A 64,830-nucleotide genomic window follows, 5' to 3' on the forward strand; every position below is an offset into this window, starting at 1 on the left:
CAACCCAATTTGGTATCTCCTCTTGGGTAGGCCATATTTCATCCTGATTCCTCCTAAATCCTTTAGAAATGGCTTCTCCTATCCAAGTTCCTGCCTCTGGATTGTCATACTCAACATTAGTTGTATATAAGACCCATTCCTCCAATGGTGCTGATCTTACCTTTAATGGCCACAGTATCTGTTTGTAATGTGGGTTTGCATTCTCATAAGCCAACGATTCTGTAAGAAGTCGCCTAATATTAGGATCAGTTATTTGTAAATCTACTGCTCTGGATAATCTTTGTAAGAATTCAGAGAATCTTTCTCTCGGACCCTGTATCACTTTCGAGTATGCTTCAACTCTTTCCCCTGGTTCACGAACCTTATCCAAAGCATTTAGTGCTGCTGTTTTGCATAAATCAAATGTACGCTCATCATAACCAGCTTGGACCTGCGGGTCAGAAAATTGCTTCTCTCCCATAATCTTACTTTCAGAAGCATCAAAGCCATCCTTCAAACCTTGAAGTTCAAGGGCCTTGGCTTCCTGTCTCCACAAAGCTTTCCACTGTATTTGTGTAGACTGGTCCAACACTGCAGATATTAAATCATTCCAATCTGAGGGAGTTATCTTATTAGTAGTTGCCCATGTGTTTAGTAACTGTTTTACATAAGTACTGTGGACCCCAAAAGTCATGATCACATTTTTAATTGTTTTCATATCTTTTATGGGAATAGGTTCCCATTTCTGTGTAGTGGAACCAGATTGGTGCCTCCGTGATGATGACCTTTCTACTACAGTTACTGGAAAGGCCACCTTAGGATGTCTAGTAGCCGTATTTCGTTTATTTCCTAGTGGCCTAGCATCCATTGACTCCACTTCTGATATTTCAGAGGATGTATCTTCTAAAGATTGAAATTTTGCAACCATGTCATCCTTTAAGTCTCGTATTTCCTGCATTAAAAATTGTTCCAATTCCTTGGACTGTTCATTGAGGTCTTCTATTTCCTCCATTAAAAATTGTCCCAAGTCCTCAGATTGTTCATTAAGGTCTTGGATTTTCTGCATTAAAGATTGTTTTAACTCTTTGGATTGTTCAGTTAAACGAAATTCCAAGCTTTTCATACCATCCTCCCTAAAAACTCCAAAGGCATCTATTTTTCCTTCCAGAAAACACATTCGATCTGCTAGATTGCCATTATTATCAGACATAGATTGAATCGACCCTGCTAATTTTGAAAATTCCTCCTGGTTATATTCCATTTTAGCCATAAATGTAGTGGACATCAAATTGAATGTGTCTCGAAGGTTGTCCTGGTCAAATTTAACCAAGTCCCCTTGTTCCTGAATTTTTAACTCTAATTTTTTAATTGACTCTGCTAAATTGGAAAGTTCCACCTGGTTAGAGTCAGTCTTAGCGGACATTGAATTAAATGTAGCCAAATCCACTTGTTCCTGAATTTTTGACTCTAATTTTTGAAACATAAGCTCATGTTTCTTCCAAGTGATTATATGTATTAATACACTAATCACAAGCATGGCACACATATACGTAAGAAAAATATCATAATTGTCTTTTACCACATAATCCATCACATTGGTAATGAAATCTCCAAAATCCTGCAGTGTTAAATTACCTGCCGTTATAATTAGATGTTCTTACCATCAATCGGTGATTCCTAAATTGGAAAAATTCACCTCCTTTATTATCTCAAATTAAAATACCTGTAGTTACTGTGCTTGGCCAGCAGATGGCGGAGGTGTACTGCTAAACGCTACCTCTCCGCGGAAAATCGGATGCTCCCAAGGAACCTGTGAAAGCTTAATGGGCAGATTTGGGAAGGCAGATTCACCGCACAGCAGTGGAGCTTGCAAAGGCTCTGGTAGCTGCTGAGGCAGTGTAATGTAGAATTAATCAGGCACGAAAGTCCCCGGTTCTGCTTGGCGGGCGGCAGCGGGGGGAGGGAGCGGGCAACCGATGGCCGGGATGCTGGCGGCTGGAACGCGCGGGCGGTCAGCAACTGGGAGTTGCAGCAGTGGGCTGTGAGCAGCACGTGTGGCGTTGCCAGGTGGGCGGCAAAGGGGTCTGAGTCCCCGGTTCTGCGTGCTTGGCGGGCGGCAGGAGCGCAGAACGATCACGGGGGGGGAGACAGCTCCGGGCCCAGAGCAGTGGCCGGGGGCGCTCAGGGGCCCCAAGGAACAATGGCGCTGAGCCCGCAGGGTACTCTGCTGCTGCCCGTGGCTGGGGACACCCAATGGTCACGCGCAGCGGCTGACTGTCTCCGCGCAGGGTACACGCAGTGGTAGACTGCTGCGGTGTCCGCGAACGGGCGAACAGCACGCGGCAGCTGTGGACAGCAAGCGTGGGGGCGCTGGGCAGCGGCCAGCGGGGCAGCAGGGCTTGTGGGGAAGGGAAAACAGCTCCGTGTGGAGAGGCCAATTGCTCTATTCGCGGTCCAGCTGCAGGTACGCGCAGCGGCCGACTGCGGCGGGCGGCGGGGCGAGGGCGATGTAACCACCGCGGCTGGAGCGAATTATCACTCACCTCGGGATGCCGAATTCAGGCGGTTTCCCAGGCGTGGGCTGTAATTCCAAACCACTTCTGCCACCAGGTATAACGATAATCGAGGCTATATAGGGAAAAACAATATATTTATTTATCAGGGAGAGAGAGAGTCGCACATACCAGGAGTTAGAAGCGTGGCTGGCTTCCAGGAGAAAAAGAGGGAGGCCCCTTTTTCTTTCACTACCTTTTATCTCTACCTTGACCCCACCCTGTTGGGCAGGTAGCTTTGTGGGGTTCACTCCTACATCTTTTGATTGATTTTATTTTAAAGTCTAATTTGTTAGATATTAGGATTGCTACCCCTGCTTGTTTTTTGGGTCAATTTGATTGGAAAATCTTTTCCCCAACCTTTAACTCTGAGGTAATGTCTGTCTTTGAGAATGAGGTGTGTTTCTTGTATGCAGCAGAAGGATGGGTTCTGTCTTCGAATCCATTCTGCTAGCTTGTGTTGTTTTGTGAGTGAATTAAGACCATTAATGTTGAGGGATATTAATGACCACTGATTGCTCATTCTTCTTTGATTTGGAATGGTTGTTGGTGGTGGAATTATGTGCGGAATTTCACCCCTTTGTTCTTTTGGCTGTTGGTAGAGAGTGATTCTCTAATGCCTATGTTTTTCTGGTTGTAGTTAACTTCCTTGGGTTGGAGTTTTCCTTCCAAAACTTTCTGTAGGGCTGGGTTAGTGGATACGTATTGCTTGAATCTAGTTTTGTCATGGAATATCTTGTTTTCTCCATCTATAGTGATTGTGAGCTTTGCTGGGTATAGTAGTCTGGGCTGGCATCCATGGTCTCTTAGTGTTGGTAGAATATCTATCCAGGACCTTCTGGCTTTCAGAGTTTCCATAGAGAAGTCAGGTGTAATTCTGATAGGTTTGCCTTTATATGTTACTTGGCATTTTTCCTTAGCTGCTCTTAATATTCTTTCTTTATTCTGTATATTTAGGGTCTTCATTATTATGTGGCAAGGGGACTTTTTTGTGATCCACTCTATCTGGTGTTTTTTAAGCTTCTTGTACCTTCATTGGCATGTCTTTCTTAAGGTTAGGAAAGTTTCCTTCTATGATTTTGTTGAATATGTTTTCTTCCCCCTTGAGATGATTTTCTTCTCCTTCTTCTATACCTATTATTCTTAGGTTTGGTCTTTTCATGGTGTCCCATATTTCCTGGATGTTTTGTGTTAAGGATCTGTTGGACTTAAGATTTTCTTTGGTTGATGAATCCATTTCTCCTAGTGTATCTTCAACACCTGAGATTCTCTCTTCCATCACTTGTATTCTGTGGGTAATGCTTGTATCGGTAGTACCTGACCATTTGCCCAGCTTTTCTTTTTCTAGCCTTTCTTCAGATTGTGGTTTTTTTTTATTGTCTCTATTTCAGTTTTTAACCCTTGCATTGTTTGCATTGCTTCTTGCAATTTTCGGTTTATCTTTTCGTCCATTTGTTGCATTTTATGAATTTTTTGGTTTGTTCTTTCTTCCATTTCTTGCATTTTAATTTTGCTTTTTCTTCCATTTCTTGCATTTTTTGGTTTGCTTTTTCTTCCAGTTCTTGTATTTTTTTGGTTTGTTTTCTCTTCCATTTACTGCCTTTTTTGCTTTGTTTTTTCTTCCATTTCTTGCATTTTTTGCTTTCTTCCTCCATTTCTTGCATTTTTTGCTTTGTTTTTTCTTCCATTTCTTGCATTTTTTGCTTTGTTTCTTCTTCCATTTCCTGCCTTTTTTGGTTTGTTTTTTCTTCCATGTCTTGCATGTTTTGGTTTGTTTTCTCTTTGAGGGATTTTCCTATATCCTCTTTTAGGGCCTCTATCAGTTTCATGAAGGTGGTTTTAAGGTCATTCTCTTCTGCTTCATTTGCATTGGAATGTTGGAGCCTTGCTGGTGTGGAGTCTCTAGAATCTGGCAGTGTCATATTTGTTTTTCTGTTGCTGAGTGTGTTTTTGTATTGTCTCTTTCCCATCTCTTCTTCTGGTAGGTGCAGAAAGATCCCCTTACCGGTCTGGTGGTTAGGGGACCAGAGTTCCCTTCTGGTGGGTGCTAGCAAGTCCAATAATCTGGTAGTTCTTCTATTCCTCGTCCTTGTTCTGGTCCCATGAGTGGAGAAGAAGACCAGGAATCTGGGGTGCTTAGCCTGCCACCTGGTCCCCTTGTCCCTTTGCTGTATCTGCTGGTTTCCTGGTCTCGTTAGTGGGAGAGAAGACCTGGTATCTGGGGTGCTTGGCTCCCCGCCGGGATTGGAAGCTCTGTGCAGTTCCCAGGCAATCCCCAGCCACTTGAACACAGGCCTGGATTCAGGGCTTGTTGTACCTGGTCCCACTGGAATAACTGGTCCCCTGGTCTCCCTGTGTCGGCTGGTTTCCTGGTCTCATTGGTGGGAGAGAAGACCTGGAGTCTGGGGTGTTTGGTTCCTGCTGGATTGGAAGCTCTGTGCAGTTCCTAGGCAATCTCCAGGCACTGGAACACAGGCCCAGATGCAGGGCCTGTTGTACCTGGTCCCACCAGAACAGCTGGTACTATTTTCCCTTCTATACACTATTCATTAGGAAAGTAATACTGTCCAGATAAAATTTGATGGTATAGGACTTATTCTCTATGTCATAAAAGCAGAAGTCTGAAAGAATTTATGGAAATATTTTAATGTCACACCAGTAATTAAGAAAAAGACTTGAAAGAATGAAGATGCCACAATGTTTACTCAAACAAGGCTACATTCCCCAATGGTGCCAGTTGCTATGAACCCATTGGGGGCATTGTCACCCAAAGCACTACATGGGTTGTTAGATGGTGACTCACTTTTATTTCTCATGATATTTGGCCCATAGGGCAGTGGAGATAACTGGTAGAAGTATTTCATAACAGTGGTCATTGCCTTGGGTTAAGTGTCAACAAGCAATACAGGACAGGCTCAATTCATGTGCAGCCTTATCTGTTCTATGGTGTCTAATTGTTTTAAGAAGTTAAATTAACATTGATACATGCTGTTAACTATAAACTTTATTTTGGAATTCAGCACCTTTTTGTATATTGCATTTTTTCTATTTTATTCTTTTATTTAAATTAGAAACAAGCTTGTTTTACATGTCAATCCAAGTTTCCTCTGCCTTGCCTCCTCTCTTGTCCCCCACTAACCCTATCCCATTCCCTTTCTGCTACCCAGGGAGGGTGAGACCTTCCATGGAGCAATCTTCAAAGTCTGTCATATCATTAGGAGCAGGGCCTATGCCCTGCCCTGTGTGCAAAGAGCCCACAAGGAACTAATGACTCACCCCTAAGTTACAGCTATTTAATACAGAATTGCACTACTGAGAAAAATAAAAGTCATACATTAATAAGTAGAAATTTTTTTAGAAACAATAAAATACCACACAAGAAAGTAGTGAAAAAACAGTTCAAATAATCAGCTCCCTCTATATACTATAAAGTATTCTTGAAGAAAGTGAATTTCTATTGCCTCATTTTTAAGATTTAAAAACCTAAGCAGTGAATCCATTTTCATGAGGCTCTAATGTGTGGAGGCACACTTATAGAGCAAAATTTTCTAAGAAAACAGAAAATCAGAACTGTCAAGTTAAATTGTTTTAAGATAATTTCTTATAAGATTTACTTTTTATGCAGTGCCACAAACAACATAAAATACCTTGGGGTAAAGCTAACCAAACAAATGAAAGACCTGTATCACAAGAACATTGACTCTTTAAAGAAAGAATGTAAAGAAGGCCTCAGAAAATGGAAAGATCTCCCATGCTGTTTGATAGATAGGATCAATATAGTAAAAATGGCAACCCTGCCAAAAGCAATCTACAGATTCAATGCAATCCTGATTAAAATACCAGCACAATTCTTCACAGACCTTGGAAGAACAATAATTAGTTTTATATGGAAACACAAAAGACCCAGGATAGGCTACACAACCTCACTCAACAAAGCAACATATAGAGGGATCACCATCCCCAACCTCAAGCTCTATTATAGAGCTGTAGTCCTGAAAACAGTTTGATATTGGCACAAAAATAGAAAGGTAGACCAATGGAATAGAATTGAAAACCCTGATATTAACCCATACATGTAAGAACATCTGATCTTGGACAAAGAAACTAAAAATATACAATGGAAAAAAGAAAGCATTTTCAACAAAAGGTGCTGGCATAACTGGATGCTGGCATGTAGAAAAATGTGGATCGATCCACGTATATCATCATGCACAAAACTTAAGTCCAGATGGATCAAAGACCTCAACATAAATCCAGCCACACTGAAACTCTTAGAAGAGAAAGTAGGTGGTACCCTTGAATGAATTGGTACAGGAGACAGCTTCCTGAACATAACTCCAGTAGCACAGACAGTGAGATCCAAAATTAATAGATGGGACATCCTGAAACTGAGAAGCTTCTTTAAGGCAAAGGACACAGTCAGCAAGACAAAAAGGCAGCCCACAGAATGAGAAAAGATATTCACTAACACCATATCTGACAGAGGGCTGATCTCCAGAATTTACAAAGAACTCAAGAAGCAAGTCTCCAAAACACCAATGGATCCACTTAAAAAGTGGGCTACAGAACTAAATAGAGAATTCTCAGTAGAGGGGTCTAAAATGGCTGAGAGGCACTTGACAAAGTGCTCAACATCCCTAGCCATCCAGGAAATTTAAATCAAAACAACTCTGAGATACCATCTCACTTCTGTCAGAATGACTAAAATCAAAAACACCAATGACAATTTATGCTGCAGAGGATGTGATGAAAGGGGAACACTCCTCCACTGCTGGTGGGAGTGCCAACTTGTTCAGCCACTTTGTCAATCAGTATGGAGATTCCTCAGAAAAATGGGAATAAACCTACCACGAGACCCAGCAACCCCACTCTTAGGCATATGTCCAAAAGATGCCCATTCATACAACAAGGATGTCTGTTCCACTATGTTCATAGCAGCATTATTTGTAATAGCCAGAACCTGGAAGCAACCTAGATGCCCCTCAACTGAAGAGTGGATAGAGAAAATGTGGTACATTTACACAATGGAGTACTATTCAGCAGAAAAAAACTATGGAATCCTGAGATTTGCAGGCAAATGGATGGCACTAGAAGAAACCATCCTGAGTGAGGTAACCCAGTCACAAAAAGAGAAACATGGCATGTACTCTCTCATATATGGATTTTAGACATAGATCTCGGGAGGGTCAGCCTACAATCCCATGGCCAGAGAGTCTGGGAAACAGAACCTTCATTCAGTGGCTGATGGAAGAAGAGGCAGACTCCCACGGCTAAGCACTGAGCTGAACTCAAGAAAGCCAGTAACAGAGATGGAGGACTCATGACCATAGGAGCTAAGACTGGGATGGTTTAACCCTCAGAAACAGCTGACCTGACAAGGGTGAGCTCTTGAATCCCAGGCTGATGCCTGGGAATCCAGCATGGGAGTGATCAAGACCCCCTGAATGTGGGTGAGAGTGAGGAGGCATAGGTAATCTATTGAGCCTTAGGTAGTAGATCAGTATTTATCCGGGATATACAAATGTACTTTGGACTCCCATCCAACAATGAGAGATCCGCCCTCACCCTGAACTCTTGGGGGAGGGTCTAGGCCTTGCCCTGGATGAAATGACAGACTATGGACACACCTTGGTGGGCCTTACCCTCCCTGGCGAAATGAGGGGATATTGGGGGGGCTGGCGGGATGGCACAGGAGGAGGGGGGGAAATGGACAGGGACCTGAAACTGACTTGTGAAACAACCTTGTTTCTAATTTAAATTTAAATTTAAAAATTAATAATAAAAATAAAAAATAAAAGAGGATTTTATATAAAATTATATTTTATAAAAAAATTCAACACCCCTCATGATAAAGGTCTTAGAGAGATCTGGGATAACAGGGACATTTCTAAACATCATAAAAGCTGTATACAGCAAACCAACAGCCAACATCAAACTAAATGGACAGACACTCAACTCTAAAATCAGGAACAAGACAATTGTGTCCACTCTCTCCATACCTCTTCAATATTGTACTTGAAGTTCTAGCTAGAGCAATACAACAACAAAAACAGATCAAGGGGATTCAAATTGGAAAGGAAGAGTTCACATTGTCAAACTTTCACTATTTGAGGATGATATGATAGTTTAGACGAGTGACCCAAAAAACTCTACCAGAGAACTCCTACAGCTGATAAATACTTTCAGCAAAATGGCAGTATACAAGATCAACTCAAGAAAATCAGTAGTCCTACTATATACTGACGATAAAATGGCTGAGAAAGAAATCAGAGAAACATCACCCTTTACTATTGCCACAAACAACATAAAATACCTTGGGGTAATGCTAGCCAAACAAGTGAAAGACCTGTATAACAAGAACTTTGAGTCTTTAAAGAAAAATTAAAGTAGACACCAGAAAATGGAAAGATTTCACATGCTTTTGGATAGGTAGGATCAATGAAGTAAAAATGGCAATCCTGTTAAAAGCAATCTACAGATTCAATGCAATCCCCATTAAAATCCCAGCACAATTCTTCACAGGCCTTGGAAAAACAATAATTAGTTTTGTATAGAAAAACAAAAGACCCAGGATAGGCTAAACAACCTTAGTCAACAAAGCAACATCTGGAGGGATCACCATCCCAGACCTCAAGCTCTATTATAGAGCTGCAGTCCTGAAAAAAAGCTTGGAATTGGCACAAAAATAGGTAGAACAATGGAATCAAATTGAACACCCCAATATTAACCCATGTACATATGAACATCTGATCTTTGACAAAGAAGCTATAAATATAAAATGGAAAAAAGAAAACATCTTCAACAAATGGCACTGGCATAACTGGATGCTGGCATGTAGAAGAATGTGATAGATCCATGTCTATCACCATGCACAAAACTTAAGTCCAAGTGGATCAAAGACCTCAACATAAATCCAGCCACACTGAACTGCTTAGAAGAGAAAGTGGGATGTACCTGTGAATGAATTGGTACAGAAGACTACTTCCTGAACATAACACCAGTAGCACAGACACTGAGGTCAACAATTAATAAATGGGACATCTTTAAACTTAGAAGCTTCTGTAAGGACGAGCCCAGCTTCAGGTGAGATTGGGTCTCCGGTGGGGACACCCCCGATCCTTTGCCCAACACCCATCCCTTCGATCTTCCAGGGCCACTCCTGGCATCCAGAAGACCCGCCCACACAGGAAAAACATAAGCCTTTCCAGGCCCCAAACCCCGGCGAGCCCAGCTTCAGCCCTTCTAGGCCAACAAACTCCAGCGAGCCCAGCTTCAGGAAAGACATCAGCCTTTCCAAGTCCCAAACTCTGGCAACCCCAGCTTCAGCTTAAGCTTCAGTGTCAGCATCCCCAGCTTCAGCTTCAGGAAGGAAGGAGACCAGTGGAGACAGAAAGACCCCACCGGCACCCACTGCAAGAAGAGATGGGAAGAAGACAGAATAAGAGCTCACTCAGCAATAGAAAGACCAATATGACTCCACCAGAATCTAGAGAACCAACACCAGCAAGACCCGAAAAGCACTACATAGACGAAGAAGAGGAGACAGACCTTAAAAATTATTTCATGAAGATGATAGAGACCCTCAAAGAAGAAACGAGGAAATCCCTTAAAGAAATAGAAGACAAAACAAACAAAAAGTCCATGAAATGAGGGGGAAAATTCAAGAAATAAACAAATCTCTCAAAGAGCCTAAAGAGCACCAAGAAAACAACCCAAAAAAATGAAGGAAACAACTCAAACAGTTGAAGGATTGAAAGCTGAAATAGAAACGATAAAGAAAACACAGAATAAGGGGATTCTGGAAAAAGAAAAGCTGGGTAAACGATCAGGAACTACAGATGCAAGTATCACCAATAGAATACAAGAGATAGAAGAGAGAAACTCAGGTGTTGAAGACTCATTAGAGGATATAGAGTTGTCAACCAAAGAAAATCTCAAAACCAACAAATCCTTAACACAAAATATCCAAGAAACATGGGACACCGTGAAGAAGCCAAACCTGAGAATAACAGGTATAGAAGAAGGTGATGAAATACAACTCAAAGGTACAGAAAACATATTCAACAACATATTCTTCTTATAGAAGAAAATTTCCCTAACCTAAAGAGAGATATGCCTATGAAAATACAAGAATCTTACAGAACACCAAATAGGCTGGACCAGAAAAAGAAGTCACCTTGCCATATAATAATCAAAACATCAAACTTCAGAGTAAAGAGAAAATATTAACAGCAGCTTAAAAAAAAAGCCAAGTAACACACAAAGGCAGACCTATCCGAACGACACCTGACTTCTCAATGGAAACGATGAAAGCCAGAAGATCCTGGATAGATGTCCGACAAACGCTAAGGGAACAAGGATGCCGGCCCAGACTACTATATCCAGCAAAGCTTTCAATTACCATAGATGGAGAAAACAAAATATTCCATGACAAAGCCAGATTTAAACAATACATATCCATGAATCCAGCTCTACAGAAAGTGCTAGAAGGAAAACCTAGATCCAAGGAAGATAACTACACTCACAAAGACACAGGCAATATATAATCTCACTTTACAAAACATCAAATGAAAAAGGGAGGAGGTACTACACAAAATAACTTCACTAACAATAAATCAAGCACAAACAAGGATCACCAATCAATGGTCATTAATATCCCTCAATATCAATGGCCTCAACTTGCCTATAAAAAGACACAGACTAGCAGAATGGATACGAAGACAGAACCATTCCTTCTGCTGCATACAAGAAACACATCTCAAAATCAAAGACAGACGTTATCTCAGAGTAAAGGGTTGGGAAAAGATCTTCCAATCAAACGGTCCCAGGAAACAAGCAGGTATAGCAATCCTAATATCTAACAAACTAGACTTCAAATTAAACTCAATCAAAAGAGATGAAGGATACTTCATATTCATGAAAGGAAAAGTACATCAAGATGAAGTCTCAATTTTAAACATCTTAATCCCAGCACTTGGGAGGCAGAGGCAGGCGGATCTCTGTGAGTTCGAGGCCAGCCTGGTCTACAAAGTGAGTTCCAGGACAGCGTCCAAAGCCACAGAGAAACCCTGTCTCGAAAAACCGAAAAAAATTTTTTTAAACATCTATGCCCCAAATACAAAGGCACCTACATTCGTGAAAGAAACATTACTAAAGCTCAAAATGCACATAAAATCGCACACACTAATAGTACGAGACTTCTACACTCCACTCTCACCGCTAGACAGGACATCCAGACAGAAACTTAACAAAGAAACAAAAGAACTAATAGAAGTTATGACCCAACTAGGTTTAACAGACATCTATAGAACATTCCACCCAAACACAAAGGGATATACCTTCTTCTCGGCGTCACATGGAACCTTCTCTAAAATTGACCACATAATAGGAAACATAGCAAATCTCCACAGAGACAAAAAAATTGGAATAACCTCCTGTATCTTCTCAGACCACCATGCACTAAAATTAGAATTCAACAATAACACAAATCGCAGAAACCCTACAAACTCATGGAAATTGAACAATGCACAATTGCACCATCCCTGGGTAAAGGAAGAAATAAAAAAGAAATTAAAGACTTCCTGGAATTCAATGACAATGAAGACACAACATACACAAACTTATGGGATACTTTGAAATCAGTGCTGAGAGGAAAGTTTATAGCGCTAAGTTCCCACATGAAGAAACTGGAGAACAGTCATACTAGAGAATTAATAGCACAGCTGAATGTTCTAGAACAAAAAGAAGCAAACTCACCCAGGAGAAGCAGACACCAGGAAATAATCAAATTGAGGGCTGAAATCAATCAAGTAGAAACCAGGAAAACACTGAGAAGAATCAAGAAAACAAAGAGTTGGTTCCTTGAGAAAATCAACAAAATAGACAAACCTCTGTCCAAACTAACCAAAAGACAGAGAGAGAGCATGCTAATTAACAAAATCAGAAATGAAAAAGGGGACATAACAACGAACTCTGAGGAAATCCAGAGAATCATCAGAGCATACTTTGAAAATCTGCACTCCACAAAATTCGAAAATTTAACGGAAATGGACAATTTCCTGGATAGATATCACTTGCCAAAAGTAAGTCAAGAGCAGATAAACAATCTAAACAGACCTATAACCCTTAATGAAATAGAAGCAGTCATCAAAAGTCTCCCAAACAAAAAAAGCCCAGGCCCAGATGTCTTCAGTGCAGAATTCTACCAGAAATTCAAAGAAAAGCTACTTCCAATACTCCTCAAATGATTCCACACAATAGAAGCAAGAGGGTCACTGCCAAACTCTTTTTATGAGGCTAAAATTACCTTGATCCCCAAGCCACACAAAGACACAACTAAGAAAGAGAACTATAGACCAATTTCCCTCATGAACATCGATGCAAAAATACTCAATAAAATACTCGCAAAACGGATTCAAGAACACATCAGAAAAATCATCCACCATGATCAAGTAGGCTTCATTCCAGGAATGCAGGGATGGTTCAACATTAGAAAATCTATCAATGTAATCCACCATATAAACAAACTGCGAAAGAAAAACCACATGATCATCTCACTAGATGCTGAAAAAGCCTTTGACAAAATCCAGCACCCCTTCATGATAAAGGTCCTAGAGAGATCAGGGATAATAGGAACATACCTGAATATAATAAAAGCAATATACAGTAAACCAACAGCTAACATCAAACTAAATGGAGAAAAACTCAACGCAATTCCTCTAAAATCAGGAACAAGACAAGGCTGTCCATTCTCTCCATATCTCTTCAATATTGTACTTGAAGTTCTAGCTACAGCAATAAGACAACAAAAGGAGATCAAGGGGATACAAATAAGAAAAGAAGAAGTCAAACTTTCACTATTTGCAGATGATATGATGGTTTACATAAGTGACCCGAAAAACTCCGCAAGGGAATTACTAGAGCTGATAAACACCTTCAGCAATGTGGCAGGATACAAGGTAAACTAAAAAAAAATCAGTGGCCCTATTATATATAGATGATGAAGTGACTGAGAAAGAAATCAGAGAAACATCACCCTTTACAATAACCATAAACAGCATCAAATATCTGGGGTAATGTTAACCAAGGAAGTGAAAGACTTGTATATCAAGAACTTTGAGTCTTTAAAGAAAGAAATCAAAGAGGATAGGATACCAGAAAATGGAAAGATCTCCCATGCTCTTGGATTAGTAGGATCAACATAATAAAAATGGCAATCTTGCCAAAAGCAGTCTCAGATTCAATGCAATCCCTATCAAAATTCCATCACAATTTTTCAAGGACCTGGAAAGAACATTAATCAACTTTATATAGAAAAACAAAAGGCCCGGGATAGCCAAAACAACCCTATACAATAAATGAACTTCAGGAGGCATCACCATACCTGATTTCAAGCTCTATTATAGAGCCATAGTCCTGAAAACAGCTTGGTATTGGCACAAAAATAGGCAGGTAGACCAATGGAACCGAATCGAAAGCCCTAATTTTAACCCTCACACCTATGAACACCTGATTTTTGACAAAGAAGCTAAAACTGTACAGTGGAAAAAAGAAATCATCTTCAACAAATGGTGCTGGCATAACTGGGTACTGGTATGCAGAAGACTGCAGATAGATCCATGTTTATCGCCTTGTACAAAACTTAAGTCCAAATGGATCAAAGATCTCAACATACATCCAGCCACACTGAAACTTTTAGAAGAGAAAGTGGGAGATACTCTTCAACGAGTTGGTGCAGGAGACCACTTCCTAAACATAACACCAGTGGCACAAACCCTGAGATTGACAATTAACAAATGGGACCTCCTGCAACTAAAAAGCTTCTGTAAGGCAAAGGACACAGTCAACAAGACAAAAAGGCAACCCACAGAATGGGAAAATATATTCACTAACTCCACAATTGACAGAGGGCTAATCTCCAAAATTTACAAAGAACTCAAGAAGCAAGTCTCCAAACACCAAAGGATCCAATTAAAAGGTGGGGTACAGAACTAAATAGAGAATTTTCAATAAAGCAGGCTAAATTGGCCAAGAGACACTTAAGAAAGTGCTCAACATCCTTAGCCATCAGGGAAATGAAAATCAAAACAACTCTGAGATACCATCTTACTCCTGTCAGAATGGCTAAAATCAAAAACACCGAAGATAATTTATGCTGGAGAGGATGTGGAGAGAGGGGAACACTAATCCACTGCTGGTGGGAGTGCCGACTCATACAGCCTCTTTGGAAATCCGTATGGAGATTCCTCAGGAAAATAGGAATTAATCTACCACAAGACCCAGCAATTCCACCCTTAGGCATATATCCAAATGAGGCAGGTTCATACAACAAGGGCATCTGCTCCACTATGTTCATAGCAGCATTATTTGTAATAGCCAGAACCTGGAAGCAACCTAGATGCCCCTCAACTGAAGAGTGGATAGAGAAAATGCGGTACATTTACACAATGGAGTATTACTCAGCAGAAAAAAACAATGGAATCTTGAAATTCGCAGGTAAATGGATAGCACTGGAAGAAACCATCCTGAGTGAGGTAACCCAGTCACAAAAAGACAAACATGGTATGTACTCACTCATATATGGATTTTAGACATGGATCAGGATAGTGCCAGTCTGCACTTCCACTGATAGAGAGTCTGGGAAACAGGAAAGAAACTAAAACATATGCATAGTACCCAAGAGGATTGAGACAAGATCCTCTGAATAGATGGGGTACATGGAGAGGGGGGAGGGGAGTGGGAGCTTGGAAGAAGAGAGGGGGAGAAGAGGAAGAGAGAGTAGGTCATGGGGGAACAGGTATCTGGTCCTAGAGTAGCCATGGTCTGTGTTAATATATGTGCCTCCTGGGCCAAGATCTGGCTGGCTTTTGTTGTCATCTGGTTCCATGGTAACATCCAGGCTTACACTGCTGCCAAGGACCCTGTCTGTGGTTGTACTACAACTGAGATCTATATTGATGCCCATGTATGTATGGTGCCTCCAAAGGTCACATGAATCCTGAGGTCTGGGATGCATCCTGTGGCCTTGTTGGTGTTGAGGGACGATGCTGCCATCAGAGCCATCCTGATCTGAGTCCCTGGAGCTACCATTTGGAACAAGGATGTCGACTAAGCCCAAGCTGCTGTCTGACTCAATGGCCCAGCCAGATGCAACTGGGTTCTGCATTGAACTTTGTGGCACAGATTACCAGTAGGGTACATGCAGAGGCCCAGGATCTGGGTGGTAGCCCACAGCTTGGGTGGAGTCAAGGGGTCTGTGCCACAGCAGAGTCCATACAGATATGGGTGGGTGGCTTCAGCCCCAACATCCACACTGGGAATCTCCCAACTGCCTGTGACTCAAGCCCCAGGAAAGCTAACACCCCTGGCCTTTGAAGGCATTGGCACTCACTTACACATACCCACACACAGAAATGTAATTAAAATAATTAATTAAAATAAAATAATTATTAATTAAAATAAAAATATTTTTAAACACTCTATTATAACATCAAATCAAGAAGATACAATCAAGTCATAGTAAAATTAAAAAACACTTCTACATTCACATGGTGCATATACATACATACAGGCAAATGTAACACAAATAATATAAACCCAGAGACAGATATTGGGGTTCAAGCTGAAGATCAGAATAACAAAGTAGCCAATCCACCAGAGAACTCTTGCCTCTACCAAGACTGGGGCAATCTTAGCCTAAATGTGGCTGGAGACTGAATGCTCAGTCTGAGCCCCTGCTTCTGTCTCCTAAGTCACGAGATTAAAAGTATGTGTCACCACTGCCTGGTTTCTATAGCTAACTAGTATGGCTGCTGGGATTAAAGGTATGTACCACCACTGCCTGCCCTCTATAGTTGTGGCTAGCTTTGCATTCTGATCTCCAGGCAAGCTTGTTAGATCATAAACAATATATCACCACAGGCAAAATACCCATCCACATAAAATAATAAATTTTGTTTTAAAAAATTTAGGGAATTAATTTAACATTCTTTACTATGCTTTTTTAATAAAACCCCATATAGTTAAAATGGGCACAGAAACCTCTAGAAACTCATACATGAGTTGAAGTAAAACTCATTGGGAGAACAAAGCAGGAAAAAATGTTCTAAGTAGAAGATGAAGAGAATACATATAAGTGCACAGATCCAGGAACACATTTTGGCATTATGCACATCACTTTAATATAAACATAGTGGTGAAGAGACCTATAAAAATGGATAAGAACAAATCAGTAAAATGATTTCTGAGCAGACTTTCTGAAAGCCATGTTTCATAGGGCATCGGTAGACATGTTTGAGTGGTTTATACATTTTAAGGGTTAATCTCTCAAGACACTCTGGTGTCAGTGCTTGGAAATCCCTTTGGAATTTTATGGAAGACTTTTTAACTTTGCAGTATAATGGGCATTATTATTAACACTGACTTGTAGGTCATCTCTGGGTTATTTATTCTCTTCAAGGCAACTTTAGAGCATGATATACATACATATATATATACATATATATATTCATAAGTTCTGACAATTATACCATGGAGCAAAGATTGTACTGATGAAAAAAATCTCTTGGTAACACGAGGTAAGAGAGGTATTCTAACTAATTTTTACTTTTGCTATGAAATACTTTACTTACTATTTCTATTCTTCCTAAATTTTAACTCCTTCCTGATCTTTTGATTTATTGAATGCTATGTGAAAATAGACTGACGTGTAATGCAATAACTAATATGAAGTTCTGAAAGGATGGGATTTCAGAATACACACTTAAGATCACAAAATATTCTGTTAAGTAATGCAAATGTCTAAATTGAAAGTTATTTATATTTTACCTAACATTATTTGTTGAACTTAGGTACTAGAACAGAAAAATTCCCACCATCTTCTTTAGATTTTCTGGTTATAGAAATGCAAATATGTTAAGGCCATTGAATTGGGATGATTAGATTTGGTGGTATATCGTACTGTACCACTGATTATGGGAAATAGACTAGAATTCCAAATCTTGTTTAAAGTTTAAAAGGTTTTCTATCTAAGCATCAAAAACAAGTTTAAGAGCCAAACTTCTTTTTGGAGGTTTTTTTTCTGAAACATGATTTCTCTGTGTAGCATTGGAGCCTATCCTGGCACTCACTCTGTAGACTAGGCTGGACTTGAACTCACAGAGATCTGCCTGCCTCTGTCTCTTGAGTGTTGGAATTAAAGGCATGCGCCACCACCACCCAGCTCAAGATTCTTCTTGAAGGTAATGATTCTATGAGCAAAGAAAAGAATTAACTGGATTCATTACTAGGATGAAGATTAGATCACCTGGTCAAGATCATTGAATAATGCACGGGTTAGAATTAAATCCTTCACTTCATCACAAATTTTTATCATCTTTCACAGAAGTCTGTAACAATAAGTCCCTAAATGCTTATAGTATAATTTTAAAAAAATCATTGAAGCACATGTGAGAGACACAAAACAACATGGATTGGGCAATTATGCAGAAGAAATTGTGTATTTTATTGTTGAAAAATGATATATCCCACTATTTAGAATATGACACTGGTGTGGTCTAGGATTGAGTTAAATTTTGTTAGACAGTTTTACATGTAAAATGACTCATTCAAAATAGAGGGATGATTTAACTATTTGGAAAAATAGATATGAATAATACCAGGAAGAAAATGGATGTTTACAAAAGTCTTTGTGACACAGGGAAAAGAAAAGTGAGAGATAATAATATATGAAAACGTACTACTTCAGCATCCCAAGTGATTTCATTAAAGATGATTTACTTCCCATAAATGTAACATTTCTCTAGAACATTTTTTCTAAATATTCTTCCTCTGGGAGAGATATTAAAACAATTTTATCATATTTGCAAGACAACTGATTTTAAAAATTGGAGAGAAAGGTAAAGGAACATCAAAAAATAAAGCAAATTACTTGAGGATACTGAGCAAATCTAAGAAACCTAAATTTTCTTTATGTCCATACATTTTGCAGAAACATAAAACTTTTTCAATTTAGGTTTTCACCCTAGAAATACCAAAAACTCCTATGAACTACAGGAGTTCAAACTTCGAATAAAACATTGCAGTCTTTAAGAGAAAAAATAACCCTGAAAAATACAAGAACTTCATTCCAAATACAGTGGGTGATGCTTAAAGAAGAAATCCCCCTATCTCATATACAAAGCAAAGTGAGAAACAATCGCTTCACAGTTGCACTCTTCCATCTTTCTCGCTTTTAAATAGAGGAGCAGAAGATGACTGAGGACAACTATTCCTTGACAACAGAGTTCATGCTGGTGGGATTCTCAGATCACCCAGACCTGAAGACCCGTCTATTCCTGGTGTTCCTTGCAACCTATCTGGTCACCATGGTAGGCAACCTTGGGCTGGTGACCTTGATCTGCTTGGAGCACTGTCTTCATACACCCATGTACATCTTTCTGGGCAACCTGGCTCTCATGGATTCCTGCTGCTCCTGCGCCATCACTCCCAAGATGCTGCAGAACTTCTTTTCTGTGGACAGAAGGATTTCTCTCTATGAATGCATGGTACAGTTCTATTTTCTCTGTCTTGCTGAAACTGCAGACTGCTTCCTTCTGGCAGCAATGGCCTATGACCGCTATGTGGCCATATGCAGCCCACTGCAGTACCACACCATGATTTCCAAGAAACTCTGCCTTCAGATGACCACAGGAGCCTACATAGGAGGAAACCTGCATTCCATGATTCACATAGTGTTCTTATTCAGGTTAACTTTCTGTAGGTCTCACACAATCAAGCACTTTTTTTGTGATGTCCTTCCATTGTATAGACTCTCCTGTGTTGACCCTTATCTCAATGAATTGATGATACTCATCTTTTCTGGTTCAATTCAAACATTTACCATTACTACAGTCCTGATATCATATTCCTATATCCTTTTCACTATATTCACAATGAACTCTAAAGAGGGAAGAAGCAAAGCCTTATCAACTTGTGCTTCCCACTTTCTGTCTGTGTCAATATTCTATGGGTCTCTTCTCTATATGTATATTCGACCAAGCTCAGTTAATGAAGAGTATAAAGACATACCTGTTGCTATTTTTTATACTCTAGTAATTCCTTTATTAAACCCTTTTATTTATAGTCTGAGAAATAAGGAAGTAATTAATGCGATGAAAAGAACAATAAAGAGACAATTGTAATGTTCTGAACCTTTGAAAATTAATTCAAACTTTACATAAGTCTGTGGATACTTAAAAAATGGGAAGGTAGAACTTTGTAACTAAACCATTAAATGATGGAATGATGGTATAATTTATTCAAATTAGTTCAGATGGAATGAGTTTACTAAAATTTACTTCAAAATCTTAGAGACTAGATGCATTAAAAGTCTCAAGACTACTCAGTTCTTGACAGTTCCTATAAATGCTAGCAATACATGTAAACATATGTAAAGCTAGCTTTCATTAAGCTTCAGTAAAGTTTTTGAACCAAAAATCATAAAGTAAAATCTCAAAGACACTGCAAGCATTGCATTTGTCTTTTCTAATCTTCTCATTAAAATTCCATTATTTACAAGCAAGCTGAATGCTTATATATTGTTTTAACTTGACCTTATTTTTGCATCTATACACATGCAGATTTCATTTTAGTGAACAAAATTTTAATATTTGGCTTTAATCACTTAGTCATAGGTTATATGGATAAAGGTAGACTTTAATGACTTGTTCAGCAGACTGAACTTGTAATGATGTTCTTCACACAGCACTTTCTGAGGCTTTGAACTTTTTTCTGGATGTTACTAATTTTTGATAGTTATGAAAAAGGCCTATCAAATTAAAATTTCCTCCCTAATATCATTTCTTGTTTTGTTGGTTATTGAATTATTACTATTTCATATTATTAAAAGATGGGTCATATTTACATATAAATGAGATCAAAATTGCTAAATATCATAAACATCTAAACAAAATATTTACTTATATATAAATTCTTCAATTTATTAATACATTGTCATTTTAGAATCAAATTCTCTTCATTAAAGAATATATTTTGATGGTTTGTCAATTTATGGTTATAAATCATGTTCTTCTTGATGAAATCCTTAAGGATTTTAACCTATTCATTTGTTAATGTGTCCATCACATGTAATATTGTAGTTACTAAATCTACTCATTTCATATAGCTATTTTTTTCAGTGTATTGGTCATTAGGAGTACTAAAATCCTTCATTGACTCCAGTGAAAACTACTAACATGCCCAAAAAGTTATAAAAATCGATATTTCATACAAGTATAAATGAGGCAGAAATTTTTTAAAAATCCTAAACATCTAAACTAAAATATGTTCTCATAAAATAAATTTACAAATACAAAATAAAAATATCTTCCCAGAAATGTATGTTCTGCTAAACTTACTAAGGAAGATGTTAAAATTGTTTTAAATTTATTTTAGTAGTCTTTTATTTATTCTCTGAGAAATTCATATACTATAGTTTAATCATACTCCTCCCCCTCCCACACATACCTAAACTACCCACCCAACTTCCTGTTCTCACCCTCTAGAAAGAAAGAATGGAAGGAAGGAAGGAAGGAAGGAAGGAAGGAAGGAAGGAAGGAAGGAAGATAGGTAGATAGATAAATGATGGAGTATAGTTTTTGTTGACTGTGAACATGGAACCTGCCCTGGAATATAAAATTAATATATCCAAAATCACCCCAGTGAAAGAAACTGATTTTGCCTCTCCCAATATCTATCGATTAAACAGCTTCCTTTAATACTCAAGGATCTATGTAAAAGAGACCTTTCATGTATATCACATACAAAATACCTAGGTTTAATCTATTTACTAAAATAAAGACCTCATATCCTGAAATATTGAGTAACTTGCCAAAGAACACAACGAAGAGTCTGCATCAACATTGTCTTTACTCCCACTTACTTCTGTTTCTGAAAATATAGCTTTTATTGCTTATTAAGCAGTATCTTAAAAACAAAAGGCTATGAAATAAAAAAGCAATGAAGAGAAAGATGACTTTCTGAGTTTGAGGCCAGCCTTGTCTACAGTGTGAAAAGAGGCAAAAAGAACAAAGGTGGGGGAGAGATGGAAAAAGTTCACTGAATTGTTTCATTGCTTGGTGCAGTGGCGCACACCTTTAATCCTATGTTTTAGAGGCAGAGGCAGGTAGATCTCTGTGATCTCAAGGTAAGCCTGGTCTTGTATACAAAGCAACTTCAGGACAGCAGAGAGAAACCCTGTGGGGGGTTGGAGAAACAGTGATGAATATTACCAGAGTCCATACTCATGTAAATGAATGTATCAAGGAGTGTGGAAAGTGGAATGACCAGTGGGCCTGAGCCATCAAGGTGTCAAACTCCTGGAGAGAGAGAGAGTATGGGATTCAAGATGGAAGTGAATCAAGATAGTAGGAGCCTGAAATATTACCTTAGGGATCTGAATTTTTACAGCATCATCAGCCAGAGGGCAATAGAATTATATCTCTTGAAAAACTTATCAAACAATTGATTCAACTGTAAAGAAACTGGTATGAGACTTCAAGAACAAGTTACTATATTTAAGAATATATATGTCTCTGCATATGTGTATATGCATTCGATAACAGTTTTAAAAAGAGGTATGATCCAGCATGGGATTGATCAAGACCCCCTGAATCTGGGTGTCAGTGAGGAGGCCTAGGTAATCTATTGAGCCTTGGGCAGCAGATCAGTACCCATCCCAAGTATACACACGGACTTTGGACTCCCATAGAACAATGTGAGGTGCACTCTCACCCTGCACTCTTGGGGAAGGGTCTAGGCCCTGCCCTATATGAAATGACAGACTATGGACACCCCCATGGAGGGCCTCACCCTCCCTGGGGGAATGAGGGGATAACGGGGGGGGCGGTTGGGGGGAGGGCACGAGAGGGGGGGAGGGAATGGGAGAGGGACCTGGAACTGACTTGTGAAGCAACCTCGTTTCTTATCTAAATTTAAACTGGAAAATAAAATATAAAAAAGAGGTATGAATTTGAAGTAAAGTGGGGAGGGATTTATGTAAGGAGTTGGAAGAAAGAGAGAAAATGAAAGAAAGGAAGGAAGAAAGGAGAGAAATTCATTATCTCAAAAATTAAATTTAAAAGAAAGGATACACATTTTAGATTTTGACAAGAGAACATAAAATAGTCAAAAGAAATGAGATGAGAACTCTCATGAAAACAACGTACTAAATAAAGACGAGATTTTAATTGTTTATATTATTCAAACAGTGTCTGTTATAATTGTATATCCATTAAATATCCCCTTCAAAGTGTTTTCTTTTTGTATTGAAAATGCTATATTTATTTTGTTTTAAAATTGTGACCTCTACAGATAAATAGGAAATTGCTTATTTAAATGTTCTATATTTCAAAATTAGGTTATCATTTGACAGTTTCATAAATGTATGTGGTACATTCTGGCTACACTCATCCTTCTATTCTCATCTCCTTCCACACTCACTCCGCTCATTAACTTCCCATCCCCCCTTAATGATGCTTTGTTCTGGTTTTTGGTTCTGCTTTGTGACTCATGAGGTTTAAACAAGGCCTCCCTTGTGAGCATAGGTGTGGAGCTATCCACTAGAGCAAAAATAATTCACCAGTGGGTGGCTACATCACTGAAGAGAGTGAGTGACTTTCCCCAGGGGCCCCCAACTGCCACTGACTACCCTGGGCAAAGTGCCATGAGCCTCATCCCTACTTATGGCTGAATTTTTACATGCCCACTTTGTGCAGACTCTGTCAGACAAACAAGCTTTTGTGAATTCACGAATAGCATGTCAGCGCCATGCCCTTAGACTGTTTCATGGTCCTTCTCCTGTCACCTGGTACTTACATTCTTCCCACTACTGCCCAAGAAACCTTTAACACTTTGATGCTTGGTTTTCTGAAATTTTTTGTGATTCTGAGATGTGCTTAATTAAGAAAATACAGATTAAAACCAACTAATATTTTTCAGTTAAGATCATTAATATCTAATTTGTTTAATTTGTTAAGATTCCTAAGATAAACTACACACTTATACATACAATCCATATTTGTATATATTATACATAAATATTATATATACATACATTTTATATAGCTTGTAAAACATTTTATGTTCTGAATTTTCTGATGTTTCCTCCTGATTTGATTAAACTTGTTTTCTATAATGCCAGGAATGCGGTTTTCCATTTGTATCACTAGAAACTCATAAGAGCTACTCATCACGTTAGAGGAAATGCTGTTTTTATCTTTCTTAAAGCACTATTCATTGGCTATTCACATTCTACAATGACTTGTTTTTTGAATAACCAAAATCTAGTATACAAGGTGATGTGTTGAAACTGAATTCTCTGGTTCCCAGTGGTTTTCATCTGTGGTGATAATATCCATTTAGCAACCTTGTTTGAAGTAAATACCAAATTTGGAAGTGGAAAATGGTCATTGTCCTCCAAATTGCCTCACTTCATTCTAAAACAGAACTTTAACTCATGCCCTGTATTTTAAAATATGTTTCTTTTCAAATTTAAATTCCCACAGAGACTTTATACTCATTTCTCCCTGATAGTAACATCTTATTAATCACACTAAAATATGTAGTATATGGAGGCAGTGTTTTGTTCTGAAGTCTGCACTTATGGATGTCAATAGTTTGTGCCTAATATTCTTCTCCCCCACAATCTCTTCTTTGAAACCACTTCATATCAAGTCAACATGTTATTTTGACTCCTATTGACAACAACTAGCTATCAGACATTCCTTAGAAAGAAAGTCACATTTCTATCACTCAGAAAATTACCTAAAAACAGAAAACAAAGCAAAGCAATTCATGAAGGGGATTAAGGAATTGCTAAGTGGTTAAGAACACCTATGGCTCTTCCAGAAGACCTGATTTAAGTTCCCAGCACCCATGTCAGAAGGCTAACAAATATCTACAACTCTAGTTCCAGGGTTCCTCAACCTTCTGTCCTCGACGGAGACCTGCACTCATGTGCACATACCCAAACACAGACACATATGTGCACATGAAAATAAATCTTAAAAATAAAAAATGCACCAAAGAAAAACAAAGTTAATTTTGTTTCCAATCCATAGTCAGCTAACCAATTTTGCCTTAGTGTGGTCATGATGTAATGTAAAATGGATAAATTAATAGCTTAAGAAAGTTTCTTATATGGTAGGCAGGGAACAGAGAGAGAAGAGATGAAGCCAGAAGACTCACTCAATAACCCTTTCAAGGCCATATGCAATGACCTCACTTTCTCTCACTGGGCCTCCTAAATGTTCAGCAGTCTCATCATATCACAAGAAATTAAAACCCAAGTCTTCAGCAGGTGGATTTTAAGGGACAATAAACACTCACACCACAAGAATATTTTTGTGGTCTTGCAAATTTTTACAAGAAATGGATATATATTCATCAAGCATAATTTCCTGATTATTACATTACACATTTGGGGCTTGAAAGACCACAGAGTTTCAGGAGGTCCAATTTATTGTCAATTTCAGTGTCTATGTTACTGGTGATATGTTCAGGAAGCAGTCTCCTGTACCAATTCTTTCAAGGGTACTTCCCACTTCCTCTTCTAAGGGGTTCAGTGTGGCTGGATTGATATTGAGATCTTTGATCCATTTGGACTTAAGTTTTGTTCATGGTGATAGATATGAATCTATCAGCTGTCTTTTGCATGCCAGCATCCAATTACTCCAGCACCATTTGTTGAAGATGCTTTCCTTTTTCCATTGTATAGTTTTAGCTTCTTTGTCAAAGGTCAAGTGTCCAAAGGTGTGTGGGTTGATATTAGGGTCTTCAATTAGATCCCATTGGTCTACCTGTCTGTTTTGTGCCAATACCAAGCTGTTTTCATGACTATAGCTCTGTAATAAAACTTGAAGTCAGGCATAGTGATGCCTCCTGAAGTTCCTTTATTGTGCAGAGTTGTTTTGGCTATCCTGGGTCTTTTGTTTTTCCATATAAAGTTGAGGATTTTCCTTTCAAGGTCTGTGGAAAAAATGTGCTGGTATTTTGATAGGCATTGCATTGAATCTGTAGATTACTTTTGGTAAGATAGACATTTTTAGTATGTTGATCCTACCTATCCAAGAACACAGGATATCTTTCCATTTTCCGGTATCTTCTTTAATTTCATTCTTTAAAGACTCAAAGTTCTTGTTATACAGGTCTTTCACCTGTTTGGTTAGAGTTACCCCAAGATATTTTATGTTGTTTGTGGACATTGTTAAGGGTGATGTTTCTCTGATTTCTTGCTCAATCCATTTATCACCTGTATATAGTAGGACTACTGAATTTTGTATCCTGTTACTTTGCTGAAGGTGTTTATCAGATGTAAGAGTTCCCTGATAGAGTTCTTTGGTTCACTTATGTAAACTATCATATCATCTGCAAATAGTGAAAATTTGACTTCTTCCTTTCCACTTTGTATCCCCTTGATCTCCTTTTGTTGTCTTATCGCTCTAGAAAGAACTTCAAGTACAATATTGAAGAGATATGGAGAGAGTGGCCATCCTTGTCTTTTTCCTGATTTAAATGAGTTTCTCTCTATTTAGTTTCATGTTGGCTGTCGGTTTGCTGTATATTGCTTTTACTATGTTTAGGTATGTTCCTGTTATCCCAGATATCTCTAAGACCTTTATCATGAAGGGGTGTTGGATTTTATCAAGGGCTTTTTTAGCATCTAGTGAGATGATCATGTGGTTTTAGTTTTTCAGATTGTTTATATGGTGGGTTACATTGATGGATTTTCATATGTTGAACCATCCCTGAATCCCTGGGATGAAGCCTATTTGATCATGGTATATGATTTTGCTGATGTGTTCTTGCATTCAATTTGAAGTATTTAATTGAGTAGTTTTGCATCAATGTTCATGAGGGAGATTGGTCTGTAATTCCACAGAATTGGAAAAATATTCACTAATCCCACATCTGACAGAGGGTTGATATCCAAAATTTACAAAGAACTCAAGAAGCAAGTCTCCAAAACACCAAAGGATCAAATTAAAAGGTGGCCTACAGAACTAAATAGAGAATTTTCAATAGAGGAGTCTAACATGGCCGAGAGACACTTGAGAAAGTGCTCAACATCCTTAGCCATCGGGAAATGCAAATCAAAACAACTCTGAGATACCATCTCACTCCCATCAGAATGGCTAAAATCAAAAACACTAATGACAGTTCATGCTGGAGAGGATGTGAAGAAAGAGGAACACTCCTCCTCCACTGCTGGTGGGTATGCCAACTTGTGCAGCCACTTTGGAGATCAGTATGGAGATTCCTTGGGAAAATGAGAATCAGTCTACCACAAGACCCAGCAATTCCACTCTTAGGCATATACCCACAAGATGTACCCTCATACAATAAGGACATCTGCTGAACTATGTTCATAGCAGCATTATTTGTAATAGCCAGAACTTGGAAGCAACATAGATGCCCCTCAACTGAAGAGTGGACAGAGAAAATGTGGTACATTTACACAACGGAGTACTACTTAGCAGGAAACAAAATGGAATCTTGAAATTTTCAGGCAAATGGATGCCACTAGAAGAAATCATCCTAAGTGAGGTAACCCAGTCACAAAAAGAAACACTTGGTATGTACTCACTCATATATGGATTTTAGACATGGAGCAGGGCATTGTCAGCCTACAATCCAGTCTCAACCTGCAGGACACTCAACATGGGTCTGGTAGACACTTAGGAGAAAGATGGGGGACAGCGGATATAAGAATGGATGCCAAGACAAGATTCTGATCAAGGAATTTATATAGGGGAAGGGAGAAGGGGAAGGAATGGGGGGGGTGCTGTAGCTGCAGTGAGCCTGGTGGAGCAAAGGTCAGTGGGATGTGTAGGTCATCCTGTATCCTTTGGTAACATAACTGCAGATTCTAACTTTATCTTTCACATTCCACCTTCTATTGTTTAAGCTTATGCCCTAGTGACTAGGCAGATAAGCCTCAGGTCTGTTTCTGGAATTGGGCAGGTAGCAGGGTGGTCCAGAGTCACGTACTCTCTATGAGGGTTGAATCATGTCTTCTGTTATGAGTACGTGAGGCAGCTGTATCTGGTTGATGGCCAGAGGACCTTGACACAATCCTACCACTAGAGAGTCTGGGAAGCAGAGAGGACCCTAAGAGAGATATGCATGGTAACCTGGAGAAGGTTTATGAGATGAGATCTCCTAATTGGATTGGGAGTGGTGTAGGGGGAGAGGGGAGGGCAGCAGGAGATGGGAGAAAGAGAGGGGCAACAGAGGAGGGGAGAGGATGACATGGGAGAGCAGGAAGATTGATCTAGGGTAAGAATAGAGGAGAGAAGGATGAGAGATCCATAATAGAGGGAGCCATTATAAGTTGGAGAAGAGATCTGGCACTAGTGAGATCGTCACAGATCTACAAGAATGACACCAACAGGCATTAAGGCTACCTTAAATGCCCTCCCATGATAATAAGATTGATATTTATATGCCATCCTAGAACCCTTATCCAGGGGCTGACAGAAGCAGAGGCAGACACCCACAGCTAAAAAACAAACTGAACTCCTGGAACCCAGTTACAAAGAGGAGTGATGAGCAAATGAATCAAGATCTGACAAGAGAAACCCACAGAGGCAGCTGACCTAAACAAGGGGAACACATGGACCCCAGATTGATGACAGAGAGACCAGCATGGGACTGATCCAGACATGCCCCCACAACCAGGGTGTCAGAGAAGAGGCCTCGGCAATCTGTGGGATCTGACATACAAATAGACTCTGGGAGCTCATTTCACATGGAAGGATGCTCTCTCTATACCTGGACACATGGGGGTGGACCTAGGCCTTGCCTGGGATGATATTACACACTCTGAAAATCCCTCATGGAAGCCCTTAGCCTCCCTGGAGAGTGGAGGGATAATGGAGTGGGGTGGGGCTTGGGAGGAATGGGAGTTTGGGGGAGGTGAGGAGAGAGAGGGAACTGAGAGTAACATGTGTAAAAAGTTAAATAAAAGAAAGAGAAAAAAACATAAAAAAGAAAGACCATGGAGTAAATTTCTACTTTATCCACTGTATGTCAGTTGTAAATACTATTAACCTTTCTCTTCTGATTCTGAAGATTCTGCCTTTTTGTTGCTGAGGGATTGTGCTTTTTCAAGTTCATTTTGTGTGCCTGGTTTTTTTCACTTTCCGCTTTTTGTTAAGGAAATTGCTTCCCTGGAGAAGAGTTGATTCTGTGATGAGGAGAAAACTGTTTCTGCCTTGTTGTTTTATTTCATTGTCTTCTAGAGGTCCAGATAATCATGAGTCCATTGACTTTCTCATTATATGGCTGTATCTGCACCAATGGGAGTAGGATTTTTAGAGCTCACATATAGCTGAGTTTTGAAGTATAGTCTAACTGCTTCAATCAAAAAGCCATAAATTTCCATTGTATAGCTTATAAGGTTGGGGGGGGAGAGGGAAGGATGACATCTTTTTTAAAAACTCAATTTTTGGCATTTAACAATTAACTGTTAATTGACACAAAGCTTGTAGAAGTAGCCAACCAATTTCTGATTTGATTTAAGGCCTAATCCAAAAATTGGAACCAATACCTGACACTGCTTGGGTGACCAAAACCAGAGACCAGACAGCTCAGAAACATAAGGTAAGACCAAATACTATTGATCTAAAAAGAAACAAAATGATTCCTCATGATATTGTGCTATACTTATAGATCAGTCCCTTATTCAGCCACCATCAGAGAAGTTTTCTCTTACAGGAAATTCAAGCAAATACAGAGAAACAGACCTTGAAACAGAAGCCTTTAAATTGGATGTCTCCATCAAATCCATCCCCTTAGAACTCAGAGAACTTCAATGCAAGAGGAGATGGAAAAAGTGTAAGAGAAATGGAGGGGATGGAAGACACCAGGAGAACAAGGCTCTCTAAATTAACTGAGTAAAACTCATATGAACTTAGAGACTGAAGCAGCAAGCACAGAGCTTATATTGGTCTGCCCCAGGTCTTCTGCATATATATGACAAGTTTCCGTTTAATATTTAGTTTTTGAGACAGGGTTTCTTTGTGTGGCTTTGCAGACCAAGCTGGTCTCAAACTCAGAGATCCACCTGTCTCTACCTCCTGAGTGCTGGGATTAAAGATGTGCGCCACCAGCACCCCACTTCAGTTTAGTATTTTTATGGGACACCTGTGTGTGGGTTTCTGATCCTAGAGCCTTTTTTTGGATTCTTTTCCTTCTGTTGGTTTGTCTTGTCTAACTTCAACATGATAGCTTTGTTTTTTCATTGTTTTATTTTGTTAAAAAATAAAATAGTTTTGAAAGAAAAAATTGCCATTATTTATCAATTACAATTATTCTTCAGTTGTTACTGCCTTAGCTTTCAGGACATTTACAAAGTCCCTAGTCAAAGCAGGAGCTGTCTGTGAAGTCTCTTCCAGCCCTATGTGCTTCTTCCTTTTTGTCTCTGGTAGATGGCGATGGCCAGTTTTCTCTCTGCATTGGAGACTCAGTCAGTGAGTTTTGGTAGGGTATACTGGAAAGACAGCTCATAGACATTTTTCTTTTACTTCTCCCAGTTTTCATTTTGATATCAAGAATAACTTAAGTCCCTTGAAGGTCCTAAGAAATAGTCACCTATTTTCTTTTACCTATCTTATGAAAGTCAACTCCAGTTCCAAACCAATAGATGGGGAAAAATACATAAACCAAGTAATCCTAGATGGTGTACTCTGACAAATATTCTAAAAGGTTTCAGCAAATATTTTCAATTACTTCTTGGGTCCGGAGTGCCCTTAGTGCTAGAACATTATTTAGATTCTGATTAAGGTTTAACAAAGACTTCTTCATGATGTGGCCTAACATTGGCTACTAGATACATTTTAGGCTTCCTCTAAAGAATCTGATGATTCTTTTGGATTCAAAAAATAAAGGCCAGAAGGTGAGATAGAAGCATTTATGTTTCTATATTTTTATAATGCAAACGTTGAAAAATTTTTTAAGTTTTTATCTTGAACATATGAGATTCTCCTGTTGAGAATTCTCTGTTTAGATCAGTACCCAATTTTAATTGGATTATTTTGTATTTTGATATCTAGTTTCTTGCTTTATTTTGGAGATCAGCCATCTGTTAGTGAAGATTTTTGCCCATTTCTGATGACTGCCATTTTGTCTTATTGTCAATGTCCATTGCCTTCAGAAAGTGTGTAGTTATATGAGGTCCCACTTCGAATAGCAATTTATGGAATTGCTCAACATCATTAGTCATCAGAGAAATACAAATCAAAATGACTCAGAGATACCATCTTACACCTGTCAGAATGGCTGAGATCAAAAACATTGATGACAGCTTATGTTGGGAGCTGGTTGGGGGAGTTGGTGGGTGGGGAAGGAGAGGAGAGAGAGAGAGAGCTGAGATTGACATGTGAATCAAGCTTGTTTCTAAGTTAAATAAAAATATATTACATAAAAAATGAAATTAACCATTATTAAGAGAAAGCATGGGAAAAATACACAAACCCATGGAGATTAAATAATATATTCTTGAATGAAAAAAATGGAGTACTGCATAAATCTAGAAGAAAATAAAGAAAAATTCCTAGGATAGAATAAAAATTAAAACGCAACTGTATTCTGTAGGAAGAGATATTAGATGACCACACCACTAACCACACACATTATGGGCATGGGTAGATGCTTGTACAGATGTAGTGATAAAAGGCGGTGCAGGAGAGATGCACGCTCTTTCAGGCTTCTGGTCCTGTAGCGGAAAGCTGCTGACTCACCTTGGTTGCCAGTTTTCTCTCATAAGTAATTGCCACAATAAATAGTTACCTATACCCTCATCAAGCTTGCCATTTATCTTTACAGTTTGGTGCCAGGAGAGTTTTGGAACCTAGCTCCAGATGCCGTTGGAGCTGCTGCTCCTCCTCAGCTAGCTCCAGGCAGAGACGTGGGCTTTCCTATCACTGAGCTGCATCCATCAACCAGACGGTTCCCCACCACTTTGCTCAACAAGGCATGATTCCCACCACCACTGCTGCTTCTCACAACTGGAATAAGCACCTTAGAGGCCGCTGCATTTGCCTGGTGGTAAAGTCCCTCGGTCTCCTGAGATTTATCTCGCAGCCACATGCTCATTTACTGGCGGCCTGCTATGCTCAGCCCATTCCTCTCAGCGGTTACCTGAAATATATGCAAGGCTCTTTTCCCTTCCTTTGAACAACTTCCTGCTCACTAGATTTTGGCAAAAGAGCTGTTTAGGATATTTGTCAGATTCCACTGGGAAACACTGAGCAATCACAACAGAACTGTGCTTGGTGGTATGCCTGCTCCGCTTACTGGCCAAATGCAGTTACTGCAGATAAAAATCCACACCCCAGGCAGAAATCGCTGAGGGTAAGCTTTCAATTTTGGTAGCATATAAACTGGTAATGAGATTAACAGCCAGTGGGAACAAAGACCCCCAAACACAGATTACATAATGCTTTACTAACATTGAACTTTCTTAATGCTAATGAAAAAGGACAAACTGCTGCAGAAAGACACTGGACTACAGAAAAAAACTTCAACTGCTTCAGAAAGAAAATGGGGCCCCAGTTCATCGACTCCACATGATTCAACTTGATGCATTTGAACTGCCCAACATTATCAACTCCACTTGACAAGTACCATACTGAAACCGGCTTAGAACTGTGTCACTCAACACAACTCCAGACCAAGGAACTAATACAGTGCACCTTCTACAATCTGGCCAGAGCTTTGGACAAGAGTTTCAATCAACACTAGTACTAGAGTCAAGAACTTCAATCAAGTATCTCCTGACAAACGGAGACTGTCTAACCTACTTAAGATTCGTGTTACACTAACATTTTCTTCCCACAGGTCCCCATGAGATCGTCATCACCCCATTTCAGCAGGAAGTAGTTGTGAGAATTCCATACCCCCTTTTCCTACTGTTCATATTGCAGAATAGTTTACACCTGTTACTGTTAGGGTTGGGATTGGAAGGAACTTAGGTTTAGATGGGATAGATGTTTGAGATATGTTGTTCATTGACACAAGTTAGTTTTGTTTTAAGCTTACATATCTTCCTTAGACTAAAAGGGGAATTATAGGAAGAGACATCAGGTGACTGTGCCACTAACCATGCCCACTTTGGGTGTGGCTAGAAGTGTGTAAGGATGTGGTAAAAAAAAAGGCAGTGCAGGAGAGACTCATGCTCTCTTTTGGGCTTCCAGTCCTGTAGCAGAAAGCTGCTGGTTCACCTTGGTTGCCAGGTTTCTCTTGTAAGTAATTGCCACAATAAGTAGTTACCTATACCCTCATCAAGTGTGCTGTTTATCTTTACAGTATTCGTTTCTTTTCTCATTGTTCTAAAAATTGCCTAACAAGAAACAACCTAATGAAGATTGGGGTGGGTTTTTTTTTTTTGGCTACCGGTTTGAGAGGTTACAATACCTCATGGTGGGGAAGGCATGGTAATATGAGTGGTGAATGGCTGGTTACATTTTGTCTCTAGTCAGGAAGCAGATGTTAAACAGAAAGTGGGTCCAGGCTATAAAAATCATAGTCTGCTCCCACAGTGACCCACTTCCTCCAGCAAAGCTCTTCACCTTACAGGCTTCACCTTACAACCTTCTCAAGCCACAAGGTGGTGGTCAGTGATCAGACACATGAGCCTATGGGGATAGCTCATATTAAAATCATAACATTCCATCCTGCTTTTCTTAGATTTTATGGTCACCTTTTGATGCCAAATGTATTCATTGCAATGGAGAAAAAGAAAAAAACAACTCCATTGTATTTAGTCCCAATACGTCTCATGAACCCAATGTTCAAATTTCTTATGAGACTCAAAGATATAACATGACCAATATATTTTTCTTTTCTCTTGCTTTTTTCTATTTAAGTTAGAAAAAAGCTTGTTTCAAATGTCAATGCCAACTCCCTCTCCCTCTGCTCCAGCGTGAGCCCTCCTCACCAGGGGAGAGTGAGACCCTTCATGGTGGATCTCCAGAGTCTGTCATTTCAACCAGGGAAGGACCTAAGCCCTCACACAAGAGTCCAGGGTGAGATAGCATCCCTCATTGTGGGATGGGCACTCAAAGTCTATGTGAATGCCAGGGATCAATACTACCCAAGGCCCCATAGATTACCTAGGCCTCCTCACTGATACCCACATTCAGGAGGTCTGGGTCAGTCCCATCCTTTCCACATAGCCATAAATCTGGGGTCCAAGAGCACCCCTTTTTCAGGTCAACTGTTTTCTGTGGGTTAAATCAGCTTAGTCTTAACTCCTTTGCTCATCAGTTCTCCCTTTCTGTGACTGGATTCTAGGAGTTCAGTTCAGTGTTTAGCTGTGGGTGTCTGCCTCTGCTTCCATCAGTCGCTGGATGAAAGTTCTGTTTTCCAGACTCTCTGGCAGTGGGATTGTGTGCTGGCACTCCCCTGATTCATGTCTAAAATCCATATATAAGTGAGTACATACCATGTTTCTGTTTTTGTGACTGGGTTACGTCACTCAGGATGGTTTCTTCTAGTGCCATCCATTTGTCTTCAAATTTCAAGATTCCATTTTTTTCTGCTGAATAGTACTCCATTGTGTAAATGTACCACATTGTCTCTATCCACTCTTCGGTTGAGGGGCATCTAGGTTGCTTCCAGGGTCTGGCTATTACAAATTATGCTGCTATGAACTTAGTGGAACAGATGTCCTTGTTGTATAAATTTTCATCTTTTGGGTATATGCCTAAGAGTGAAATTGCTGGGTCCTGTGGTACACTGATTCCCATTTTCCTGAGGAATCTCCAAACTGATTTCCAAAGTGGCTGTATGAGTTGGCACTCCCACCAGCAGTGAAGGAGTGTTCCCCTTTCTCCACATCCTCTCCAGCAACTGTCATTGGAATTTTTTATTTTAGCCATTCTGACAGGAGTAAGATGATATCTCAGAATTGTTTTGATTTGCATTTTCTTAATGGCTAGGGATGTTGAGCACTTTATCAAGTATCTCTCCGTGATTTTAGACTCCTCTACTGAGAAGTCTCTATTTAGTTCTGTACCCCAATTTTTGATTGGACCCTTTGGTGTTTTGGAGAATTGCTTCTTGATTGCAGATAGATCCATGTCTAATGTCTATCTCCATGCACAAAACTTAAATCCAAATGGATCAAAGACATCAACATAAATCCAGCCACACTGAACCTCTTAGAAGAGAAAGTGAGAGGCACCCTTCAACGAATTGGTACTGGTGACTGCTTCCTGAACATAACTCCACACTAAGATCAACAATTAATAAATGGGACCTCCTGAAACTGAGAAGCTTCTGTAAGGCAAAGGACATAGTCAGCAAGACAAAAAGGCAACCCACATATTGGGAAAAAATATTCACTAACCTCACATCTGACAGAGGGCTGATGTCCAAAATTTACAAAAACCAATATATTTTAATTACATACTTTCAACATAATATAACAAAGAATAAACTATTCCGAAAGGGAGAAGTAGGAAAAAAGTAGAAAAGATTAAACCAAAGGAAAGCTGAAACCCAGCAGGCAAACATGAAATCCTTCAGCTCAGTGTCAGGCACCTGGAGCTCATGATAGAATCTTGTAGGCCTCAGGGGGCTTGGGGAATATTGTTTTCCACACACAGCCTCTTTCTTAGGCAAATTCCATTCCATATGAGCAGCTTTCCTCAGTGGATGTGCCTGATGATCCTGGCACTTCCATCTACAGGTATCAATTGCTGCTCAAAGTTCATCTTCACAGTTTCCTAAAATGGTCCTTCAAGGTTCCTTGCAAGGACTCCAGCCCTGAAACACATTGTCTGGCCCAACACTCCTCTTAAACTAATGGAGAAAGACCCTATGCCTCCATAAAACTGGAATGTCTCATGACAGTGAATCAACACCATGTAAATAACTCTGTCAATTGTTATACCAGTTCAGGTTATTCCTTGTCCTCCTGGACCAAAGATGAATAAGAATCTCTCTGCTGGCTTTGCATAAACACATGCCCAGACAGTTGTTTTTAAAAGGGGCTCCTTTCAGTAGTATTTTTTTTTAGTTCAGGCACTCTTCTTCTATATATGAATTGTGTTCTGTCAATTTGGCTATTTCAGTGAATAAGGCTTTGCCCTCAAGATGTAAAAGCCTTTATTAGTACCCCAAGTTTAAATATCAATGCCTTTCCCAGTCAGGCTTCAACCACTTCATCTTGAATTACTGCTCTCTCACTATAGGACTAAATAAGAGAAGTGGGTTGTAACATGGGGCTGAGACAGCTGAGGGACTCAGGTAGTTGGTGGAATCATGAATTTCAACATAGAATGATAAAAGCTTAAAGGGATTTTGGAAACAAAAGAACAGAGAGAAGCACAGCTTCTTGATAGCAACATTTTATTCAGGTGGGCTCTGTTTTTCTAGAGACAAGCAGACACTTGTACAGCCAATGCTGGTGGCAAGCTTATGTCCACCTGTTGGGAAGGCAGTGGCTGTTTCTGCTTTAACTTTAGCAATGTTGTTTAGCAGATAACAGACACATGACCAGAAACCCATAAAGATTTACAGTAAAGTCAGATTCAGATGAAGTAAAACCTATAAAAGGATTATAGTGTGTTTAAAAATTACTAGACTTGGGAAAGAAAAAGAAACAGGATAGTGGAAAAAACATAAAAAAGAGAGTATCTGGGTATGGTGGCACATGCTTTTAATCCCAGCACTCCAGAAGCAGAGGCAAACAGATCTCTGTGATTTCAAGGCCAGCCTGGTGTACAGAGGGAGTTCAAGGGCAGTCAAAGTACACAGAGAAACCCTGTCTCAAAAAAGTAAAAAGTAAAATTAAAAGATATAGAGTAATAAAAAAGCCATGTAAAAATGGAAAATACACAGAGATTCTGGATACTGTATGCTATTGTGTTTTTCAGTTGATCAATTGGTAAGGAAGTAACAACTGCCGAAATATACTTGATTATAAATGCTGCTAAATTAATCCAACTTATTTTAAAAATACTTTGACTTCAAAATTTAAGTATAAGATATGTTACTTTGGAAAAGAGATTTTATGTTTGCAGAGAAAATGGAAAGCTGTGGATTCCTTCTAGGCTTCTACGGTTTGATGAAGTAAGACCCCGTGAAGCAATTTCCCAGACAGCCCAGCATCTGAAACAGCTAGGATGATGCAGACTACAAAAACAAGGACTTAGCAAGGTTTCTGTGTTTTGTCATGATCCCCAGGGTATGGACAGCACCCACTACCAGCAGGGGGGCATTTTGGAATGAACAACACCCAAATCCCCAAATATTGTTTATAAAATTTTGTTTTAATTTAAATGGGGTTGCTTATAAATAGTAATGATCACAGTCAATCTCTTTACAAAGGGAAAAGGGGAATATGATATATAAATGAATACTTTGTATTGGTATTTATTGTATCATTTATTGATACAAATTTAAGATCAATTTTGTGATATGTATATTTCTCCTCTTGTTTAAGTATTGTACTTATACTGATCTTTTAAAATGTAATGCATAATTAAATACAGATTGTATATAGTCACCTATAATAGTCAGAACTTATAGTTAGGATAGTTAGTTTCTCTAGATATAAAGAGATTATTTGAGATGGATAGATATTCTTCAAACATTTCAAAGACCTACAAAATATATGGCATTTAAATGGTTTAGGATTTTTCATCATAATGAGACACAACTACTCCTGACACACTAATTATGTCTGAGAGGAAGATTAGCCATTTGGGCAAGAAACTGCTCTTGTGTGGACTGTTTGACTGTATAAACTGGACATGCAGGACCCACAGGAAAGTGACTGCTCTACTTGCAAAACAAGTTAACGGAGGGGGGGGAGTTGGGGGGAGGGCACGGGAGGAGGGGAGGGAATGGGAGAGGGACCTGGAACTGACTTTTGAAGCAACCTCATTTCTTATCTAAATTTAAACTGGAAAATAAAATATAAAAAAAAAACAAGATGGACAGTCCTGAAGGGTTCCTGCTTCATGGAAGAGTCTTCCAGACATTCTTCTGGACATAGAAAAATGACTGACAAATGCAAATGGACATTTTAAATTTTCCTGCTTTGCTGAAAAGCCTGTCAGACACACTGTGGCCTATGGACTGAAGATTAATGCCCCAACATTACAGAGGAACTTCAGGTGATTGTCCAGGTAACAAGGTGTCTCTGTCAATTTTAGATTATATTATCTTTCTGTGGTCTTGATAGAGTTGAAGACAGCTAGTTATAATTATAGTTTTCCTTGGTTATGATAAAAGATAAGTTACATATAAGACTTTAGACTCACACAAATAGGATAGATGATAAAATGCTTTCTTTAAATCTTAATAAATGTTAATGACTAAATATTGTAACTATAATTCTTACTTGATAACTGTTGTTACATATAATTTGGCTATGTTAAAGTTAAAACCTTTGTTTTTATTTAGATAAAAAAGAGGAGATGATGGGGGAAGTCCTTCTGTGTATATGTTGTCTTATTGGATGATTAAATAAAGCACTGTTGGCCAATAGGGAAGCAAGATAGGTGGGACTAGGGGTTGAGGAGGATTCTGGGAAACAGAGGCACAGTTAGTCACAATGTAAGATGCCAGAGGAGTAAGATGTGTAGATTCTTTCTCCAGTAAGAGAAGACCACATGGAAATATTTAGATTAGCAGTTATGGGTTAATAATTAAGTCGGAACTAGCCGATAAGGAATCATAGCAAACGTCCAACAGCTTTATAATTAATACAGCATTCTGGGTGGTATTTGGGGGATGAGACAGCTCAGAACCCAAGCAGCTGGCATAAGACTACACGTTACACTGAGTAGTAGTCTTTCCATGGCCTGCCTTGAGATTTCCACTAAACAAGTTATTTTTATTAAGTTTTATATAAGTCTCTCATAACTTCTCAGAACACCAGGAGAATGCACACAAATTCTTTCTAGAATGTAGCATGAATGACCTTAGTATAATGCCTAACAGAATCCTCTCCCCATATCTGAAACCTCATGAGCTGACATGAAAAGAATGTAAGAGTTGGTATAAATAAAACAGTGCTGTAGAACAACATGGATATTTCACTGTTGAACTTACAGAATATATCATTATCTATTACAAGATCTGCAAAAGATTGAGAAGGAAGAGGGGTTCACGAGACCCCACAATTCCCTGAGCATTTGTAAGCAGTTAATACTTGAGAGGGGAAAAACAGACATTTTCTTCAGGAGTGTATCCACTGGTAAGGTGACCACATGAATATAAACAACTCCTCACAAATTTTGCTGTAAGAAATCTTAATGAAACTCATTGGGTCATTAAAAGGGAGAGGAGTCAAAAAGGAAATGGAAGGGGATTAGCCAGAGTGAGAGGAGTGTAAATGTGATCAAACTACATCATCTCCCAGTTCACACATTATTGCAGAAAAAAATCCTCTAAAATATTCCCATAGTCAAGACCAGGTTGAAGAAAACACAGAAACAACTGACCTGAACAAGGGAGAGCTCATGGGCCCCAGACTGATAGCTGGGGAACCATTATAGGACTGACCCAGACCCCCTGAACATGGGTGTCAGTTAGGAGGCCTCAGAAATCTATGGGGCCTCTGGTAGTGGATCAGTATTTATCCCTAGCATACAAATGGACTTTGAGTACCCACTCCATATAGGTGGATACTGTCTCAGCCTAGACATATGGGGGAAGACATAGGCCCTGCCCCAAATGATATGACAGACTTCTAAGATCCCTACCTGGGAAGCAGAAAAGGTATGGAACAATCATTTATCCTTCTTTCTATTTATTCTGATCTGTTTAAGATATGCAGATAGGAGCAAGTTCAGGGAGTGGATGACTCCATGGAATAGCTGTCTTCCAGATATAATATAAATGCACATATGAACTCTCTCACACACACATACACAGAGAGAGAGAGAGAGAGAGAGAGAGAGAGAGAGAGAGAGAGAGAGAGAGAGAGAGAGAATAGTGGCATGCACAAGACTTGTACAGGTCCAAACAAGACAAAATCCCTAGAATGATAAGGGGATGTGAACACAAAGCCCACCCCTTAACCAAGAATCTATTTGCAAATTAATACCTGCTAGGAGGGAAAAAATCACTTTTCTCCAATGGAGTGCATTTTTACACTACATACACTGTTTGATATTTTATGCACACATTTGGGAAAACATTATAAAATTCAAGTTAGTTAGTTACAAACCTGCAGAATTGTCTTCAAACAAACTTGAGGAAAGGTCATTTGCTCTTAACACCACTGACTCGCAGGATATTGCTGAATACATCCAAATGGTTTGTATGGTTTAAGGGCTAATATCTACAGGGAATGGTCTGCAGTACAGGGAAATTCCTTTAGGATTTCTTGGCACACTTAACTATGCTGTGGGGTGGACATAAGTAGCACTGGTCTTAGATCATCTCTGATTTTTACTCTTTCAAAACAGTTCTGAGATTTCCACTGCAAAGCCAATGCTTCACTATGAAAAACTCCTTGGCAAACTAAAGGTAAAAGAGGTATTCTAACACTTCTACTGGGTAGGTAGTTTTCTTGTAATAAAAACAGATTTACTTCTCTGAAATCCTATAACTTTTATGTTCTATATTTCAACTCCTCCATAATATTATTAGCTCTTCTCATACCTGAGTGGCATCTGAAAGAAGAATAAGGCATAGAACAGTAATCAATGTGACTTTCCAGTAGGATAACTTCAGCCTATACAGGAAAGATCACAAAGTATCCTATGATAAAACAGGCATGTACGCTGAAAGCTATTTCTGCTTCACTTAACTATATGAAGTACATTTAGTTATTACAGCAATGAAATTTCTACAGACTACCTCTTGATGTTTGATTACAGAAAATCAAACCTGTTTTGACCATCAAGTTAGCATGATTAGTCAATATGTTCTAGTGAAACATTAATCGCGTGAAACAGATTTTTAAAGCAAAACAAATTTATTTTCCTAAATTCTCTTAGAATTTGTATTTTCTAGTAAGTATTAAAACTGAAGCTTAATGATAAGTTTGAATTATTAGCTTATTTGCCAGAAAAATTACATAATTTTTGAGGAACAAGGAATAAATATAAAAGAAGATACCTATATCTTACGATGGCAATTTTGCAATTTTCATTATAGACTCTTCTTAAGGCATTGATCATATATACAAAGCAGAGTTCTCTCAATATCATGATGAGGATACAGAAACAAGGTCACTGATCTCAGGCTATCGATCTAGGACTGGAATTAGTTCTCCTTTCTCCCACTGCCAATTATATTTCCTTTCACAGAAGCATGCAGCAAATAACCCCCAGAATGTTAGAAGTGTAGTCAGAAAAAAACTTTCAGATATATTTACAAAAATAAAGCAGTGAAAATTATGCACCAGATTTGGAGAATTTTGTTGCACTATGGTGTATGTAGCATAATACAGAAAATAAGATTACTTAGGTCTTTTAAACTAAATCAAACTTTTATTGAGTAGTGTTCCTTGTAAATGTCCCTTACAATAAGGAAGAGGAGGAGAAAGAAGAAGAGGAGAAAGAGGAAGAGAAGAAGAAGAAGAAGAAGAAGAAGAAGAAGAAGAAGAAGAAGAAGAAGAAGAAGAAGAAGAAGAAGAAGGAGAAGGAGAAGGAGAAGGAGAAGGAGAAGGAGAAGGAGAAGGAGAAGGAGAAGGAGAAGGAGAAGGAGAAGGAGAAGGAGAAGGAGAAGGAGAAGGAGAAGGAGAAGGAGAAGGGGAAGGGGAAGGGGAAGGGGAAGGGGAAGGAGAAGGAAAAGGAGAAAGAGAAGGAGGAGAAGGGGAAGGGGAAGGGGAAGAGGAAGGGGAAGGGGAAGGGGAAGGAGAAGGAGAAGGAGAAGAAATATATATATATATATATATATATAATCTTGGGATAATGGCAAAGGCTTATTGTTGAAACGAAATTAGACTGATAATTTAGAACATGTATTTCTTCATTCTAAGCTGATTTTATGCCCACAAAGCCCTCCATCTCTTGTGACATTGCTAATTGATGCGTATTTTATTATTTGCTTATTCTGACACAAGGTATCATGTTTTCCAGGCCATCATTCACTCACTATGTGGCTAAGGTTGACTTTGAACTTCTGATCCTCTGCCACCATCATCCCTTGTTTGTGAGTCACTGAGGGTGGAATCCACAGCTTCATGCATGGTAAGCACGCATTCTACCAACTGAATTGTATCACATGTTTCTATGGTCCTTTTTAAAAATTGCCTCCTTCTTATATTGCATGATAGCTGATTTAAATATGTTTTAAGGAACTCAAAAAATGAACAATGGAATTATGTGAGGACAATGAAACAAATCTGGGTACAATGACTTTGCCTGCTACATAAGGATCTGCTTTATACATGAGCAGAAAAGTAATCCTATTCTACTTGAAGTACACACCCAAGATTATTAAAACATTCTAGTAAATTTCAAAGATGTTGACTCTTTAAGAATAAAAGAAACACAAAAGCACAGGAGCTATATTCCAGGGACAGCAGGTGATGTTTGCATAAGAAATTATTCTGCTGTAAAATTAATAATAATAATAATAATAGTAATGTGGAAAATGATCCATTCACAGTTGCACTCTTCCTTCTTTCTCACTTGTCAACAGAGAAACAGAAGATGACTGAGAACAACTACTCCTTGACAATAGAGTTCATCCTGGTGGGATTCTCGGATCACCCAGACCTGAAGACCCTTCTATTCCTGGTATTCTTTGTCATTTATCTAGTCACCATGGTGGGAAATCTTGGACTGGTGGCCTTGATCTACATGGAACGCCGTCTTCACACACCCATGTACATCTTTCTGGGCAACCTGGCTCTCATGGATTCTTGCTGCTCCTGCGCCATCACTCCCAAGATGCTGCAGAACTTCTTTTCCGTGGACAGAAGGATTTCTCTCTATGAATGCATGGCACAGTTCTATTTTCTCTGTCTTGCTGAAACTGCAGACTGCTTCCTTCTGGCAGCAATGGCCTATGACCGCTATGTGGCCATATGTAACCCGCTGCAGTACCACACCATGATGTCCAAGAAGCTCTGCCTTCAGATGACCACAGGAGCCTACATAGCTGGACACCTGCATTCCATCATTCACATAGGGTTCTTGTTCAGGTTAACTTTCTGTAGGTCTAATGTAATCAAGCACTTCTTTTGTGATGTCCTTCCATTATATAGACTCTCCTGTGTTGACCCTTATCTCAATGAATTGATGATACTCATCTTTTCAGGATCAGTTCAAATTTTTTCCATTACTATAGTCCTGATATCTTATTTCTATATCCTTTTCACTATATTCAAAATGAAATCTAAGGAGGGAAGAAGCAAAGCCTTATCTACTTGTGCTTCTCACTTTCTGTCCGTGTCAATATTCTATGGGTCTCTTCTCTACATGTATATTCGACCAAGTTCAGTTAATGAAGGAGATAAAGAAATACCTGTTGCTATTTTTTATACTCTGGTAATTCCTTTATTAAACCCTTTTATTTATAGCCTGAGAAATAAGGAAGTAATAAATGTGATTAAAAGAAGCATGAAGAAGAAATGATTTTGTAATGTTGTGAAACAAGTATCGTCTCCCCTGGACAATTTCTACTAGATACTACAATTCTCCAAAACTACAGATACATGGAAAATAGAAAATGACAGAAATAAAAAATGTTAATGCATTAGGCTGTTTGAATCAAATCATTTTTTAAAAAATTATTCTGATAAAATTTACTTCTACTATCTAAGGAACAGGGACCAATTTGAACTGTTAGGATTGATCATGAATGTGACAGTTTTTGAAATATTTAGAAAATTTAAAGGATAAAATTTAGTATATATTAGGTAAATCTTCATTTCACTGTTGTCAAATTTCTTGATCCCAACCATAATCAGCGCAAATCTCAATAACACCGTTTTCAATAACATCGTTGTTGGGGAGTTTAACTTTACATTGGTACATGATGGTTTTTTATCTGACTTTAGATATTTAAGATAGTATGAGTGAACAGTCATTCACACAGAGTAGACGGCTTTTCATTAAGAGCATTTCATATTTGGTATGCACAATTTTACTCTCATTCTATGAAACAGACTATTTGTATTCTGGGGACTTGCTGACATGTAGTTTAAAATGATGTTCTTTGTGATGAAATTCCTAAGGACTTTAATTTATTGTCATTGTTCATGTGTTCATCAATATGGCATTCCAGTTATTAAATATAATCATTAACAAAAGTTTTCTGATATGATCACTGATTTTTGGTTTGTGTGATTAAAACAACAAAAACTGGCATTACATATTGACATGTTCATAGCATATGTAAAATAGTGATGCCATGTTCAAGTAATTCATGAGGTAGGAAATCAATGGATTGATTGAAAACACAATGTTTAGTCATCAAAAAATTTTGCAAAATTAAACAAAGATAGCTTACTGTAAACAGTTTATCTGCAAGGAAGTGTGTGAGGCCTTTCATGTATACTACAGACCAAGTAATTGGTTTTATTTTGATGTTTTTCTTGAATAAAAAAACTCATGCTTTAAAATATTGAATAGCATGTCCAAGTTCATTCCAGAAAGCATAATACATCTGGAATTAAAATCAATACTGCCCTTTCCCCATGTGTTTGTGTATTTGGGAAGCACTCACTCGATGATAGTAAATAACTGCTGTGGTCTTCTGCCCCTGGAGGCACAGGGTCTACAAATCCAGGATGCTGAGACCACAACTCAAAAGAGAGAGACATAAAGAGCCTCTCCTGTTCTGTATAAGGGGTCATGTCTACACACTGAAGCTACACCCTAAGGCCAAGTCTATTGGCAGAACAAGTTGCCACTACATTTGTGTTTCAGCAAATGAAGGTTATATGACCTCTAATGCTTAGTTGTTAAATAACAATTAAGAATTTTATTTAACAATCAGAATTAAACTGTACCTTAAAGAGGAAAAATATCATATTTGAAATGAAACAGAAGCTAGTAGAGTCTATGATTATGGAAATGAGCACAAAGTGGGAGGAGGACTGGGGAAAAGAGTGGGATAACGTTAACAAAGTGTCACACATTGGAGAGGTTTGGGACATGGTGGAAGTGGATCAGGTTATCAAGAACCTTAAATGCAACCCTCTGGATTTAAACTCAATTAGAAGCATCAGTTATGGAGTCTTCCTAGAAACAGGGTAGGACAACTGTAACTTTCAGGAAATTGTTCAGACAATGGATTTAACTGGAAAGAAATTGGAATGAAACAAACTTCAAGAATTCACATATTGGGAATATAATCCACTATATAAACAAGCTGAAAAACAAAAATCACATGATCATCTCACTAGATGCTGAAAAAACCTTAGACACAATCCAACATCCCTTCATGATAAAGGTCTTGGAGAGATCTGGGACAACAGGAACATACCTAAATACAATAAAAGCTATCTACAGCAAACCAACAGCCAACATCGAACTAAATGGACAGAAACTCAACGCAATTCCTCTAAAATCAGGAACAAGACAAGGCTGTCCACTCTATCCATACCTTTTCAATATTGTATTTGAAGTTCTAGCCATTGCCATACGACAACAAAGGGGGATCAAGGGGATACAAATTGGGAAGGAAGAGGTCAAACTTTCACTGTTTGCAGATGATATGGTAGTTTACATAAATGACTTAAAGAACTCTACCAGGGAACTCTTACAGCTGAATAATACCTTCAGCAAAGTGGCAGGATACAAGATCAACTCAAGAAAATCAGTAGCCCTACTACATACAGATGATAATAGGGCAGAGAAAGAAATCAGAAAAACATCACCCTTTACAATTTCCACAAACAACATAAAATTCCTTGGAGTAACCCTAACCAAACAAGTGAAACACCTGTATCGCAAGAACTTTGAATCTTTAAAGAAAAAAATTAAAGAAGCCCTCAGAAAATGGAAAGATCTCCCATGCTCTTGGATAGGTACAATCAATGTAGTAAAAATGGCAATCCTGCCAAAAGCAATCTACAGATTTAATGCAATCCCCATTAAAATCCCAGCACAATTCTTCACAGACCTTTAAAGAACAATAATCAGTTTTGTATGACGAAAGACCCAGGATAGCGAAAGCAACCCTGTTCAACAAGGCAACATCTGGAGGCATCACCATCCCTGATTTCAAGCTCTATTATAGAGCTATAGTCCTGAAAACAGCTTGGTATTGGCACAAAAATAGACAGGTAGACCACTGGAATCAAATTAAAAACCCTGATATTAACTCACACATGTATGAACATCTGATTTTTGACGAAGAAGCTAAAAATATACAATGGAAAAAATAAAGCACCTTCAACAAATGGTGCTGGCATAACCGGAGGCTGGCATGTAGAAGACTGTGGATAGATCCATGTTTATCACAATGCACAAAACTTAAGTCCAAATGGATCATAGACTTCAATATAAATCTAGCTACACTGAACCTCTTTGAAGAGAAAGTGGGTGAACGAATTGGTACAGGAGACAGCTTCCTGAACATAACACCACTAGCACAGACAGTGAGATCAACAATTAATAAATGGGACCTCCTGAAACTGAGAAGCTTCTGTAAGGCAAAGGACACAGTCAGCGAGACAAAAAGGCAGCCCACAGAATGGGAAAAAAATATTCACTAACCCCACATCTGACAGAGGGCTGATCTCCAAAATTTACAAAGAATTCAAGAAGCAAGTCTCCAAACCACCAAAGGATCCAATTAAAAAGTGGGCTGCAGAACTAAATAGAGAATTTTCAATAGAGGAGTCTAAAATGGCTGAGAGGCACTTGAGAAAGTGCTCACCATCCTTAGCCATCCAGGAAATGCAAATCAAAACAACTCTGAGATACCATCTCACTCCTGTCAGAATGGCTTAAATCAGAGAAAATGTGGTACATCTACACAATGGAGTACTATTCAGCAGACAAAAACAATGGAATCCTGAAATTTGCAGTCAAATGGATGGCACTAGAAGAAACCATCCTGAGTGAGGTGACCCAGTCACAAAAAGAGAAACATGACATGGACTCTCTCATATATGGATTTTAGACATAGTTCTGGTGAGTGCCAGCCTACAATCCCATGGCCAGAGAGTCTGGAAGACAGAGCCTTCATTCAGTAGCTGATGGAAGAAGAGGCAGACGCCCATGGCTAAGTACTGAGCTGAAGTCAAGAAAGCCAGTAACAGAGAGGGAGGACTGATGACCAAAGGAGTTAAGACTGGGCTGGTTTAACCCCAGAAACAGCTGAGCTGACAAGGGTTAACCCTTGAATACCAGGCTGATGCCTGGGATTATAGCATGGGACTGATCAAGACCCCCTGAATGTGGGTGTCAGTGAGGAGTCCTAGGTAATCTATTGAGCCTTGGGTAGTAGATCAATATTTATCCCGGGTATACAAATTGACTTTGGACTCCCAACAATGAGAGTGCACTCTCACCCTGAATTCTTGGGGGAGGGTCTAGGCCCTGCCCTGGATGAAATGACAGCCTATGGACAACCCCATGGAGGGCCTCATCCTCCCTGGGGAAATGAGGGGATATTGGGGGGGGCTGGTGAGAGGGCACAGGAGGAGGGGAGGGAAACAGAGAGGGACCTGGAATTGACATGTGAAGCAACCTTGTTTCTAATTTAAATTTTAATTTAAAAATTTTAAAAATTAAGTAAAAAAAATTTACCCTTCTGACCATGTGTCAGTAAGAATAGCTTATGCGACATGGCTCAACTGGCTGGGAGATAGCAGAAGATTCTTAACAGCATAAAACGATGACCCAGGAAGATGTTGACTCCAACTGAAAAAAACATGTGTAGGGTTAGGGTAGGCCACTTTACAATGGAATTTACTTTATGAAATTCTATCATGTAAATAAGTTTAGCTCAAACTGGTCAGAGTTCATTCCAGGGATGATAACATGATCTGCTATGCATGCAATTTTTATTTCTGTCATCTCTGCCATCGAAGTAAGAGCAGCCCTAACTGACCTGTGCTTGGTCCTGAGCAGAGGCTCCAATAACCCTTTGTGTGAGAATTGGGGTGTTTGTGTTTGGAGATTTGAGGAGCAAGGTTTTTGGAAATTTCCTAATGAGAGCAAGTTCCCTTTCTCATCTCTAATCAGCCTTCTCCTCCCAATTATGTCACTTACTCAGGGCAAGTGATTCATGAGGCAATTTCAGAAGTTTCTCTGAAATAGGCTTATTCCATTTTAAAAGAGATCCACAGGAAATTAGTGTTAAGGGCTGGAGCCATGACTCCATAGCTAAGAACACTTACTGTTTTATCAGTTCAGATTCCAGCACCCAGATCAAATGCCTATACTACAGAGATCTGATGACTCCTTTTGTGTGTATCTGCACACACATAGACACAGACATATATTTTCTTTTTAATTTTAACAAAGAAATCTTACTTTTTCTGCATGTCAAGGGTTATGAGCAAGAATATACCACAGCTTATTTCTACTTTGTCATCAAAATTGATAAGGACATATGCCCAGTTATAATCTTGAAAATCATGTTCTTGCTTACTTAGCATAAAATGTAATAAGCTTCTTTTTTTTGGTTTTTCGAGACAGGGTTTCTCTGTATTGTTTTGGAGGCTGTCCTGGAACTCACTCTGTAGACCAGGCTGGCCTCGAACTCACAGAGATCTGCCTGCCTCTGCCTCCCGAGTGCTGGGATTAAAGGCATGCGCCACCAACGCCCGGCTTGTAATAAGCTTCTTTATGGCATTTTACAACATACTTTACTTTGGGAGATCCCTGCCATCCACATGCACTTCATTGGCTGTCTCCCTGGTCCTTATTCCCATTTATGTCCTTCAGTTTCCAATATTCCTCTTTCCACTTCTATAAGACCTGTATTATATTACCATCCCTACACACTTTCCTTATAATATGCTTTTCCCTCTCATGGACTTACTAGTTTCATAACCTATGTTCACATGTACTTCCACAAAAAAGCATATATACATATACATATGGATGCATGTAATAGAGAGAATGTGGGCAGGGAGATGGCTCGGTGAGTAAGAATGCTTGCTGTCTGCACAAATCCTAGGGGGAGTTGGAGTTTCCACACTCACATAAAGAGCTGAGCATGGGTACGTGTGCCTATAACACAGTGCTTATAGGCAAGTGGCAAGAACAATGGGACTCTTGAGCTTGTTGGCTGCCAGCCTAGTTCCAGTTGCAGTAAGAGACCCCTTCTTAAGGGAACATGGTGAAAAGTGAAGATCAGAACACCCGATGCCCTCCAATGGCTTCTGTACATGTACACTGTACATACACATGTGCATATTCCATATACACATAAGCCCATATATACCCAGAGTCATACACAGAAAGAGGGACAGACAAACAGACACAGAGATAGACACAGAGACAGAGGCAGAAACAGAAGCAGACAGAGGGGAGGGTAGAGCATGTGGTATTTGTCTTTCTGAGCCTAAGATGTTTTCCAGAGTCATCGATTTTCTGAAAATGTCTTAATTTTAGTTTTCTTTATCTCACTAAAAGTCTACTTGGCGTATGTAAAACAGAGTCATGGTACTCTCATCTGCTGATGATCATGTAGGTTGATTCCATTTCCTTGATACTACAAATACAGCAGCAAATAAACATGTGTGTGCAAGTATCTGTGTGGTAGCATATGCAGTCACCTAGGCAAATGTCCAAGAGTCCTGTAGCAGGGTCACATGGTAGTTCTATGGCCAGTGTTGACAAAAAGCTTCCAATTAGTTTTTATGGTGGCTGCACCAGTTTACCATAGTGAAAACAAGTTCCCTATTTTCTAAATCCTTAACAAGACTTGTCACTTAAATTTTTTTGTTTGGTTTTGGTTTTTCCAGACATGATTTCTATGAGTAACCCACTGTCCTGGATTAGTTATTTGTTCTCTAGACAGTTTGTCTTCTACCTTTATATCATGTATACATACATAATATGTTTAAACCTGTCTCAGTAAACTATGTCCTTCCTAGGAATTCATCCATAATTTGTTATCATACAATTATCCACAGTGTTTTTTATTGTTCGTTTCCTTTCTAAATTACTAATGGTCATGTTTTTCTTTACTATCACTGAATATAATGTTAGTTCTCTCAAATTTTTCTTAATAGAATAATTAAATTCCTGCCATTTTTTATCTTTTCAATGAGCTGAGTTCTGGTTTCATTACCTTTTCGTGTTGGTTTCCTACTGTTTCGGCAATTTCTGCTTTAATGTTTATTATTTCTTTCTACTTCTTTCTTTAATTTTCATTTGCTCTTATTTTCTCAAAGTAGAAGATTAGATTACTTCTTCCACCTTGTTTTCATTCTGCGGAATTTAAACAGTAAAAAATTCCAATAAGCACAGTTTTACCTGCATCTCAGATGTTTGACTATGATATAGCATCACCTATACTATGTAGAAATATATTTTCTTTGTATTGAAAATAGATTCTTCTCTCATAGAATGCATCACTGCCACATTTTCCTTCCCTTCATTTCCAGCTCCTGTCTTCTTCCACTCTCCCCCAGATCCACTTCCCTCCATTTCCCTTCAGGATGGAGCAGGCCTCCAAGACACAACAACAAAACACAACAAAAACAGGTACAATAAGACAAGGCAAAAGCCTTTATATCAAGACTGAACAAGGCAACCCAATAGGAAGAACAGAGTTCCAAGAACAGGCAAAAGAGTTAGAGACACACCTACAATTGTAGCCACTGATTAAGGAGCATATACTTTGAATTCCATGTATTTGTGAGTTTTCCAACTTCCTTCTCTTTCTTTCTAATTTCAGTATAGCATAAAGTATAAATCGTATTTTTGTTGACTTTTTTTACTTTTTTGTATTTGAAGTGTATCTGTAGAATATAATCAAAGCTGAAAACGAGGAACTCTGTTTCAATGATGTCGTTTTTTCTGCCTATGAAATAAGTTCCTTATGTAGGTATATGTTAAGGTGTGTATAGGACAGGCTTTGAAGATACTGCATTAGAATATCAAGGAAGGAGTTGCTCTTTTTGCTGTGTTTACTACTGAGATTTGATACATTGTTATTGTAAGTGTAGATTTCATACTGTTAATAAATGTGTTCTAGTTTTATGTTTGTTCTCAGAAAATTTATCTGATTTTTTTCTATCCTGAACATATAAATTCAAGAAACCTAATAACAGTACATTGGAATGATGTTAACTTTCAAGATTTTTGTTTAATATTTACTTGCATGTGTATTTATGTGTGTCATATTTGTGTGAGAACAGCTGGAGGCCAGAAGAGGGCATTACATCCCCATGACAGGAGCTATAGGCTGTTGGAAACTGCTGTGTGGGTTCAGGGATTCAAACCTGGGTCTCAGTCAAGAGCAGTAAGTGTTCATAACTGCTGAGCCATCTCTCCAGCTCGCTGCTAGATTATTTATCATTCATTTCCTTCTGCTTTCCTGGGTTCTTTTTTTGTCTGTCTGTGTTTTTCCACATGTACCACTCACTCTTTGTTGGACATTAGTTCTCTGTCAGGATATGAAGATTCATCCATAGTTGAATTCTTCTCAGATGACCATTTGGTCATATTCAGGAGTGCAGAGTGTCATCTGTACTGGCCCTTCCTGTGACCCTTTGTGCAAAATCGCCAACCAGTTTGGCATGTTTCCCAATCTAACATCTATTAATTTCTTCTTTGCTGCTATAACAGATTGATGTCACACTGAAGTCTTGGCTGAAGGACCAAACATCTCATGAGGGTTCTTGGTTTCTTCTTCTTCTTCTTCTTCTTCTTCTTCTTCTTCTTCTTCTTCTTCTTCTTCTTCTTCTTCTTCTTCTTCTTCTTCTTCCCTTTTTATATTTAAGTTAGAAACAAGCTTGTGCCACATGTCAATCCCAGCTCCCTCTCTCTCCCCTACTTCCCCAACTCCCCATCATCAGGCTCCCCAGTTCCCCACCCAGTCTCCACTCCGATCCCCAGAGAGGATGACACCCTCCATGGAAGATCTCCAGAATCTGTCATTTCATCCAGGGCAGGGCCTAGGCCTTCTCCCAAGAGTCCAGGCTAAGAGAGCATCCCTCATTGTGAGATGGGAAACCAAAGTCCATTTGTATGTCACGGATAAATACTAAACAAGGTCCCTAGAATACCTAGGCCTCCTCACTGACACCCACATTCAGGGGGTCTGGATCAGTCCCATGTTTTCTACACAGCCATCAATCTAGGGTCCAAGAGGTCCCCCTTGATGAGGTCAACTGTTTCTGTGGGTTAAAACAGGCCTGTCTTAACCCCTTTGCTCATCAGTTATTCCTTTCTGTTACTGGATTCCAGGAGTTCAATTCAGTGTTTAGCTGTTGGTGTCTTCCTCTGCTTCCATCAGTGGCTGGATGAAGGCTCTGTTTCCCAGACTCTCCAGCAGTGGGATTGTATGCTGTCACTCCCCTGATTCATGTCTAAAATACATGTATGAGTGAGTATATGCCATGTTTCTCTTTTTCTAACTGGGTTACCTTACTCAGGATGGTTTCTTCTAGTGCCATCCATTTACTCTCAAATTTCAAGATTCCATTGTTTTTTTTTCTGCTGAATAGTACTCCATTGTGTAACTGTACAACATTTTCTCTATCCATTCTTCAGTTGAGGGGCATTTAGGTTGCTTCCAGGGTATGGCTAATACAAACAATGCTGCTATGAACATGGTGGAACAGACATCTTTGTTGAATGAATGTGCATCTTTTTGGGTATATGCCTAAGAGTGGAATTGCTAGGTCTTATAATAGACGGATTCCCATCTTCCTGAGGAATCTCCACACTGATTTCCAAAGTGGCTGTATGAGTCAGCACTCCCACCAGCAGTGAAAGAGTGTTCTCCTTTCTCCACATCCTCTCCACCATAAACTGTCACTGGAGATTTTTATTTTAGACATTCCGACAGGAGTAAGATGGTATCTCAGAATTGTTTTGATTTGCATTTCCTGGGTGGCTAGGGATGTTGAGCATTTTCTTAAGTGTCTCTTAGCCACTTGAACCATCTCTGCATCCCTAGGATGAAACCTACTTGATCGTGGTGAATGATTGTTTTGATGTGTTCTTGGATCAGATTTGCCAGTGTTTTATTGAGTATTTTTGTATCAATGTATTGGTCTGAAGCTCTTTTTCTTAGTTGTGTTTTGTGTGGCTTGGGTATCAAGGTGATTGAAGCCTCATAAAAAGAGTTTGGCAAAGACCCTTCTGCTTCTATTTGGTGGAATACTTTGAGAACAATTGGTATGAGCTGTTCTTTGAATTTCTAGTAGAATTCTGCACTGAGGCCATCTGGACCTGAGCTTTCTTTTTCTTTTTTTTTTTTAGGAGACTTTTGATGACTACTTCTATTTCCATAGGGGTTATAGGTCTATTTAAATAGTTGATCTGGTCTTGATTTAATTTTGGCAAGTGATAGCTATCCAGAAAATTGTCCATTTCCTTTAAATTTTTGAATTTTGTGGTGTACAGGTTTTCAATCATCCTGATGATTCTCTGGATTTCCTCGGTGTCAGTTGTTATGTGCCCCTTTTCATTTCTGATTTCGTTAATTTGCATGTTCTCACTCTGCCGTTTGATAAGTTTGGACAAAGGTTTATCTATCTTGTCGATTTTCTCAAAGAACCAACTCTTTGTTTCATTGAATCTTTGTATTGTTTTCCTAGTTTCTACTTTATTGATTTCAGTCCTCAGTTTGATTATTTCCTGTCTACTTCTCCTGGGTGAGTTTGCTTCTTTGTATTCTAGAGCTTTCAGCGGTGCTGTTAATTCTCTAATATAACTATTCTCCAGTTTCTTCACGTGGGCACTTAGTGCTGTGAACTTGTCTCTTAGCACTACTTTCAAAGTGTCCCATAAGTTTGGGTATGTTGTGTCTTCATTCTCACTGAATTCTAGGAAGTTTTTACTTTCTTTTTTTATTTCGTCTTTGACCCAAGAGTGGTGCAATTGTGCATTACTCAATCTCCATGAGTTTGTAGGTTTTCTGCAATTTGTGTTGTTATTAAATTCTAATTTTAATGCATGGTTGTCTGATAAGATGCATGGAGTTATTCCAATTTTTTAAACCTGTGGAGGTTTGATATATTGCCAAGTATGAGGTTGATTTTTTGAGAATGTTCCATGTAACGCTGAGAAGAAGGTATATTCTTTTTTATTTGGATGAAATGTTGTATAGATGTCTGTTAATACCAATTGGGTCATAATTTCTATTAGTTCCTTTGCTTCTTTGTTAAGTTTCTGTCTGGTAGTCCTATCTAATGGTGAGAGTGGGGTGTTGAAGTCTCCCACTTTAAGTGTGTGGACTTTATATGTGATTTGAGATTTAGTAATGTTTCTTTCATGAACGTGGATGCCTTTGTGTTTGGGGCAGAGATGTTCAGAATCGAGACTTCATCTGGTGGATTTCTCCTGTGATGAGTATGAAATGACCTCCCTCATCTCTTTTGGATGATTTTATTTTAAAGTCTAATTTGCTGGTAGAGAGTCTCTAGGCTCTAGAGGTGTCATATTGGTTGTTTTGTTGCTGGGTGTGTTTTCATTTTGTCTCCTTCCCATCATTTCTTCCAATGGGTGCAGAATAAGTCTCTTCCTCTCCTGGTGGATATGTGACCAAGGTTCCTTTCCAGTGGATGCAAGCAGGTCCAATATTCTGGTGGCTTTCCTCTTGCATGGATGGAGGCGGTCCTATTACCAGAGCCTTGGCAATCTTTGGTTAGGCTGGACCCTGTCAGGATGGGATCCACAATGTTCAGTCCCCAGGTCCTTGGTGGTTCTGCTCAGGGCACGGGAAGTCACGCTGGAAACAGTTCCATGCTTACCTCACCTGTCCGGTGGGTGGAGAGTGGGCCTTGGAGGCAGGCAGTCTCTGGGCAGGCAGACTCCTGCCGAGATGGGAACTGCAGTGCACAATACTCTGACCTTGGCTAGTTTGCACAGATCACTGGAAGGCGGGCTGTAAACAGTCCCAGGCCTGTCTAGTCCCATGGGTGGAGAAAGAGACTATGGTGCTGACAGTCTCTAGTGGGCTGAATCCTGTTCAGAAGGGATCTGCCATGCGCAGACCCCAGTTCTCTGGTGGTTATGCTGAGGGCACTGGAAGGCAGGCTCACCTGTCCGGTGGGTGGAGAATGGGACTTGGACGCTGGCAGTCTCTGGGAGGGCAGGCTCCTGCCAGTATAGAAACTACAGTGCACAGTACCCAGGCCTCAACTAGTTGTAAGCAGATCACCGGATGGGGTCTGCTGTGCGCGGTCTCCACGTCTTCAGTGGTTCTTCTCAGGCCACCGGAAGGCAGGTTGGATACAGTCCCAAGCTTATCTCACCTGTCCCGTGGGTGGAGAATGGGACTTGGAAGCTGGCAGTCTCTGGGAGGGCTGGCTCCTGCTGGGATGGGAGCTGCAGTGCACAGTACCCTGGCCTTGGCTAGTTGTGCTAAATCATATTTTTATGCTTTCAACCTTACTGTGATTTTTTTTCAGTGCCAAGTGTATGGACTGCAGTAGAGAATGTTCTATCAGAATGTCAGAACAATATACATACTGCTGTTGTTAGGACAAGTTTTTCATGGATGTCTGGTTTGTCTAGTTTGGTTGTGATACTTTGCAAGTCATATTTCTTGCTGATCTAGTTGTTCGGTTATGGAATGAAAGGTGTTGACATTTCCAGTTCCACTTACCAGTTTCTATTTCTATCAGCTTGTCATATCGTTTGCTTCTGTGTGACTGAATGAGTATGAGCTTATGTTATTGTGAGATGTTCCATTTGCTCTCTAATAACATTTTTGTTTCAGAGTCTAAATTGTCTGCTGCCAGCATTGGCATTCCAGTTAAGGTTGCCATTTGCTTATTTTTTCCTTGTGATTTTCCTCTAATCTACTTGTATCTTTGATTATAAGTGTGTGGGATATATCTGAATCATTTGTTGCACATCCAACAATCTTTAACTTTTAATGAAACTTGTTCAGTATGTTTACATTTATATAATTAATAGACATATATTTATCTGCCCTTTCAACTTTTTATTTTCTATGCTACACGTGTTTTTATTTTTCATTTCTTCCTTTTATGTTACCATTTGGGTTAGGTAAATGTTTTCTAGTATCATCTTAACAACTCTCTTTAGATTCTTATGATTACAGTTTATCATGGACATACTAATTAAAATCAGCTTCAGAGTTATACTAATATATTTGGTTTGATAGCAATTTTGTGTCTTTCATGTTATACTTACTTTTACTCCTGTAACATTGTACTATGATATATATTACATGTACACATATTGTAAACACATATGAATTATTACAGTTTTTACTTTTGCAATGTACTATTGTGTTGCTTCTTTAGCCCAAGTCGGGTTCCACCCACTTCCTTTGGACTATTACTGGCAACTCTATTATACAAGAACTACATCTACGCATTACAGAGCCAAGATTACACTATGCATATGCTACTTTATATTGCTTTTAATTTACATTAAAAGAAATCTTATTTTATATACCAATTCCAGCTCCCTCTCCCTTCTGTCCCCCAGTGCTTCCCACCAGCCTCCCATCTCATTCCCCTACCACTCCCCAGGGAGGGTAAGGCCTCCCATGGGGGGTCACTAAAGTCTGTCACATCATTTGGGACAGGGATTAGGCCCTACCCCATGTATCTAGACTGGGAGAGTATCCCTCCATAGGGAATGGGCTCCCAAAGCCCATTCATGAACTAGGGATAAATATTGGTTCCACTGCCAGAGGCCCCATAGACTGCCCTGGCCTCCCAACTGACACCTACTTTCAGAGGGCCTGGTTCAGTCTGATGCTGGTTCCCAGCCATCAGATTGGGGTCCATGAGTTTCCATTTGCTTGGGTTAGCTGTTTCTGTGGTTTCCCCAGCATGGTCTTGACTCCTTTCCTCATCACTCCTCCCTCTCTACAACTGGATTCCAGGAGTCTGGCTCTGTGTTTAGCTGTGGATCTCTGCTTCTGCTTCTGCATCTGTCAGCTGTTGGATGAAGGCTCTAGGGTGACATTTAAGGTAGTCATCAATCTCATTATAGAGCAAGGGCAATTAAGGTAGCCTGTCCACTATTGCTTAGATTCTTAGTTGGTGTCATCCTTGTGGATCTCTGGACATTTCCCTAGTTCCAGATGTCTCTTTAAACCTATAATGGCTCCCTCTATCAAGGTATATCTTTTCTTGCTCTCTTTCTCTATTCTTCCCTCACCTTGATCCCTCGTGTTCACCTCACCCCTCCCCTTCCTCCTACTTCCTTCCCTACCACTACCACCACCCTCCCCACCCTCCACCCATTTCTGCCACCCCCCACCCTTGTGCTCCCGATTTGCTCAGGAGATCTTGTTCCTTACCCCTTCTCCAGGTATTGATCTATGCCTCTTAGGGTCCTCGCTTCCTTGCTTCTCTGGGGTTGTGGATGTAGAGTGTTTATTCTTTACTCTATGTCTAATATCCACTTACCATGTTTTTCTTTCTGGGTCTAGGTTACTTCGCTCAGTATGTTTTCTTCTAGTTCCATCCATTTGTCTACAAATTTCAAGATTTCATTGTTTTTTTTTCCACTGAATAGTACTCCATTGTATAAATGCTTATGTTTTTTAAGTTTATGAGGATACAAAGAAAATGCATTTCAATTGCTCTGAATAATTTCATAATTATTTCTATCAATGTTTTTGTTTTATTCTGTAGATATAAATTACCTTCTTGCCCTATTTTTCAATCATTATTACAAGATTAGACTACTAGAAACAAATGTTCTTTTTTTCTGCTTATCTAGTGTTATGGTTTGCATTTAACTTGTGTACTCTGAAACTCTGGTGGGAATGTAGTGTCCCTGAGATTATTTACAGCTTAAACTTGGTCTGAATGTGTTACTTAGAGATGGGGCCCATGGACTATGGTTAGGTTAGAAAATGGGAGACCCCATGGATATATATTGCTGTGTAAAAACACAGAGAAAGGAATGTAAGGAATGTACACATACTCCTGGTTTATCATCATATGATGATTTGTGCTGTCTCAGCATTCTGCTGATATGGATGTCATTCCACAAGCACCCCTCAAACTTGTACCAAAGCCATTAGATGCAATGTCACTGTTTTCTTTATTGTTTACCTATGCAATTGGTTTTTAGCAACAGAAAACAAACACATATCTGGAAATGTCTTTCATTTGCATTGAGAATTATGGAGAAAGATATCATCATCTAAGCCAATTTAGCCTTTGAATAGGTTACCCACTTCTTTATACCACCATTGTTTCTGCAACATGATCATTTGTCAAACATTCTATTTAAGTGGCTGTGCCAATTCCATCTTGTTGCACTCATTGCTTTGAATTTCAACATTTTTACTACAGTGTGTCAATTTGTGGATGGCTGTGAATTTGTCTATACTTGTAACTACTTTGACCTCCTGTGTGGTTAGGTACAAGATTTGGAATTTTCAGTCATTTATTAAAACAAAAACTATTTGCTTCTTTCTCCTTCTTCAGCTCCTAGCTGTATACATGATGCATTTGTTAGTGTCCGTTGATAATTTCCTCACTCTTTATTCATGTGTTCTGTTAATTGTGTATTATCTCTTAATATATTTACAAATTCACTGACTCCCCTTTGTTGGTTAAAAGGGTGTCAAGATGTAGTAGTGAATTTTTATTTGATGTGTATTTTTAATAATATTAAGGGCTGTGAGAAACTTAAGTAAAGTGGCTCACAGCCCTTATGATTATGTTCAAAAGTCAGAATTATATGTAATTCTTATTAGTATTATTAAATTTTCCAGAACCTCCTAATATAGCTATTGACTCTTAATATACAGAAAATTAGTTTTATAGATTGAAACAACTGAATTTATTCCAGGTTATTTATTTATCAACGTTGTTATTTATTCAGTTGCAAGAAAAATTAGAACTAGAAATCATCCCTTGTATATACCGAATATCAGATCCCCTATGAGTCTACTGGGCCCTATATCACAAGGTAATGATGAAACTGATCAGCTGTAGGTAGGAAATATGATATAAGCTTCAGAATCCCATAAGAAACACCATGTTGATAGCAAGGGTTTGAAGAACATTGTCTCTATCACATGGCAACAAGCCAAGGAAATTATAAGGAAATGTCCTACTTGTTTTTTGTATAATCAAGCTTCACTATCCACAGGAAGTAATCCTAAAGAAATTAAATCAGGAAGTAAGCTTGTGTCCCCCTGGGAACACTCGCCCACCCATCACCGACTCCCTCAATTTCTGGAGGCCCGCTCCTGGAATCCAGAGGATCCACCACACAAGAAAGACCTCAGTCTTTCCAGACTCCACTTTACAGCATCCCCAGCTTCAGGTGAGCTTGGGTAACCCTGGGACCAGCCCCTGCCACCCATCACACACACCCTCAATTTTCTGGAGGCCCGCTCCTGGCATCCAGAGGATCCACCACACAGGAAAGTCATCAGTCCTGCCAGAACCCACCCTCCAGTGTCCCCAGCTTCAGCTTCAGGAAAGGAGACCAGTGGAGACAGAAAATCCCCACATGTACGCACTGGAAGAAGAGATGGGAAGAAGACAGAATAAGAGCTCATTCAACAATAGAAAGACCAACATGACTCCACGAGAATCTAGAGACCAAATGCCAGCAAGACCTGAAAAACACAATATAGATGAAGCAGAAGAGACATACCTTAAAAATTATTTTATGAAGATATAGAGACAATCAAAGAGGAAACAAGGAAATCCCTTTAAGAAATAGAAGAGAAAACAAACAAAAAATACATGAAATGGAGGGAAAGACAAACCAAAAAATTCAAGAAATAAACAAATCTCTTAAAGAATCTAAATAGTACCAAGATAAAACAACCAAACAAATGAAGGAAACAATTCAAACAGTTGAAGGATTAAAAGCTGAAATAGAAACAAAAAAGAAAACACAGAATGAGGGGATGTTGGAAAGAGAAAAGCTGGGTAAACAATCAGGTAAGACGGATACAAGTATCAAAAATAGAATACAAGAGATAGAAGAGAATCTGAAACCGAATCGAAAGCCCTAATTTTAACCCACACACCTATGAACACTTGATTTTTGACAAAGAAGCTAAAACTGTACAATGGAAAAAAGAAAGCATCTTCAACAAATGGTGCTGGCATAACTGGGTACTGGTATGCAGAAGACTGCAGATAGATCCAGGTTTATCGCCTTGTACAAAACTTAAGTCCAAATGGATCAAAGATCTCAACATAAATCCAGCCACACTGAAACTTTTAGAAGAGAAAGTGGGAGATACTTTTCAACGAGTTGGTACAGGAGACCACTTCCTAAACATAACACCAGTGGCACAGGCACTGAGATCGACAATTAACAAATGGGACCTTCTGAAACTAAAATGCTTCTGTAAGGCAAAGGACACAGTCAAAAAGACAAAAAGGCAGGCCACAGAATGGGAAAAGATATTCACTAACCCTACATCTGACAGAGGGCTAATCTCCAAAATTTACAAAGAACTCAAGAAACAAGTCTCCAAAACACCAAAGGATCCACTTGAAAGGTGGGGTACAGAGCTAAATAGAGAATTCTCAGTAGAGGAGGCTAAAATGGCCAAGAGACACTTAAGAAAGTGCTCAATGTCCTTAGCCATCAAGGAAATGCAAATCGAAACAACTCTGAGATACCATCTTACTCCTGTCAGAATGGCTAGAATCAAAAACACCAAAGACAATTTATGCTGGAGAGGATGTGGAGAGAGAAGAACACTCCTCCACTGCTGGTGGGAGTGCCGACTCATACAGCCTCTTTGGAAATCAGTATGGAGATTCCTCAGGAAAATGGGAATTAATCTACCACTAGACCCAGCAATTCCACTCTTAGGCATTTATCCAAATGAGGCAGGTTCATACAACAAGGGCATCTGCTCCACTATGTTCATAGCAGCATTGTTTGTAATAGCCAGAACCTGGAAGCAACCTAGATGCCCCTCAACTGAAGAGTGGATAGAGAAAATGTGGTACATTTACACAATGGAGTATTACTCAGCAGAAAAAAACAATGGAATCTTGAAATTCGCAGGGAAATGGATAGCACTGGAAGAAACCATCCTGAGTGAGGTAACCCAGTCGCAAAAAGACAAACATGGCATGTACTCACTCATATATGGATTTTAGACATGGATCAGGATAGTGCCAGTCTGCACTTCCACAGATAGAGAGTCTGGGAAACAGGAAAGAACCTAAAAGATATGCATATATGCATAGTACCCAAGAGAAGAGGATGGAGACAAGATCATCTGAATGGATGGGGAACACGGCGAGGGGTGGGGGGGAGTGGGACCTGGGAAGAAGAGAGGGGGTGAAGAGGAAGAGAGTTGGTCATGGGGGAACAGGAATTTCAGGGGGTGGGGGTAGAATGGGGGAAGAGGGAATCATAGGATCGAAGACAGATCCGGCCCCAGAGTGACCTCGAGTGATCTAAAGGGAATACACCAATTGGCAAGCTAAGCAATAGTGGAGGGACCACCTCGAATGCCCATTCCTGATAATGAACTTGATGTCTATAACCATCCGGGAGCCTTCACCCTGTGACTGATGGAAGCAGAGGCAAACACACAACTAATCACTGAACTGAACCCAAGGAACCCAGTGACAGGGAGAGAGGAGTGATGAGCAAATTGGCAACGAATGGGCTGGCAAAACCAGCAGAGACAGCTGATCTGAGCAGGGGAGAGCTCTTGGACCCCAGACCGACAGTGGGGAGGCCAGCATGGGACTGATCTGGACCCCCAAAAGGGAGTGTCAGTGAGAAGGCCTGGGAAACCTATGGGGCCCTGAGCTGTGGATCAGTGTCTATCCCTAGTATACAAACTGTCTTCGTGTGCCTATAGCACAAAGAGAGATGCTCTCTCAGCCTGGACTCTTAGGGGAGTGCCTGGACCCTACCAAGAGTAAAATGACAGACTCTAGATATCCCCTATGTGGAAGGATTTGGCAATAGGGTGGGAGGGAGGAGGGGAAGGGGAGTGCGGGAGGAGGGGAGAGAGAGGGAACTGGGATTGACATGTAAAACAAGCTATTTAAAATTAAAATAAAAAATGATAAAAAAAGAAAAAAAAGAGATAGAAGAGAGAATCTCAGGTGTTGAAGACTCACTAGAGGATACACAATCATCAACCAAAGAAAATCTCAAAACCAACAAATCTCTAACACAAAATATCCAGAAAATATGGGACACCATGAAGAAGCCAAACCTGAGAATAATAGGTATAGAAGAAGGTGAAGAAACACAGCTTAAAGGTACAGAATACATATTCAACAAAATCATAGAAGAAAACTTCCCTAACCTAAAGAAGGATATGCCTTTGAAAATACAATAATCTTACAGAACACCAAATAGGCTAGACCAGAAAAAGAAGTCCCCGCACCACATAAAAATAAAAAAATCCAACCTACAGAAATAAAGAGAAAATATTAAGAGCCGCTAAGGAAAAAGGCCAAGTAACATATAAGGCAGACCTACCTGAATTACACGAAACTTCTCAATGGAAACTTTGAAAAGCAGAAGAAGACCTTGGACAGATGTTCTACAAATGCTAAGGGAACAAGGATACCAGCCCAGACTACTATATCCAGCAAAGCTTTCAATTACCATAGATGGAGAAAACAAATTATTCCATGATAAAGCCAGATTTAAATAATATGTATCCATGAATCCAGTTCTACTGAAAGTGCTGGAAGGAAAACCTAGACCCAACGAAGACAACCACACTCACAAAGACATAGGCAATAGATAATCCCACTTTACCAAAAACCAAAAGAAAAAGGGAGGAGAGCATACACAAAATAACTCCACTAACAATAAAAAAATCACAAACAAGAATTATCAATCAATGGTCATTAATATCCCTCAATGTCAACGATCTCAACTTGCCTATAAAAAGACACAGACTAGTATAATGGATGTGAAGCCAGACCCCATTCTTTTGCTGCATACAAGAAACACATCTCAACATCAAAGACAGACGTTACTTCAGAATAAAGGGATGGGAAAAGTTTTTCCAATCAAACGGATGCAAGAAACAAGCTGGTATAGCAACCTAATATCTAACAAATTAGACTTCAAATTAAAATCAATCAAAAGAGATGAAGAAGGACATTTCATATTCATCAAAGGAAAAGTCCATCAACATGAAGTCTCAATTTTGAACATCTATGCCTAAATACAAAGGCACCCACATTCATGAAAGAAATATTACTAAAGCTCAAATCACACATAAAACCGCACACACTAGTAGAACCGCAACACTCTGCTCTTACCCCTAGACAGGACCTTCAGACAGAAAATTAACAATGAAACAAAAGAACTAATAGAAGTTATGACCCAACTGGGTTTAACAGAAATCTATAGAATATTCCACCCAAACACAAAGGGATATACCTTCTTCTCAGTGACACATAGAACCTTCTCTAAAATTGACCACATAATTGGGAGCATAGCAAACCTCCACAGATACAAAAAATAGGAATAACCCCCTGTATATTATCAGACCATCATGCATTAAAATTAGAATTTAACAATAACACAAATCACAGAAACCCTACAAACTTATGGAAATTTAACAATGCAAAATTGCACCATCCCTCGGTAAAGGAAGAAATAAAAAAAGAAATTAAAGACTTCCTGGAATTCAATGACAATAAAGACACAACATACCCAAACTTCTGGGACACTCTGAAAGCAGTGCTGAGAGGAAAGTTCATAGCACTAAGTGCCCACAAGAAGAAACTGGAGAATAGTCACAGTAGAGAATTAATAACACAGATGAATTCTCTAGAACAAAAAGAAGAAAACTCACCCAGGAGGAGTAGATGCCAAGAAATAATCAAATTGAGGGCTGAAATCAATCAAGTAGAAACCAGGAAATCATTGCAAGGAATCAATGAAACAAAGATTTGGTTCTTTGAGAAAATCAACAAGATAGACAAACCTTTGTCCAAACTAACCAAAAGGAAGAGAAAGACCATGCTAATTAACAAAATCAGAAATGAAAAGGGGAACATAACAACGGACACTGAGGAAATTCAGAGAATCATCAGGTCATACTTTGAAAACCTGTACTCCACAAAACTCTAAAATTTAAAGGAAATGGACAATTTTCTGGATAGAAATCACTTGCCAAAACTAAATCAAGAACAGATGAACAACCTAAACAGACCTATAACTCTTAATGAAATAGAAGCAGTCATCAAAAGTCTCCCAACCAAAAAAAAGCCCAGGCCCAGATAGCTTCAGAGCAGAGTTCTACCAGAAATTCAAAACGGAGCTAATTCCAATACTTCTCAAAGTGTTCCACATAATAGAAGAAGGGAGCTCACTGCCAAACTCTTTTTAGGAGGCTACAATTACCTTGGCACCCAAGCCAAACAAAGGCACAACTAAGAAAGAGAACTATAAACCAATTTCCCTCATGAACATCAATGAAAAAAGTACTCAATAAAATACTAGCAAATTGGATTCAAGAACATATCAGAAAAATCATCCACCATGATCAAGTAGGCTTCATCCCAGGGATGCAGGGATGGTTCAATATATGAAAATCCATCAATGTAATCCACCATATAAACAAGCTGAGAAACAAATATCACATGATCATCTCACTAGATGCAGAAAAAGCCTTTGACAAAATCCAGCACCCCTTCATGATAAAGCTCCTAGAGAGATCAAGGATAACAGGAACATACGTAAACATAATAAAATGTATATACAGCAAATCAACAACCAACAAACTAAATGGAGAGAAACTCAATGCAATTCCTCTAAAATCAGGAACAAGACAAGGATGTCCACTTTCTCCATATCTCTTCAATATTGTACTTGAAGTTATAGCTACAGCAATAAGACAACAAAAGGAGATCAAGGGGATACAAATAGGAAAAGAAGAAGTCAAGCTTTCACTATTTGCAGATGATATGATAGTCTACATGAGTGACCAGAAAAACTCCACAAGGGAACTCCTAGAGCCGATACACACCTTCAGCAAAGTGGCAGGATACAAGGTTAACTAAAAAAAATCAGTGGCCCTATTATATACAGATGATAAAGTGGCTGAGAAAGAAATCAGAGAAACATCACCCTTTACAATAGCCATAAACAGCATCAAATATCTGGGGATAATGTTAACTAAAGAAGTGAAAGACCTGTATATCAAGAACTTTGAGTCTTTAGAGAAAGAAATCAAAGAGGATACCAGAAAATGGAAAAATCTCCCATGCTCTTGGATTGATAGG

The 64,830-nt window shown here is 39.2% G+C and overlaps 2 protein-coding genes and 1 long non-coding RNA gene across 3 annotated transcripts; all 3 read left to right on the forward strand.

The window, feature by feature from the left end:
* Positions 1–1,713: 1,713 nt before the first annotated feature.
* On the forward strand, positions 1,714–29,529 carry LOC121141773. Its single transcript, XR_005878711.1, has 3 exons — positions 1,714–2,046; positions 29,092–29,171; positions 29,286–29,529. It is a non-coding gene; the product is annotated as an uncharacterized LOC121141773 (long non-coding RNA).
* On the forward strand, positions 18,782–19,711 carry LOC101841632 (olfactory receptor 5K3-like). The gene has a single exon (XM_005076738.1). The coding sequence runs from the start codon at positions 18,782–18,784 to the stop codon at positions 19,709–19,711; it is 930 nt and encodes a 309-aa protein (XP_005076795.1).
* Positions 29,530–41,468: 11,939 nt separating the features above from the next.
* On the forward strand, positions 41,469–44,111 carry LOC121141774 (olfactory receptor 5K1-like). The gene is made up of 2 exons (XM_040750314.1): positions 41,469–41,728; positions 42,183–44,111. Exons 1-2 carry the CDS (start codon positions 41,722–41,724, stop codon positions 43,118–43,120), a joined length of 945 nt encoding a protein of 314 aa, XP_040606248.1. The 5' UTR covers positions 41,469–41,721; the 3' UTR covers positions 43,121–44,111.
* Positions 44,112–64,830: the final 20,719 nt, after the last annotated feature.

Source organism: Mesocricetus auratus, unplaced genomic scaffold (genome assembly GCF_017639785.1).
Source record: "Mesocricetus auratus isolate SY011 unplaced genomic scaffold, BCM_Maur_2.0 Super-Scaffold_100008, whole genome shotgun sequence".
Classification (NCBI taxonomy): Eukaryota; Metazoa; Chordata; class Mammalia; order Rodentia; family Cricetidae; genus Mesocricetus; species Mesocricetus auratus.

Excerpts from the sequence above, each read along its gene's own strand:
- LOC101841632 (XM_005076738.1), top strand. The coding sequence starts at position 18,782 with ATGACTGAGGACAACTATTCCTTGACAACAGAGTTCATGCTGGTGGGA.